Source organism: Corapipo altera, unplaced genomic scaffold (assembly GCF_003945725.1).
Source record: "Corapipo altera isolate COAL_440 unplaced genomic scaffold, ASM394572v1 45, whole genome shotgun sequence".
Taxonomy (NCBI): Eukaryota; Metazoa; Chordata; class Aves; order Passeriformes; family Pipridae; genus Corapipo; species Corapipo altera.
In genome coordinates this window covers 4514896-4586984 of record NW_020884877.1, presented here as the reverse complement: position 1 = coordinate 4586984, position 72089 = coordinate 4514896, and the positions used below count along the sequence as shown (strand labels likewise).

General features: G+C 37.7%; 1 long non-coding RNA gene across 1 annotated transcript; it reads left to right on the top strand.

Annotated features, from left to right (window-relative positions):
• Nucleotides 1-28842: 28842 nt before the first annotated feature.
• On the top strand, nt 28843-56407 carry LOC113943961. The gene is made up of 4 exons (XR_003526524.1): nt 28843-28977; nt 52601-52647; nt 53775-53886; nt 56327-56407. It is a non-coding gene; the product is annotated as an uncharacterized LOC113943961 (long non-coding RNA).
• Nucleotides 56408-72089: the final 15682 nt, after the last annotated feature.

Below are 72089 nucleotides of genomic sequence, written 5' to 3'. Positions count from 1 at the left end.
TTTTGAGTTTGCTAATTTAGGTCTGTGGTGGGTTTACCTTAGCTGGCTGTCAGACACCCTTTCAGCCCATCGCTCACTCCTCCCTCCTGAGGAAAAAGAGGATTAAAAAAAGCTCATGAGGAAAGGTAATGACAAGTAGATTGGTTACCAGTTGCCATCAAGCAGAAACATACTCAACTTAAGGAAAATTATTTTTACTTACTGACTATTAAAATAGAGTTGGATAGCAAACAAAGAAACAGAAGACATAATGCACTTCCTCCCATCCTCACCTTTATAAGCTCAATTCCACTCCCTCATTCCCAACTCCACTTCCTCCCAAGCAGCACAAGGGTACCAGGGGGAGGGTCAACACACAGCAGTATCTCTCTGCAGCTCCTTTCTCCTCAGGGTTCTCTCCTGCTCCAGTGTGGGTCCCAAGGATAAACCTTCTCCTGCATGAGCTCCACAGCAAACAGCTGGCTCAGGGTGTATCTACCCACTGTGTCACAGAGCCCTCCACAACCCATGAGGAAAGGGAAGAAACCTCAACTCCAGCACCTACTTCTCCTCAAGTTTTAGTGCTCATACTCTTTTTTTGTTACTATTTTTGGCTTCCCCCCTCCCACCAGAGCATAGGTTTTCTGCCCTTCTAAAAGAGGTGTCCCCTGAGGCACCACACTCAGGTCTGAGGGCTCAGCCACACCCTGTTCTGAGGTCCCTGGGGACAGCTGGAACCAGCCACATGTGATGGAAACAGTCCTGATGTCCCCTCACAGAAACCACCCAACAGCTCCCTCACAACCAAAATGTTACCCTGGATACCCACCACAGATCCATGTCAGCAATACAGGCACCAAACAGAGTGTGAGCTTCTAAAACCTAGTGCTCGTGAGCAGGGTCCTTAGAAATAACCCAGGCCAGTGTCAGCAGTGATTGCACTCACCTGGCAATAATTAGTGCTCTCGTTAAAGGGCAGACAGGTGACACAGGTGGTGTGGTTTTTCAACTTAAGCTCACTCTTTGAGGGAAGAAAAGGACCTGAGTGGTCATAGTGGATTAGGGTATCATGCTGAAGAGCGCTAATCTGTTAATGAGGAGAAAATGGCTTTCTAACTTAATGTTCTTAATATCTTGTATTAATTGACTTAAACAACTCCTATTCCACTAACATGAAACATGGGTAGAGGGCATATAATAATCAGTTTTCTCATTTTCAGTTTTTACTAAAATAAACCTCTGAATCCATCATGCTTCTGAATATTATCTGAATATCTGCCTCTTCTTCCTGTCCACTTTAAGTGGTCTATCAAATCCAGCTGCAGTGACCTCTCTGGTTGGTAGTCTGCCTTCAGTTTTAGAGCTTTCTCTTTTTTCTGGAGCATCAACTATAACCAGATAACACACTGACCTTGAGCAGCTGTGGTGAACATGGGAAGACATTGCAATCATATTAGCAGCCCCTAAATTATTCAGAGTACTTTTGGTAAAATGGTGCTGCAGGACAAAGAAAGTAAAGAACAATTCCCAGCAGACCAGATTTTTTTCCCAGTTGCTGTCTGTAATTATTTCTATCAGATAAGTTATTTGCTATGCAAGCTTACCTTCAAAAGCATGTTTGTTAAAAAGAGAAAGGGGAAGAAATCCTTTGTAGGGCCTGCACATGATTAAATGGCTTTAACAAAGCATAATGAATAATAATGATAAAACCCTGTGAATTGGAATTTTAAGCATTTTGGCTTGTGAATTAGAAGAGCCAATGATATCAAAATGACTGCATGTAGCAAATAAATGGTATTTGCCAACACTGCCTATCAGTGAATATTACAAATGAGCTGGTCCTAGTTTGCATATTACTACAAATAACATTTCTTCTGAAATTTTAATGTACTTAGAGTACAGGGAAAAACAGTATGGAACTATTACCTTTATCAATATATTCTACATCTCTCTGAGAGAGGAACTGCTGTGTCAATTCTGCTCTTGTACAGCCCAAGAAAACCATTCGGGGTTTTTGGCTTTTTGTTTTTAAAAAGGACCTTAGCTGGAAGTAGACAGACAAAATTATACGTGAGTCCCAGCAGGAAGGATGACTCAAGGAGGGGTATCTGAGTTTCTTTGAGTGATGGCTGGTGATTATTGTCATGTTCTGTCCTCAAAACTCTATGCAGGAAGGTGTATATTCACATAAAATTACATTGAATTAAATAGATTTTTTTTCCCTCATTTTATTGTTATCAGTTATCTGACAAGGATTTCATATAAGGTGTACCTTAAGCTAATAATTTATTTAAACTACTATATTGTAACCACTGTTTTCTGGCAAATGTCTTTTTGCATGAAAATTTTGTTTTATTCCAGAAATTAGTTTGGGGGAAAACTGATTTTTTTTCCCCCCTCTAATGTGTTCTTCTATATGCAGATGCCTTTCTAAATATGTGGTTTAATTTTTCTCATTTCATTGACAGAGGTAGGGCAATATAGGTGAAATGAATTTGAGAGAGGGAGAGTTTTTTAACTTATGCTTATACATTTCATCACTATCAACTTCAAAATTAAACCAAATAAGAAGGTATGCAGACATTTAGATATACTGCTATAGCAGACAGGAGCTGAGGAAAAGACAATAAATGTCACAGAACCGTAGTTTTCCATCCAATTTTCCTCAAAAAATATCTTTTTGTTTCCTACATCCTCTTTGTTCAGGAAGGTCCGTAGAGAGGAATGACAAGGCATCTATCACTTTATCACTCTGACGACATCCGTTAACAGTGTCACCTTTTATTTAAACCCAGAGTTTGCTCCAAGAAATCTATTTTTTTGACAATATACTGCATGGCCAAGGCAATTTTTAACATCTATTACTCTTGTGTATTGTGTTTGAAATTGATAGCGCTGAATGTGTTACATTTCTACAGTCAGATGCTCATTGTGGGAGATAGAAATGCGGTGAAGGCCACTAACATGTAATTGAGGAAAAAGAACAGAAATCTGGTGGCTTTCCATTGAGGGACAGCTGCTCAAAGGGAGGTTAAGTAAGTAGAATATGTTGGATACTACTTTTTCCCCACTGGAGAAATGTGTACCAAAGTACTTCAGAGCTCTCCATCAGATGAGTGTTCTGCTATCAGTGCTGTAAACAATTTCAGTAGGATGCTGGCTGGGAGAAGTGGAAAGAGAATATAGAAAAGGAAAAAAGGAGGGAAACAAAAGAGGGGGTCTTTTAAAGAAAGTTACAATTATTTTATTATAATGAACAAGCATACATGTTCCTTTTGGATACAAATATTTACCTCTGTATACCTAGCTTCCATTTATAACAAAGAGCAGTGAAGCAACTGGATATAGGTCAAAATTATTCCCTGTATTTTAATAAATTGGAGCAGATTTCCTGACTTTAAGCAATAATCTTATACCAATGCAGTTTATTTTCTGGTGAGGAAAATCAGTGCTACTTCAGCATATACATCAGTTGCTGCAGAAGCCAAATCAATCAGACAGTCAAGGTGGATCTGTCTAGATCTCCATCTAAAAGTGAACTGCCCAAAGCAGTCTTAAAACATTGACTCAATAGCCTGGTTTTATTAGCAAATGAACCAGAGCTCCCCTCTTTATAATCAGAGGACACTTGGCTGCCTGAGGACACAGTGTCCTTCTGTGACTCCCTCATGTCTTGCCTCAGCCTGAAGCCTTTGGCAGGACCCCACTCTGCTTAGCTGCTCTGCACAGAAATAGCCATCTCCTCTTCTTTAGGTCATTCCCTTTTCAAAGGGAAAAACCATGGAAACCAAAAACAAACCAAGCGAGAACCATCCTTCATACAACCTGATTAATGTTTCTACAGGCTTCTTAGGAGCTAAGTACAATTTTATTAAATTCTCTCTCTACTAATATCAGAAGATTTTCTAAGTTAAGCACTGGTTCATGTAGTTGGGTATTTATCACATACCTATAAAATTTTCTTTTTTTTTCCAAAAAACGTTTTTAGCCTCTTAGTCTTTTTTTAATGGAAAAAGTTTTCAAGGAAGAAAAAGGGAGAGAAAAAAGGCTAAAACCCCTGAAATATTTTCCTTAAATACAGGTTTAACCCCATATTCTACCTTCGGGTTTCAGATCCCTCAGTATATAATGAGGCCCCATTATGATATATGCGAGGCTATGAGACAGGAACAATAAAAATAGTACTCAAGTGTTGATTTCCATTTTCTCTTGTCACCAACTTTGTTCTAAGTTAAAGGTAAATGACTTCTGACATCTGGCTACTAAATTCTGTTTTCCACTTGTGCTTCTAAGACATATATGATGTCATTGGGTGTGAAAGACACACTGAAAACGAGTAGTGGTGATGATCCTGTGGTACAAAGTGAAAGGCGAGGTGATAGGGTGTCACTGTCTTCCCCTGGATCATGGACTGACAGTGCATCTTTTCTTATGACACGCTGACAGCTTCATGTACCGAAATTACTTTCAAGTGATGTCAATTTAATTCATTGAAATGAGAGTCTGATAACTGTCCTCAGCCTCCGTGTAGAAAACAACAGGCATTCCTGCTGCTGTATACAAATGTTAACAACAATATGTTGAAACACAAGCTCGACAAATCATTTAAGCATTTACTTTAGCCTGCCCCACTGCAGCAAAACACTTAAGCACATGCCTAAAGGTATAGACATGCTCAAGTGCTTTTCTGATTAATGATGAACTGGAGCCCAAGTGTCTAATTTCAAGACTAACATTGTGTCTTATTGCTAGATTGGAAGAATTACTCATTCAAGTACTATCCAGGGAGATTAACATCACATTTCACTTCACTTTCTCCATGAATGCTGCTGGTACACAGTGGATGTGCTGGAGGAGCTCTGAAATATTGATGCACAACCAGATTTGCCCACGAATGATGTTCTGAGGTCCTCGAGAGGCAACCAGAATGACCCAATCCCACTCCAAAATGAAGGTTTATAAACTGTTACTTCACTTTTTGAATGAAAGAATCCTAAAAACCAGTTTTCAGGAAATGAAGGGGAGGAAATTGTTAAAGTTCTTTAACATTCTCTCAGGATCTCACCTATGTGCAGGAATGGTGTGTGTTCATTTTAAAAAGAGATAAATAAAGAGATAAATGCAGAAAATCACATGACAATCAGTCCTGAACCAAACAAAACAAAACAAAACAGAAGAAAACAAAACAAAAACCAAACCCAAAGAAACCAAAAACACCCACAAAAAAAGACCAAAAATCAAACCCAAAAAACCCCCAAAAAACAAGAGAAGAAAACAAAAGATAAGGACATTGTCTTTATTGTGAATCTTCATTTCTGTCTAAATGGTGAAAACAACAAGGTCAGTGTCTCAGTTCAGAGAAGAATGCAGGCCCTCCATTGCCAAGGCACTAGAGACAATGTCAGACTTAATTGTCAGATTACTGTCTAATCAATGATTTCTCTGATTAGTGACCCACTGACAATACAGCCAAATCAATGTGTTTATTCCAAGCCCTAGCACTGATGCTCTAAAAGAGTGAAAATCAGGGAAAAAATTACAACATTAAGTAACTTGAATCCCCTGCATACCAATTGAAACTGTCATTTGGTTTGCTTATTTACAGAGTTTGAAAGGTTTATTTGACAACAGAAGGGCTAATAAACAGAATCCAAGTCGTGTTTAATTACATCACTTTTATTATCTTAATTAATCAGTCCACTGCACTGCACTCTAATATCATAATGCTGTCTTTTTTTATAATGGACTACAAAAGATTTCTTTATTTCTCTTCACCTAGTTTTTGGCCCATATCTATTGTGGCATTCTTTTTGTTGAGTTCATACTCCTAGACATGAGGCCAGTGTATTAAATCTTCAAAAAACTACTGTTTAGCTGGAGAACAAAAACACCCTGAAAGCTGCATGGAATAACAAAAAGACAAGAGAGTCTGTACTCTAATTAATCTTAGATGAAAAGGGAAAATTAGAAAAGACAATGAAGGATTTAAAGCCCAGAGGTATCTGGACAGGAACTCGGAAAAGATTGTGTAAATGTGGAATTGATGATAAAAGTCCATATACCAGTGCTTGATTACAACCAGAGATTATACTAAAAAAAATTGTAAGTTATGACTTAATCTATGCCAAGAGTAGATGGATATGCAGAATCCTCCTGATAGCTGAGATGAATGTAGAAAGGGGAAACTGGATAATACTGATCTCAATTTTAATTCACATTTCAAATGCAAACTGTTTTAATTATGTCTAATTGAAATGATTTATTGCCTTAAGTGGCAAGGAAAAAGACCTGCACAGAAATTCAACTTCTTAATCTTTTTGCTGCACATTGTTTCTGTTCTTCATCTGTTTATTGTGTTGAATGCAGAAATGGGAGGTACGTCCGTGTTATGCCTTTACATATCTAACTTTTTGAGCTGAGTTGAATCATGATATAAAGAGAGAGGAAATAGTTTCCATGGCGGAGACCCAATGATGTGAAAAGGTGAATCATTTAAAGGTGAACTGACACCCTTTGAAATAAACACAGCTTAAGTTCCCAAACAAGGACTAGATGTGTAAGCTGAAAATATGTACAGCTCAAAAGGTATTCTGTAAATAAAGTTTCCTTATTTAACTGACAAAACTTCATTTTGGAATTGATTAGTTATGTGACTCTTTGGAACGCTGTTGCCATCACCCAAGGATTTTTCCTGTATTTTATAACTAGACCTCTCCATGGACATCCTTGAAGAAGGGACCTCTGGATCCATCATCACAGAGAAGTGAACTGGCTATAAACTTGCCCCAATTACAAGTGCCTTCTCATTTGTCTTGGCAAATGAAACTCTGAATTTTTATGACAGGTTCAATGGACAGATAGAGTATGATACTCTGGGTAAGGCAGCTTCTATCTCAGTGGCTGGGGCTGACTGAGGTGATGGCTATTAATATGAAGACAAGCAAATAGAATCACTGTATTACCTTCCCCTGCAGGAGGCTCAGCGCAATTGTGCAGTTGCAGGGCTTTTGGGGAACACAGAAATTCTTTCAGAGTAGAATCAGTATTGAGAAATCACAGAAGTAACATCTGGAGGTCACCTTGGACCAAGCCTCAGCTCAAAGCTGGGCCTCATTAAATTATTTTTCTGAGTGGCAAACAATCACTCTCCTGAACAGCTGTAGGAGTCCCTGGTTGTCCATCACAGCAGCATCAAGCCTTCATGTCTCAGCATTGTGGTGGTGTAGCCCAAAAAAGCATTCCCAGCACTCCAAAAGCAAGTGGGTTTGCCCCCCTGCCCTCCCTGTAACCTCATCTCCTGGTTGGCTTGGGGAAGAGTGGCAGCAGGCCTCTGGGGCTTGGAGGGATTTTTTTTCTGGTCTTCAAAGGGTATTTACCCTACAAAACCCTTTTCAAAGTCAAAAGTTGGTGTTGACTAAACATATATGGCACTGAAATTTGTTCTTTTTGCCTCTTTACTGTATATTTGCCTATAAAATAAATAAATATAGATTATTTCTCTAAAAATATCCATTGGCTTTAGTGTCAATGAATTTACTGATTGAAATGTCCTTCGAGAGAGAGGTACTAAAAACATATTAAAATACCATAGAAATAGATCAGTTTTCTGTGTGTTTTTAATTTTCCATAATAGGAATAATTCCTTGTTCGAGTGGCTTTAAAAAAAACTAATGAGGAAACATTTTCTAATACAATCTGTAAGACTTTTCATAAAGGGATGGAGGTGAAAAAGCAGCTGTGGTAGCTTCGTATGTGGTATGTAACTGACCTGAGGGAAAGCAGCCTGCCAGAAACCTCTCATGAGGACTAACTATCCACATAAATTCCTGTGTTTGAGTTGATGCTAGCAGACAAGCAAAGGCTGATGTCAAAGTTCTGAAGGCCAAATTAAGACAAAGTTTTTCTAGGTTTCTTTGAAGAGCAAAGCGTTTTGGACTATCTTTCAGTTCCTGTAAGTCAAGTCTCCTTGACAGCCTATTATTTGTTCAGTCATTACATTCTCTTGATTGTCTCTGACAAAGTTATCAAACACCCCACTGGGACCACAGCCAAAAAAGCATTCACCTTTATACAAAGGGCCAAATCCTGATAAAGAATGCGCAGCTGGAGTAAATGCACAGTTTAGTCAGAAAATAGAGCTAAATGGAGATTTCTGCTGCACCTTGTCACAGCTTATGCAAATCCAAGCCACAGGAACTACAGGATGTAGGGAGAAATCAAATATACAACTCAGCAGTGGAGGTTTCTCCCCACACTAACCCTTCTATACACATAGCCACAGTAGAACTTAGATTCATTATACAGAGATGTGGTTTTATTTTCCCTTTATTGGCTCTCTATTGTGTATTCTTCCATCCATAAGGAAGGCAGTATTTTTTTACTTTTATACTGTTCATAACTGCAATGGGAGCAGCAATTAATCCTTATTCATCATTGGATGCAGTATAGTCAGTCATAGTACAATTTTTTGTATGCTTACTACTCATTAGTTTTGATATGCTTATTGATTTTTATTTTATTGTTATCATTGCTCAACTTTTCACAGTTTTTATTTTAATTATCTGGGTTCACTTCTTTTGCATGTTTAAAATGCCAGGTTCCCAAATGCCCTTCATTCTGCACTATATTCAAACCTGTTATGGTGTATCAAAACAGACACCACCAGTGTGCATCCTTCCATCAGTTTCTGAAGAATTCAGATTCCTAAGGATGAATGTTGTGACCTTCGATATCCATTCTATAGCTAGATTTAATGATTATATGTGCCTTACCATTTCCCTGGTATCTACAATGGGTACACCAACACACGAAGTACTACACAAACACAGCATAACTTGTGTTGTGATTCCATCTTAGCTGAAGCAGAACAGTTGTCCCAAAAATCTACCTCTTTGCTGCAGTACACTTGTACTTCTTAATCAATTGCAGTGCAGTCATTACATAGCTGGACTATAACTGGTTTATTTATCTATATGCATATATAAATGCATATATCTGTTTGCACATACATGCAAACACACATCTAACAGACCAAGGAACAACTGAAGATGGGGAGTCTCTTAAGAGGCAACTACTGAGAGTGAAGAAGACAGAAGAAAGAAAATGAATGTAAGTGTGTAGGAATTTATTTAGTTTTACTGGGACATTTGGATCCTTGTTTTACAATCTCCTATAATAACATGGAAACACTCCATATTATTTAGAAAAAAGAGATAGTTTTGGTCAGTGCAACTTCCAAGGTTTCCACCACTGAGATGGAACTCCAAAACTGCCACTTTACTTTTTGCAGGGTAAAATTCCTCTGCTGTACATTTTAAGAAATATGATTCACCTTGTAAAAGGCAACAATCTGTCAGCTCTAGGTTCAGGTACCTGCTTATCTCAACTGCTAGTGATTTTCTCCAAGTACAAGAGTGCAGACAGATAAGGAGGGGTGTCAGCGTGCTACAAATGTACCATCATCTTCTGTTGAGACAGACAAACTAGAAACATGTGCTCTTTTAACCTGAATCGAGCATTACATTGGCCATTAGGAAGATAGGTTTTTAAATTGAAGGATTACTGTTCATTACTGATTACTTTGTGAACAAGACTATTTAATGGACTCTAATTTCCTATAACTAATTCCTTTTTTGGGATCCAGAAGTAATTTTGGAACAATGCAACAGGTGATGTTAATAAATATCAAAGCATCTTCTGTCTCTGTAAAACCTAAATCTCTAAATCAAGATACATATTTTTCTCTTTTTGTCTTTGCTGACACTTCATCCCTAAAGTACTTTACAAAATAAGGTATCACAGTGACAGAAAGAAAATACTAAGCAATGGAGATAAATTCAAATGCAGAATAAATAATTGATGAAATATGTACTTTTCTTTCTCTGCATTGGAACAGGCAGAGAACTTCTCCATGGAAGTGGGAGAGTCACCATTCCCGGGGCTATTTAAAAGACGTGGATCTGGCCCTTGGAGATGAGGTTTAGTGGTGGACTTGGTAGCACTGGTGAACAGTTGGACTCATAGATCTTAGAAGTCATTTCCAACCCAAAACAATTCTATGATTCTGTGTTCCAAGGTGCTGTCAAATATTGCAACTTTTTCAATGAATTTCCCTTGTCCCTGCTTGGATTTAAGACAGAGGAGGTGCAGTTCATCTCAAGTGTTTGCTGGTATTTCAACAGCTTTTGCTTCTTTGCACATCAACTGGGGTTCTCCATTGAGTAAGAAAAAATAGAAGTGGTCTGTAGGTGTCATAGCTAAAGCAAAAACCAAGCCCACAGGACTTTCTAGAGCCAGCACACATAGCATCCAGGAAGACCACTCCTCTTTACCTATATTGCTTTAAAACTGTGTTGCATAGTACATGCTAATAGACATGGATTTTCTTGCACTGACAATTTGGCCTTTATATCTGATGCAGGAATCTTTCCTTGTAAATGCTGGCTCCTTTGCAGCTGCTCATCAGCTCAACCCCGGTGGGATTCCTGGGAGGTGGAATGATAACGCAGAATGACAGAAACACAGGATATGTTGAGTTGGAAGGGACACAGAGGGATCATCAAGTCATGTGGGAGCAGGTAAGGCACAGAACTCAACCCCCTTTTACTTCATACACATTGCCAGACTCTTCAAGGCCCTCTGGGAGTGACCCATCAAGGCAGTCGGTTCATCATCCTGGTCTGTACGAACATTCAGGGTTGCCCCATCCCAGGTACAGAATTTGGCACTTTCCCTTGTTGAACTTCATAGGGTTGGTGATTGCCCAGTCCTCTGATTTGTCAAGGCCTCCTCACCTTCGAGGGAGTCAACAGCTCCTCTGAGTTTTGTGTCCTCTGCAAACTTACTCAGTATCCCTTCCAGTCCTGCATCCAAGTCATTTATGAAGATGTTGAAGAGCACAGGGCCTAAGATGGAGCTCTGTGGAACCCCACTAGTGACAGGTCACCAGTCTGAGGTTACCAATTCACTATTACCCTCTGTACCTGACCTGTGAACCAATTGCTCACCCACCACATGATGAGTTTATCCAGCTGTGTGCTGGATGTTTGTCCAGAAGGATTCTGGGAGAGACCGTTTTGAAACCTTTACTGAAATCCAAACATATTACATCGACTGGCTTCCCTTGATCAACTAGGTGGGTTACTTTGTCATAATAGGAAATAAGGTTTGATAAGCAGGACTTTCCTCTCATCAAGCCATGCTGGTTGTGACCAATGACTGTGTTGTCAATTAGATGTTTTTCAATACTTCCCAGAATAATCTTCTCCATGACTTCACCAGGCACTGGAGTAAGACTGACAGGTCTGTAGTTTCCAGGGTCCTCCTTTTTGCCCTTCTTGAATATCAGGACAATATTTGTCAGCTTTCGGTCAGCTGAGACCTCTCTGGATTCCCAAGACTGCTCAAAAATCATCAAGAGAGGTTTTGCAATGATGTCAGCAGCTCTTTGAGGATTCAGGGATGAATCCCATCAGGTCCCATAGATTTGTAGGGATGCAGTTGGAGCAGCAAATCCTGCACAATTTCAGGGTAGATTGGGAGTTGATCCTTCTTGCAGTCATGGTCCTCCAGCTCAGGGCACTGAGACCCCCTTGGTCCATTGTCCATTGTCCAAGACAGAGGCAAAGAAAGCATTAAACACCTCTGCCTTGTCTCTGTCCCTGTTTGTGAGGTGACTGTCCTCATGCTGTAACGGGATGATGATATTTCTGTGCTGCCTATTACCATTAATGTATTTGAAAAAGCTTTTCTTATTGTCTCTTCATTTCTGGGTAGCTTCAACTCCAGCTGAGTTTTGTCAGTGTCCTGTAACTATTCACTGAGTATATAAAATCCTTTAATTTTCATTTCTCTAAGCAGGGTTGTCATTTTGTGCTACCAACTGCAGGGTTGCACGGTGTATACACAGAAGGAGAAATTTTCACTTAGCTCTTCAAATACTTTAAACAAGGAATATTTTAAGATGTCTGAAGGGTACTGGTGGTTCTATAATATAAAAACATACAATTGCTACACAGAAAGCTGGTCAAAATACCTGCCCAGGCATAAAATAATGCAGTAATCTTTAACTAACCCTATCCAAATTACACCAATAAGAATTCGTTTAAAAACTCACCAAACCAGAACTGTACTCTAAGGCAAATTTAAAAAATCAAGTACACAAGGCCAGTGTAAACATGTTAATTATCACTCATGATAATTTTAGAAATCCAAGTCTTAAGTGGGTTACAAATAAATAATCACTTTGAGAAAGTGTTTCCATATAAAGAGAGCTCTCAAGGCAGCAGAGCACGGTTTGTAATTCCTCCCTGCTAATACATCCCCACCAAGAGAATGTACAGGAGGCAGTGCCCACTGGGAAGACAATCACAGCACAGGGCACACGCTCCAGCTTCCACAAAACCACTCAATAGGATGTTGGAAATGGAAGAGAAGTAAATGAAGGCATGTACTGCCCTTTAAAGCACCACTCTTTCTCCATAACCTTTTTACCAACATAACACAAATGGGAATACAAGCCATGTTTGTTTCTAAAATCCTCTCTCAGCTGGAAGATTAACTCAGCAGTGCTCCCACATAGAGAATATTCCTCGAACTGACACCGCAGCACAATGTTTCATCCCCCTCCCTATTGGTCTCTGTTCCCACTCTAACTTTTCCATTCCTCTCCAATAACTGCAGAGATAACCCAGAAAGCTTAAAGACAGATAAGACTTGTTGTTTCTCATAGGTCCTGGCCCAGCATATCAAAAAGAACCGAGACATGACAGGCCTCAAGACATGACAAGCCGTATCCAGCTTTGGAAAGGGAAGCAGGTGGAAAGAAATAAATTTTGAAAGTCATGGTTTGCATCACTGCCACACCACTGTAGCTTAAAATAAGGCATCCCCACCCTGACATCTCTGCACATGTCCTCTGCAAATTCAAGGAAATGCTGCTTAAAAGTGGTGTTGATTCAAGGGAAAGCCTGAAGTTCCCTTGAAAGGACAGCAGAGGAGCTGCTGTTATTTATAGCACTTAGCTGGCACATCTGCAACCTCCCACAAATCAAGGAAGGGCAAATCCTCTGCACAATTGGTAGCATGCTACAGAAAGACATGTGGGAGCAGTTAAGGTACAGAACTCGATGCCCTTTTGCTTCATGCACATTGCCAGACTCTTCAAGGCCCTCTGGGAGTGACCCATCAAGGCAGGCAGTTCATCACTCTACAGCTGCCCTTGTGTGCTCACCATCTAAAATACCTGGGCAAGGCAGAAAGCCCCAGGAGAGTGTAGACAGAAAGCTGCTGGTAAAATCACCTGTAACTTCTCTGGGGCCTGAGGATTCATTTGCAGACCACGTGGGTTCACAAGTCATGGGCACAGTCATGGGCACAGTTTTGCAGCCATGGGCACAGACCCTCCCACAGGGCATTTTGAAAGGGTTCCATTTAGCGCAACCCTGAAAGGTTTCCCTGTCAGCCAAGAACAACTCCAGCTTTTTCAGAAGGACCTTCACCCACCTCATCAGCTCTATGTCCTTCTTGTCCCAGGGCCTCGTACCTGTTGTAGAAGGTGCTGGCCCTACGTGTCAACTTCTGAGGAGGAGGAACCCTCCTCCTGGTATGTGTAGTTCCAGGATATGTTCAGGCAACTCCTGGGTTCTGACTTCTCCTGGAAACTCTCACCTTGAATCAGACTAAGTTATTTCTTGAGGTCCTTTGCCTTTTCACAAGTGAAGACTTTCAACCATGAGTTCAGTAGCAAAGTAAGAACAAGAAAACACTAAAAGTAGGAATGAAAAAAACATTGGCTGTTTATGTTTCCCTTTTCCAAGTCCCCCCGTTCTGTCAAGTTTATGTGCTAGGCAACAAAATGCTCTGCTCTACTCTCTGTAAAATCAGCTATTTCATGTTTTCTGTGTCAATTCAGATATTTTTATTGATTATGTCTGTGACTCTTGACAATGACGCTATTTTCAGAAATCAAAGTGTAACATGTGGAAATAGCAGTAATTTTTTTAAGTAAAGTAATTCCAAAGAAAAAGGTACATGCTATTCCATTTATTGAAGATTTATTTTTTATGCAGCTCATTGGTATTTATTTGAACTAGATTGATGTGGCAAAAATCTAGATGAAATATGAAATGTGATAACTATTATAGTCCTTATTAATATTTCATATTTTAATGTGTAGCTACAGTCACAAATAAAAATATAATTCCCTCATTCAGCTCTCACAGCTTGTATTATTTTTATGAAAACTAGATTCCCATTATATTTACTGGTTTTAATCAGTAATGTGATTTCCCTCTCTGTGCCAGGCAGTTTGTGAAAAAAGAGGCATTTCCTGAAGAACTCTCTCTTACAAGGTTTTAGAACAAAAATAATGTTTTAGAATCAAAACCCCTTACTTTAATTGCACAGAGAATGATCACTCAAACTTAATCCCAGAAAGAGTCTGGCAAAAGTTTCTCTTTTTATATGACAATGCCAGTGAGAAATTACTTTTCCACATCAACTCCATACTTCAGTGTTAACATTTGAACTGAAAGGTATCAAATTGTGTGGAGTAAGAAAAACAAGCAAAGGCACCCATAGGGTGAATGTACTCTGGGACAAAGATTTGCTTAAAGACTAAACTGAAATTCTTTCTCCCGAACAATGCTGAAGTGATTTTAGATCATTAAAATCAAATGCAGAGCTACGTTATTTTGTGATCTTTAAGCATATGTCAAACTCCTACCTGGGGAATGTCTGTTAAAAATGTGCTATGGGCAAGCAGAAGACAGTATTAAATACTGCAAAATCAAATATAATTTTAGTAAATATGCTAAAATACTTGATTAAAATATCTTCAATTGTTTCTCTCACAGGGCATAAGCCTGTGTGTTCCCATGTTCAAGAGAAGGTTCCTCCATCAGAACTAGGATCCAGGCAAAAGATTTGGAAGTAGCAAGAGGTGTTACCTCCACCCTGGGGCTGTACCAGGGCTGTAGCAGTGTTACCAAGGAGGTGCCATCACCCCTCCTTGCTTTCCCACATCCTCACTTTTACTCTGATGTGCTTTTGTTTGTTAAAGCTGTTGAGAAATGCATCTCTCCTCCCTATTTGCAAGGACACAACGAGGAGTGATGTTACAGTGTCCATTTATGAAGCTGAGTTGAATTTGTCTAACTCCTGTTTCGATTCTGAGGACACTTGTGGGTGTCCACAGCAAATCTTTGTGGCAAAGAAGTCCAGAAGTTTGCTATCTATCTATCTGCTACTCTGTCTTCCCTCATGTGTTTTGAAATGGTTTCTGTTTGTCTGATTGCCCTCACATTCTCAGACTGTGGCACTCAGTAAAAAACACATTATCTGAAAGCACGTTATCCACTATCTTTACGATTTTTTTTGATCTCCGGTGTATAATGTTGCAACTCAAAACTGTACAAAGTAGAAGCAAAGGCAAATAATTTTTATTAGGATTTTGAATGGTTTAATGAAAGGTAAGAATGTTTTTTGCTTGGTTGTTAATTTTCTTCAAAAATCATTTTCCCTTTCCTACTCTACTTTTGGAATAAGAAAAAATTGAAGTCAGCTAAAAGAACTTACATTGCAGAGGAGAGGAACCTCCACAAAAGACATTTGCAAACACTGACAACAGAAGGAGGATGTGTGTGTGAGTGGCACAATCTTTATTCGATATTGAAGTAAATCTTTCTGTTTGCAGAAACCACAAATAAAAGAAATCAGATGTACTTTAGATAACAGCCAAGGGCCCAGCACTGTGAGGACCACAGTTATAAGCAGCTCTGACACCACTACTGCCTTCACAAATAGGACATAAATCAAGATATATTTGGATGACAACATTTTCTGCAAAGCAGTACTTTTAATAACCACTCCATAGTAATTTAGGATTATCATATTACTGCATAGAATACAAACAGGTAAAATAATCACTCTCTGAAGATTAAACAAGTGGAAGACTGTACTAGTTCGAGTTAGTTCTTCCTCTTCACTAGATGTTGCTACTCCTCTAAATTTGTTTCTGACAGATGTAAAGTAGCTCACTTGAAAAACTACTGTGTTTCCAAGAGAGCTCTGCATACACCAAGTACTCTTGAAAATCTAGGCTTAATCATGAGTTTTATGCACTTACTAATTTAGAAGTGACCAGTTCTGAGACTATGTCTTCTGCCAGTAATGAAGAGAGTAATACAGATTGTATTTTTGAGTGAGAAAACAGCGTGCACATGCAAGTTTCCTGAAGTACAGAATCAGTATTTGCCAACTGTTTTGTTTCAGATGTTAGATGTTTCCTAGGGACAGCATAAAAACTTGGTAAAAGATGATCACTTTAGTGACTGCTGGGAAATGAAAGCATTTTATGGCAACTACTAAAACTGTTCCAATACACTTTAATCTCTGACCTGAAATACAGCTGGTACTTCAGAGCAAACAAAAGAGGTTCATGAAGGACCAAGGATCAAATTTCTTGCTGTTCTGCATCTTGTATCTTCATTTACCGTTGTGAAAAGCAGAATAAATCATCTGCTCTTCAGATCTGATTGTACCATATACCCACTTTACAAAAGGATGAAGGATGATGCAGGTAGGAAGACAATGGGGAATATGCCCACAGGGATTTATGTTTTCACTGTCAGGCATTTTGGTTTTTGAGCTCCTGTGATTTTCCCTTTGGACAGAATGATACTTAGGGAAGACACTTTATATGCAATGTAAGAGAAACCAATACATTATTTAACAATTTTGTGTTGGCATTTGCTGATTCTTGTTTGTAAAAATATGCCATATACTGAGAAACTAAATAATTTAAGATGGCTATCCTGTTTCCATATACACTTATAATATACAAAACAGGAAAACTGTGTTTGCTGCCATTGTCAGTAAAAATCAGTAAATGAGATTTTCAGTGATGTATAGAGGCAATATGGCAGAAAACTAAGAGTTATGAATACTGAAGTAACAGAGTTTTCCAATGTATATCGTATGATAGTCAGTAGATTAATAGATAGTAATACTACTGACACCACTGGACCCTTATCCTGAATTTTTCCAAAATGCTATATGTGAATTTATATCTTAGGTGTTTATAGAAAAAAAAAATCTATATTAGCTATACCATTTTTGGTTTTCATAACAAATGGCAGAATGATCAAACTCCCAATATTTCTTGTATGTTAGCTGCTAGAAACCCAGACTACTATTTCAGCTGCTGCAAATATAAGTTATTAAATGTCACCCCTGCACTAGTACACAAAACAAAATATGACAGACACATAAGTGTCAAACTGGATTTGTGAAGTGTATTGGTAATCTGGTTTGAGGTGCAGCAGTGTGCTTCTCTTGTGATTATGAGTGACACTGCAAGCCGGATTGTAAAACACCAGCATTTAAATCTTTTCTGCATTTCAGGGGGTTGTTGTGGTTCATAATATTTGTGTTTCAACACACTCAATGTCTCTGTAGTCCAAGAGGACTTGTAGTTCCTATGAGATGAGCCAAATTTCCAAAATCCTTCTCAGAGGTTTATAAAATCCTACTGACTATGCAGCGCTGCCCACCTCTCCTGTGCAAATTTGTTTGGCATCTTCAGTTGTGCCCAAAGAGCCTCCTCAAGCAGGAATGCAAAAGTACAAAGCTACTGCTGGCTGGCCAACACAGCCTAAGGACAGACAGGCTCTAAGCAGCTGGTTGGGTTGAACACCAGTGTTGCCACCATGCCTTGACAAACAGAGAAAATTTTGCTCTCTTCCATCACCACCAACATGTCAGATACACCAGAGACACAATCAATGGACAGCTCGACCTGATGATCCAACATCTCTTGATCATCTACATCTTGGTTGGGGATCACCTACTTCTTGGCTTTTAGGGGTTTGTGTCTTTCCATGTCTTCTTCCTCTTGAATCCTTGAGAGACCAGTAACCTCATCTCAAAAAACCTACATCTTGCCCCAATTTCACCTTTTTTATTTCTCAGTGCTGCAGCTCTTTCACAACCTAGAGGTTTTCTTATGCAGCTTTGCCAAGCTCCTGTCTGTAGGATAGAGCATGGTGGGGCTGGACAAGCAGAGGGCTGTGCCTTGGGGACAGGGGACTTATTTCAGAAGGAAAGAGCTGCTACAGTTCAGGTTGTTGATGGTTGACATTCATACACTGCAAAGAGCTTCTCCATGACATCAGCTTTAAAGGTTAGTGGCATTGCAGAGACAATTCACAGGCATCACTTTTTCTCATGTCCAGCTGAATGTTTAACACAGTCACTCCTAGACTTAAAATTTCCAAGCTAATGGCAGAACTGGTTGACCCTCATGCTTTCATGTTAGACCAGAAGTGAAAATTTTTAACCAGAAAAGATGTTTTCATTGTTGGATGACAAGATGACATTTCCAGTGCTTCTAATGGAGGAATAGTATCAGAAGTAGCAAAATGTGTAACACCAGTAGAGCTGTATGTTGATAATATTGCACCACATTTTTCTGGAAGCTTTATTTTGGTGTGGAGAATTTGAAGGGTTTTAAATTAACATATATATTGCTAAATATGTTGAAGAATTAAAACACATGTTTATAATAAAGGATAAGCATGTTTAATTTACCTAATAAACAAAATAATGTGAATCACTGACAAAAGTCTCTGAATTTTTAATTTTTTCCTTCATAAAATTTTCTCTTTAATCAGATTGCAAAAATATTAAGTTCATTCTCCCTACAAATGAAGACAACGTAGACTTTTGAGAGGGCTGGTGCAGCTTTCCTCCACACAGCCAGCATTTTCATTCTGTACTGCAGAGGGGATTTCTAAACAGAATGGGAAGCAAACTTCAAAGGAAGATTCAAATATGGATAATATTGTTATTCTCAAGTCACCGAGGAAACATTCAAACAGTGGTTTGCTTTAAATGAACTATTTGGTCTCAATGTTTGAACTGCATCACCTCTTTATCATACACAGTGGCTGGACTATTCATGGGGTAATGTCTCCTTAATCGTCTGCTTCAAGATGACAAATATTTTAATTTGCAGAGTAAAATGGAAATAAAATAAAACCTGAAATAGTGATTTTGAGGTCACAATTGTCAAACTGAAAAACGTCTGACATATTTGTTGGGTAACAGGAACGAGGGAAAGAGGGTTCAGATCTCTTGCAAATCAGAAAAGATAATGAATAGTGAAACATTGTGATGATCGTTACTCAAATAGTTTTCAGTATTGGGATTCAGCATGTGTGTTCCTAGCAACAGATGCTCTCAAAGCCCCTGTCAGGAATGACCTTTAAGCACAGTATTTGTTGCAAAGAACAACAATATTAACTACCTCTTCACAGATTCAGATATCCCACATAATACTCATGCTCTGTAGAACAATGAGATTCCAGGTTTTATTTCTTCAAATCTTCCTCTCTTGTTTCCCTCTCCAAGGACTATAAGAAAATAAACAGGCTGTAGCAAGAGAAAAGGCTTACTGTTATGGTGGAATACAAGCACTAATGTTTGCTTGTCCCATTATCTGGAGAAAGAAAGGCTATGTGAAACATGGGCAGCTGTGTAGCAGGTATGGTTTGAAAGATTTTTTGGCACTAGCATCATTTAGTCATTTAAGCAGGAGTGAAAAGGGCTCTTGTTTAACCCTTCAAGCTAAAAACTCTTTCCTGCTGCAACAACATCAACAGAATGAATGAAAAATACAATAGATACAATAGAAAACTTATTTTCCTATGCCAAACAACCATTTAGAAATTCAAGGTAATTAACACAGCAACAGAGAGAGGCTCCTTCTCCTCAACCTTTCCCTACCCACCCACTCTGTCCCCTCTTAGAAGGTACTAGAACATAAGAAGTCACATCAAATTCAAAGCCTGCTCCTTAGTTTCTGGGCCCCACAACACTATTGCAGGATGAAATGGGGCCCAAACATCCTTAATTTTCTGATTTAAAATTCTGAAAGGTCAGTGTGTTGACTGCTGATGTGACAGATCCCTTGCAGAGATGAAATAGGGGAAAGCCCTGTCAAGGCAGTCGTGCTGTTTGTTTTGAGTTAAAGGAATTTCTTGGATTCCATGCAGTGTCTGCTCTGCCCAGCCTGCCCTTCTCCTTCCTGCAGTGCCTTGGTTGAGATCCCTTGGGGACACACAGGGCTGAGTCACTTCTGGGGACCTGCAGGAGTCCCACTGTCTTGGTCACCTCTGGGAGTCCCAGTAGCAGATCCTGTGGGACACCCCTGGTCTGCACGGCTTCCTCCTGCCCCTCGGCCCCTACAAGGGCTGGCCCAGTCACCCAACAGCTCCCTCACACACCACCAACAACCTCCCCAGGGGGAAACCAGTACTGTCATCTCACAGAGAATGAGCAGGAGAAGGAAGAGAAGGAGGATGAGGAGGAAGAGCACAGTTAGAGTTTTCCTATCGTGGTATAACCCCCACCTGCTGTATGGGAAGTGACAAATGACCCTATCACTGCCCTGCTGAGACCTTATTTAAATGGGTACTTAAACTCCAGGTCCTGTTTCTACTTTCTCCCTACTTTAAAAAATTTATTAAATAAATTTATTTAAATAAATAGACTTCAATTTAAAGCAACATTTTTTTAGCATATGAAGTTAGGTGTCTTTTAGACAAACACAATTTCTAGACTCATTCATGTGGGCTACCCTACTGATTCTTACGTTGTCCATACTACTAAGAATCTATGTTGATAGCATTTTTGAACATAGCTGTAGTATAGTATAAACTTAATAATTTCCTTTTTTTCCTCTAAGAACACTTTCTCATAAAATACAATCAAATTTAAAATTCCTTCCACCCTTTTTCCCAATACTTTTTTATCCTTCCTTCATGTACCCTGAAGAGCTTCAGGAACTCCTGTGGATTTGTCTGGAATTAATTGCATATATTATATCACAGACACAATTTCTGCACTGCATAAAGTCCTCTAGCTAGGAGTACTAACATTTTTAAATGCATTTGTTTATCCTGAGGAGTTACTGTCGTGTACATAATCATATTCTATTTCCAGAACTAGTATTGCATAAATTACAAAGCTCTAATTGGACAAAAAGCAACTGTGTTGTATATTAAAATGAAAATAGTAGCACTATCAAGAAAACAATGAAAGGACAGACAGATAACTGAATGAAAGGAAAATCTCCCAACAACTCTTTTTAATCTCTCCACCTGCTTTGGTCTGGGTGGTGGCCAAATGGAAAAATGAAACAAGCTTTATGATTTATTAGTTTGGATTCCTGTATAGGGGCTGTAGAGCAACAAGAATATTTATTAATGTTTGCAAAGAGTGTAATTTAATATTGATTCTTCTTTCTTAACCTTGTTTAGCTCCTGCCACGTGAAGACTATGAAAATGTAAGAAATATTTATAATATTTATTACTTCAACATCCACAATTGCAGCATTCTTTTGGCATATTATAACCTACTGAATTAATTCTTTCTTCTCTTTGGTTGATAATTGGAATTTATGTTCTTGTTGTGCTCCCTCAGATACTCTCATTTTATCAGTAGTAACTCAGATTAATGCTACAAAAACTCAGATGCTCTGTGCAAAGATCTATGCCTGACAAATTAATCAAGAAAAGAGTTTCCTATTATTAGTGTTCTGTATTTTGAACAGGCATTACTAAATGCACTTTGTATTTACATATCTGAAATAAAGTAACAAAGAATAAAGTCATGAAATTTATTTTAGTTGCTAAAATTATCAAGAAAGTAGAAAACATTTGAGAAGGAATGTTTGTGGAACTCCTGGGAAAGAGTAATTTAAAAAAATAAGAGAGAGCCAGGACAACTCCAGATCAACAGCACTGAAAACAGGGAAAAGAAGGAACAGAATGAACATGTTCACAACAGAAGGTCACAGGAGTAATGTCAGAGAGTAAATCTGCCCAGTGAGCACCAGGCAGGATGGGGTGGGAGGGCAGAGACAGACAGTGTAGGCAATTGTGTAATGTGTTTGCACTCTCAGGACAAACTGGACTGTCGTCAACCTCAGGCCTACAGGGACATCTAAACCAACAAAAAATGGCAAATGTGAAAATACTTGTGAGGTTTTTTCTTTTTCCTTTTTTTCTTTTCCCCCTCTGATTTTATCTCTGAAGCCCCGTGCCTATGGTAGAGCCTTTCTTTGCACCAGTAAGGATCTTCTGGATTTATGTTCTGGAGATTCTTCTTCACATATAATTAATCAGCTTATTGCTTTCTCTGAACTTTCGGGTGTTAATAAATTGAAGAGAGTTCTGTAGCTATGGGAACAGTGGAAGAAATAGAAAATACATTTAACAGAAAGAATCAAGGTGCTCGAGCGGTTTTGTCAATCAAAGAGCCTGTTAAAGAATTATGGTCATGATAGTGAGGACAACTAACCATAATGTGATTTAACATAGAAAGCATTGGATTTTCCCCCAATGTTCATTTTAAAAATTGGTTTTTGTAGGAGTCTTTACCTGAAAGAAGGAAAACATAATTTGGAGCAATTCTATGTCCTGTGCAATAGGAATTCACCACAACTGCTTTACATTACCTACCTTTTATGAATCATCATAATGTTTGAATACTTTATTTCCCTTATGGTCTGGGAATTGACAGGATGTGCACATTTGCCTTGGGTTTGTTATTTCATACTCTTGCCTACCATTTGCATGTATATATTTTCATTTTATTTGCTCCTGTCAGTTCCTTACACAGGAAACGAGTCTATGCGAAGGAGTGCAAAATGGTGGCCTGACCAATTCCAAAGTGAACTGTGTCATGATACCAGTTTAATAATGCATGAATGGATCTGCACTAGCCATAATTCACTGCTAGTGCTATTTATTTCTTTATCATGTGTCACTTCCCTTTCCTGTCAGGATATCAAATGGCTACAAAGTGCAGCGTGCTGTTTTCCTTATCTTTGAGCTAAACGTTCCATTATATCACATTTTAGGCTTTTAAGATTGCATAATTAAGCACACATAAAATCTAAAGTGATCTTGAGTAGTGATGCAGCGCCAGGGTTGAGTGTTGCATTGTGGCTGTATCTGGGTGGCAGGAAGGAGCGTGGTTTAAATCATTCAGTCATTAGAATAGCAGGTATTTTGCTCTTGGTTTATTACAGGATTTCAGGGAGATTTGTACACATCCACAGATATCTGGAGTTCAAGGAACTTAATTGGGCTAAGATAGAGTCTTTGTAACTCTTGAGATTCACCACCAGAAACTGTTTTCTGGCTTAAGCCACCTTCTGTGCTGGCTGTAAATGCTTTGGGCTTAACCTTTGAATTTTTACAGCATGAGAAGGTTAATCTCTTTCTCTTATAACATTCTTCTCTAAATGGGAGATGCCACACTGAAGATGTGGCATATTTCAATCTCACTGTTCTTTTGGATTTCAGCATCAGATGTGAAACTCTAAATTTTTTAATCAGAATGGCTCATGTTGCATTAGTATAGCTATAAAAGAATCTACTTCTCTTCTTTTGTGGAACAAGTTGAATAAGAAACAGACTCACTGTCTAAGATGCATCCCAGAAACGTGTATTAACATTACCACATAATATGCTGTTTCTTATATTTTGTGCTTGAACTGACTGACATATCTGTTATATTATTGTTCTTAAAATAAACTATCTAATAATAAGTGTTCCTCCACAGTATGCCACCAAACAGATGCTTGAAAGAGCCGCAGCAATTCAAATGAAAACAAAATAGAAACCCTAAAAGGTCACATCACTTTCTGATATTTTAGGTGTCAAAATTCAACTGAGCATAAATATTGAAACTCCAATGTGTCAGTTGTTAGAAAAACTCCCAGAACCTGCAAAACTAAGTCACTTAACAATTTCTGACTGTGCAATGAACTACAGCATGCATCAAAGAAGTGCACTGAATATTATTATTACATTTGAACTGAATTTCATCTAGGGTATACAAATTCATTCTGACAAAAAACCCCAGCAATTAAAAATAAAATATCATTATAAAAATGGCTTTTCAAAGTATATAGTTCTTTACAAATCCCTAAGCTACAACTGTGCACCACTGAGGTATCTGCAGGCACTGCAGCCAACATGTGGGGCTCCAGCTCCAGCCTGGGCTTCTCAGGTACCACTGCAATTTCCCATCAAACATTTACATCTTCTGCCCTCTCCCCTCTAAATTCACCAAATCAGTTTTTGCCTTATGGTCCACCCTAAAAAAACACATCTTTTCTCTTTTTGCTATGCTGACCCCTCAGAAGGATGAACGAGTTCAGGTGCAGCTGCACAGCAGAGTGAGGGCAGTATATCTTACTGCCTCGTGCAGGCTCAGCCCTTCGGATGTTGGCTTTACGATCTAGTTAATAAAATATTTAAACACCTCATTTTTATGCCCACAGGGAGCATGATTATAACCACAGGCATAAAGTGTTACTTGGCCAGCACAAAACAGTGACAGATGAGTGGGTCCACATGCAGAGTGTCTTTCCCAGATGTGCTCCAGGGGCTGGCTGGAGAGAACGCCTGTGCCGGCAGGCAGGACAGGCAGCTGTGCACCGGCAGCAGGCAGCTGGGATTTGTCCTGTGGGACATTGGGACTGATGCCTGAGACTGAGCATCTGCCATCAGTGTTCAAGGCTTTAACAACCCAAACAAGACCAGTGCTGCTGGGAACAGGGCATTGCACTGAGTTCTCGACTCTGTTTTTTTCACACGCACAATAATACCCTAATTATTTCCTCCTATTAGTCCTAACATGTGGAAATCCATCTTACGTCATGGTAGAATTAGTCTTCACTCACTCTGTTAGATTTTCATTTCTTGTTTGGAAGTATAACCCACTTAGTCTCAAGCTAGCAGAGGTTTTCAGCGTCCTGGTAATATGAACCTCAGAAAACACAAAACATAAGGGACAGCTGGGATATCATACTTGCCAGGTTTGCACTTGAAATAAATACAGTCACAGAATTCTGAAGAGGGGGCAAATATAAATGACAGCAGACCACCTCAAGATACCAAGCTCATTTTCAATTTCTTTCCTGTTCCGAAAGATTACACAGCTACAGGATCAAAAAATAAACCCAGTGATCAGAAGCAGGAGCAGCTCCATCTCCCTGTTGCACTGACCAGGCGGGCACTGTGGATTTGCTGCAGCCTCCAGGCATTGCCTGTGCCTGAAGCAGCCTCTGCTCTGAGCTGTAGGCAGGTTGGGGAGCTCAGAGTGCCGAAACTTCAGCTTTAATGTACACAGATATAATCGCAAACCTTTTACATGAGTACCATTTGAGCTAACCCATTAGCCTTGCCTAAATTAGTCTGGCTGTTTATAAGATATTAAATGCACTACAAAGCCTAACATGTTTGTTATGCTCTATAATCAGAGCACCTGTTTAAAAGCCCACTGCAGCTGTACTTCCAGCGGATTACAGGCCATTAGGCAAGTTATGCAGTGCCTTATTTTTATAACCTAATCTCTCTTCCTCTTTCACATTTGAATTTTAGAACCATAGAAATGCGATTCTTTCCCCTCCATACACCTTCTCCAAGTCCTTTAGTGATTGAGATGAGGAGAGTAATATTAATATTTATACAATGCTCAGATCTAACTTTCTGTTGCTATGGTAAAGTACTGTCATAAAAGATTTCATTAACTTTTAATCCTATTTAACACCATTCTTCCCTCTTGAGACTATACTGAAACTTTGGATACTCGTGGGACACAATTTTGGTAAGAGATAGAATCATAGAATCACAGAAAAGACCTTTAAGATCAGAAAAGACCTTTAAACAGGCTTTTCCAACCTGTTTAGGTTGGAAAAGACCTTTAAGATTACCAAGTCCAACCCTTAACCAGGCACTGCCAAGCCCACCAGTAAACCATATCTCCAGGTGCCACATCTACATGTCTTTTAAATACCTCCAGGGATGGTGACTGCTCTGGGCAGCCTTGGGCACTTACAATGCTTGACAATCCTTTCACTAACAAAATTTTTCCTAATATCCAACCTAAACCTCCCCTGGCACAACTTGAGGCCATTTCCTCTCATCCCATCACTTGTTGCTTGGGAGAAGAGACTGACTCCCATCTTGCTCCAACCTCATTTCAGATAGTTATAGAGAGTGATAAGGTCCCCTTTGAGCCTCCTTTTCTCCAGGATAAACATCCCCAGGTCCCTCAGCTGCCCTTCACAAGATTTGTGCTCCAGATCCTTCATCAACTTTACTTCCCTTCTTTGGACACACTTCAGCACCTCAAAGTCTTTCTCGTAGTGAGAGGCCCAAAACTGAACACAGATTCTAAAATATTTATAGTTTTGCTTGAATTGTTAGAAAACTGAATAGAAAAAGACCTTGGATTGGAAGGAGTTTCCCAAATGTGTTTACAGTGATGCTGTAGCAAGCATTAAGTGAACATCAGCTATTTGAAGGATCACAGGAGAGATCTGCACTCCTCTGTGGAGGCAGCAGGAGGGCAAGAGTGGTGATGTGTTTGAAGGGCCTCACTGTACCTCTACTCAAGGACCAGACCCTCCCTCCAGCTGTTTTTTCTTTTCAAGAGCTTTAAAAATACAGCATTTCGCATAGAGAATTCCTATAACCTTCATTTACTCCCACTTAGTATTTTCCTTATACATAAATAAAAGTTGCTATCAAACAGAATATTTCCAGATAAAATAATAATAAAACTAATTACCTCCAGCTCAGTATGGCCCATGAGAGAACAGAAAAGACACATGACCCACACTGACATGGGATAAGATTATGATGCACATGTCGACATGTCACTAAAATAGCTTCTCCCATCTCAGAGGTTCCTTTTTAAAAGATTTATACAAATTACAGCAATAGTGGTAGGTTAAGATTGTTTTCTTTATCAGAGTTACAATCCATTTCTATGATTGACACTTGTTATTTTAATTCACTGGTATGGAGTAGCTCTTTGTGAAGCAAAATATTACAGTCACAGAATATCATAATCCAAGTTAAAAATAATGTCATTATAAGTACTGTATAGGCCCAGTCAGGGCTATTTGTGTGATCCCTTCCAGGTAGAAGGGTCAACACAAGGCAGGTTAAGTATTCTAGTTTTCTCAAACTAAAAGCCCAGTGTGCAACTGGTGCACTTTCTTGTAACAGCACTCTAGGTAAATGTCCACAGTTACAGGCAGTAACCAGCTTTATAAGGCATCAAAAAGAAGCAGTCAACCTTAAAACCATGATTTTTTTAAAAAGTATATCTCTACATTTTCATTCTCCTTGAAAGTCTGAAAAAACATATTAATCAGACAGCAGTGTGCCCATTCATGATGCTTTGATCAGGAGTTATGTAGGATTTCCCAACAAATGAACTCAAAGGCAATCTCAAAATCACCAGAATTCTCGTACTCACCTTCTTCAGGAAATCTTATGATCTAGGCCAAAGTTTATAAAGAATTACCTCATCGTTAACATTTTTAGTTTGTTTTATTGTACTTTATTCTGGTTTTAAAAGACAAATAGAAGCAAACTAGACTTAATTTTTTTTTTTTCTTTAAAGGTCTGAGAAGTGTTTCAGTGGTATCTAGAAGCCTTTCTCAGGTCTAATTATTCTTGCACATTCACTGCAGTGTTGAACTTTGAAGCCAGTCTTCCAGACCAGGAAAAATGGTATCAGAAGTCACACTTGAGGTTACAAAACAGAGCATTTGAAGGCAAAAAGACCAATCCCTTCTTGGCATGTGCCAGGACGACAACTAACTAGACTCCATTTTAATTCAGTGATTGCCTGCATGAACAGAGGTGTCTATTGATCTATTTATGCACGTCTATCCATTACAATAAATTTTAGTACTTGCTGCTGGAATTGGGTACGTTATCCTTTTTATGCTAGTGATAGAGATTTAAATTTTGGGTTTGATGGAAAAGAGTAGTTATGAGAATCATCAATTCTCTAACCTTGCTGTGATCTCCTCAGAAAACTAAGGAGAGTAGACTTTTAATTCCTTCTTTACTATGTTTTCGGGAAGATATATGTAAACAACCCCCTTAATTAGCTCTATTTCTTATTTTTGATATTTTCAGCAATCTTTCTGAGTATTATGCAAATTTCTGCTGAATGAGACAGTCTACAAATAATCCAATTACAATACATTAACTATTTATTATGTTAGAATTTAAATTTATTATGTCCTGCTTGGCAACTGCTTCAATACTATGTAAATAGAAACAAAACCAACCAAACCCAAACTCAATCACTCCAGTTTTTTTAGGTAACAGAATAATTATTAAGCGATAATAAAAGTTAGTTATAATATAAATGCACAACACAATACTCATTAAGATAATTATTTGTCTATGTAAGAGTGAAAACAACATCACTGATTTATTCCTGTTGCATGTAAGCCAAAGGAAGGCCTCAGTTTCATGAGGAAAATTAGATTTCCTTGTCCCATTTGATGATTTTGGTGGCTGTGTGCTACCTTTCCTGGGTCAGAGTGTGGAAAGAAGGATGAATGGAGCAAAGGAGAGCTTGCATGGTGCAGGAAGGGTTCAGATGTTATATAACTTCATTTTTATCAGTTTGTTTTTTTTTTATAAACCTTGCTAGCACATATTACTGAATACAGCATACCAGGACTGACCTTAAATCCTCCTTTAAAAGAACATAGTATTTTTTTTCTCACTCATCACTGTCATACAATAAATTTTGCTGCAATTTACCTCTCCAGACAAGAATTCTCTGACGAATGGCCGAGCTAACATTTCCTGGAACACATCTGGCTGATACGTCTCACCTGGATATGCCCCGACTCAAGTCACGGTGCATTCACCGCTTTGAGGAGAGGCTGCCCAGCACTGGCCTTCTCAGGTACGATGCACGTTTCTGAAGTACTCAGCTTGGCTTCTTCCTAATTTTCAAATCACTTTGTGATTAAAAGCGAAGAAAGGGAAATAATCCCGTCACAATAAGACAGCCCAGAGTGGACTCGTCCTCTAAAGTATCGATTAGGGAATGACCGGGCAACCACTGCCCTGGGCGCCATCTTGTTGGGCAGGCGAGCGGTGAGTGAGCGCTCTGTGGGGTCCTCAAGGGGGGCCTGGGGGCTAATATACCCCCATCTGCAGAGGGTCCCTGTTAAAGCATCCCATTTTTGTTGTACTTTTTGGGGCTGTCGCTCTGTGGAGGATCCCTAGAGAATCTGCCTGCCGTCGCAGCGCTGGGTGCTGTGCCAGGGAAAGGGAGGGGTACCCTCAGGAGCTGCCGAGGAGGGGGCTCGCACCGGGCCTGCCAGCAGGAACACTGGCATCTCCCTTCCTTTCTCAATGCTGCAATAATATCATAACTGCTTTGGTAGATCAAATGTGAGTCCACCTTCTGTGAAAATGTTCCACCAAAGTCCCCGGGAGGTAACCTAGTTTTTTAAAGGTTTTGTGAGTTTGTTGTTCTTACCAACATAAATGTTGCTGTTATACTTCTAATGTCACGTTTCATATCTTGCACGCCATTTAACTAGCAATTATAGAAGCTCAGTTTATCTCCATCACTCTTTTCCGAATGCTAGCGTTGCTCATTAAAAGGTTATCTCTGTACTCCTCTGCCCAGCCCTCTGAACCTGTGTCAGGCATGAAGTACATGGAAATGATGTAGTTTTGTGCAAAATGGCAATAAACTGCAGTGCTAGCTTTCAGTCAGATTCCCTGTATGGACAGTGCACACGGTATTGGCTGGATCCTGTTCCACAGCATCCATCACCAAGCATAAGCTCATGTTTCTTTTATTTTTGGTGTCCTCTCTAGAGGTTAGGTCATTGCAATGTTTACTGGGGAGCCCCTCCTGACTGGAAAGGTTAGCCTGGCATTACATTATGTGGCTATCATTAAAATTCCTGTGTGGAGTCAAGTCACAAGAAATGTAAGCAGGAAAGTGAAATCTTGACAAGCTTAATGGTCATCTGAAGCTACTGTGATTTATTAGTTTGTCCCCTGAAATAAAAGTTTTAAGTTGATTGTGCTATTCAATAACAGACCAAGTGACATAATCTGTCTCAAATTTACTCAAGTGGCAGCCAGAGCAGGACCTTCCTAAGACCCTGTATACGTGCTGTCTCCTGAGTGCTGTGGAGAAGAGCTTTGGACTGATGTTTTCTGGTCTCAGAAATGCAAGGCAATACCTGTCTGCACAGGACAAGCTGGAGCCAGTGCATGGCTTTGGCTGAGGGGCCTCTCTGTAATTATATAGTCAGGCTAAGTAAACACTAAGGAGCTTTGATACAAATGAAAAGGAGTAGGGGTTTTGCCAACAAAGGAAACAAAAACCAAATAAAAATTTTTGGAAATTTTGAGCCTACCTTATTCCAGAGTTATCTGTAAATGGACCTTAATTTGGTGTTACTTTTATTCGAATTATTTTATTTTAGCCTACAGAAAGAGTGTGGAGATTATTCCATATTGTGGTCATGATTTGCAGTTTGGGATTTGTTTTGTGAACATAACTAAGTGATATTTCTGTTCTTTGAGTGGATGAGTACCTAATTAAAACTTTTCAGGAAATACTTGTGAACACTTCATGTGTATTGCATATTCATCAGAGTATCCGCCACTATATATTTGCATGCATATTCATTAAGTTATCTTTACTTACAAATTGTTCAGAAATAATTGATTGCTTGACTATTCACTTAAAGATAAAATTCATCAAATGGGATATGGATTCACTCATCCACCAGATATTTAGATACATTTTAAAAATAGATTAACAAATGTACTAGAGATGCCAGTGACATATGTATGTCTCATGTTTAAGTCCCAGCTGATGGCCTGATTTCAGCGTGTCCTTTGCAGCATTGTTAAGCATTCTAGTCAACTCACTTACTTACTATTCTGATTTTATTTCATTATTTTTCATGTAACACAGTAAATAATTATTATTCCTTGCATTAGCATTGTTTGACTCTTGTGGGTTTGTTGTCATGCTTTTGCTTGGTAATTGCTTTGTTTGGTCTTGGAGAATTGCATGCTGTGGTTCTTTCACTGTTTTATCATGTAAACTTTATTTTTTTGTTGCTAAACTCCATTTTGTAACTTTCTGGAAATGGGTTGATCTAAAATGAAAACAAGATTTCACCATGGCATTTCCATATCCTTGTATTCTCTTTATATCCTAAAAGGTGTATAAACCTTTGTGGGTTTTTTTTCTGGCTATATCATTAATTCATGTCTGCATATATTATTCCTTCCTATCTTTCAATATCACATCTTGGATTTTATCTTTCAGTTGCTTTCCTCTTATGGTTTGTTTGCATTCTTTGATGTTCTTCCTTTAATTATTTTCTGAAAATTTTAATCTTGTCTCCACACTATGTGTTGTCTCTGTTCTTGCGGTGTTCAGAATTTTTAATTTAGCACCACCTGCGAATTGCACTGGTGCACTGAGAGGTTTATGTTTGTTATATAATACTGTTATGAGAGGGTTTTACTTTAGGTGAGTAGTGGATTTAAGTTTTTGTTTGAAACTATATTTCAGTGGAGTCACCGTAGCTGGACTCTGGCAGCTGTAATATAATACCTTATTCTGACCACAAAAATCTAGGGCTGAACCTAGCTAGGAGCAGAGTTTCAGCTCAGGAGTTTGCTCTTTTGCATGGATGTAAAGAATGGGGTGAGTCCCTCATTCCATGCAGATTAAGGAATGCAGATAAATGGCTATATATGTCACATGGATTTGAACAGGAAGCCTCTGAGACTGCTAATTTCACCTGAACTGACTGTTGTTCCCTGTAGCTGACCTCATTAAGTGTCTCAGAGGTTCCTGATTTCATGATGGGAGCTGGATTGCTGAATTTGGAAGAAAAAGATAATAAAAAAAGGCCTAATGAAGATTTGATCACTCCAAAATCAGGCTGCTATACAAACCCAGTCATTCCATGTCTGTGACCATAGTGGTGGTATCAGATTTTCCAGCTAATAAGACCCATGTGCTGGGCTTGCTCCATGACAAATGAGAGGGAATGTAAGTCTTCACATCCTTCACCTCCAGGTCAAGGTGAAAGAAATGAACTACACTTGGTTTGAATCTCCCGTATCTCCCATATATCAAAGCCCACCTGCATTTGGCATTGCTTCCATGAGTTTTTGTGGCTGTTACTCTGGAATTGGTAACACTTACAGGAGAATTTATTGTACACTCCCAGTTCAGCTGTCCTCCCCTCTTGCAGAGGGATACTGTAAGATCAGTGCAAAGGGAATGACCTCTAAACAGTAATGTCCATTGGCTCAATGATAGTTGGATTCCTCCCTGAATGATAGGAACCCTTATTACCTCATGGGGTTTGGGTCCTGAATGGCAAGTAGAAATGTGAAATTTGGAAATCTGCTTTTTTTGGTTTGTGCATTCTATTTTGCATTTATTTATTGGGGAAAAGTGTTAAAGACTGGCCATTAAAGATGTTGAGGTAGAATGCAAGGTCAGCCATGAGTAACTGAATCAGCTTGAAACTCAAAAGCTGAATGTCAGATAGCAGTTTTCAGGATTTTTTAGTATTATTTTACCTGTCAGTCTATTTCATCTAAAAATCCTAAAAAAAAGCTGTCCTGTCATTGAAAACCAGAATAGTGAAGATTAAGACAGTTTAATGCTTTAATTGAAAAAATAAAACCAGTGAAAACATGACTCGACGCACTGCTCTTCATATGAACAAAAAAAAAGGCAACACAAATTGTTCCTTATTAAAAATTCTTACCACCATGTTTAAGCTAATTCCATTTGATACTCTATAGCTCAGAAAGTATTTTTGAGACTGTCAGACTTGAAGATGTGAGTGAAGTCATGCTGACAGTGATTTGAAATTTCTACTCTGGCATTTCGAATTTGATTAAAGGTTTGAGCTTTTAAAGCTAAAGTGCATGTTTTATAGAAACGCAGTAGGAACCCCATTGTCAAATGGTCTGAGGAGCTGTGAATCAACAGCTATCATCAAAATAGCACAAATCCTCCAGCAAGATCTCCTGAAAGACTATGGGGTGTTATTATAGCACCTAGTGGAGTATAACATGTTATTTATTCTGCAGGCATTTTTCCTACAGCCATCAGTCTCTTTTGTAACAAAGGCTCTGTCTGAAGGAAGCACATGCAGCTTCTCTAGGGCATATCAGTCCTGGTCAAAGAAAGTTCTTCAGCATTTCTTGTGCAAAGTAAGAGCAGGGACAAATTCATACTATCATCATACCTCAGTAGCTTGCACACACTATTTTTTGATATATGTGTGATGGTACAGGAATGCAGTCTTTATGATGGGACTCCTATTATAGTTTTGGGGGTAGTTTGCCCTTTTGGTACTGATGAGGGGACACAGGTTTCAATCTTACACTAAAAGGGGGTGTTAAGTGTTGCCGTGGGATTTAGGTGCTGAAAAAATCTCACGGAGCAGTTAATTAGGGGTGAGCTAAGAAAGGGTTTATTTGCCAAGGCTAAGATGTTACAAGACGCGCCCCTGTGCCCGAGAGGTTACATTTTATAATACCATCCATCCAATCCCAGATGTGTCCACCCCGTGGCCTTTACTCTGGACCGCCCCAGGGTCCACCCCCTTAAAATGGGTCTGGGGTGCATTTGGGGACCACCTACTTCATCACCTTCATCATCATCAGAGCACAAAGGGTACATAGTTACCTAATTCTTGACCGTATTCTGTGGCTTAGGCCCTGATATGCTGTTCTGTCAACTGTCTAGGCCTTGCCTTGACAAAAGACTAAACATTTCTATTGTATTCAGAAGTAGGATTGATACGGGGAGCATAGAATGGGGTAAGAGGGTTAAGGAATGTATAAACAAGGGTACTGGAGAAAGGGAAAGGGACAAAGAAGGGAGGGTTTCTGCTTTTAAAACCTACTTATAAAACTTACAAGTATTACAAATATTAGAAAAATAAAAAACCATTAGGGGCTTAAGGCATTATAAGAAAGGAGGGAAAAGGTGCCTAAATGCCCAGCACTTCCACATGGTCTGGTATGACAGGCTAAGGGTTAGAAAGCATGATCCAGTTCTGGTTGGGGTCTGTTATTTTATTATTAATTCAAAAAGAAGGGTGAAACAGAGCAATGTCATGAAGCTGTATTTTCTTAGTCTGTTATTTGACCAGTATGAGAAAGCAGAAAATGGGTGAGAATTTGACATCTTTCCTTCTGTTTCCAATAAATCCAAAACGAACCTGCTGACACTTAGAAGCTGAGGCTGATTCTTCTGAGCTGTAATGAGTGGGTACTCGGGAACCTCCTCCTTGGTGGCACCCCTGTTTAAAGTTCCTTGTCTTTTGAAGAAAGTTGATAGCCAAAGTTAACATGACAGGCACATCTCATGCCCAGCAAACAAAACGAATCACAAAGCAATCTTTTTGTGGGTTTTCTTCATTTCTGCTTTCTAGTACTCTTCAGCAGTCTAGGTAATTAGGAAATATTTCCTGCTTTGTCAGTTCAGATTTATTTATTCTCTGCTTGTATCCCCCACATGGCTGGAATACAAATCATTTGCTGGAAAAAATGAGAAGTGATGAAGAAGAGGGTGATTAATGACCTAACATTCTATTTTAGCAGATAAAACAAGAAAGGTTTCACTCAGTTTGCCTCCAGATAACATTTTGTATTCATTTTGCAACACAGTTAGAACTCAATTGTATCAAAAGTGAAAATTCATAAACCTACAGCAGTTTGTGAAATGTGAATGATTGATTGCATACAGCCAGAAAACTCTTGAAAAGATAAACTAATTCTGTGATGAACAACGCATTTCATACTCAATTAATTATACAGTACATTTTGTTTCAAAATATTAAATGCCTAGAACAGTCTTCTGCCTGAAAGTGTCTGGGCTTTGTAATGAGACAAAAGTCTTGGGTTCAATCAGCTGTCTGTATGAGATTTTAGAATGACTTATGTCTGAATTAGAGAGGTTTAGGGCAGTGATTTCCTGGCAGGAAATTAATAATGAGCTAAATTAGAACATGCCTAGAGATGATTTAAACAACTTTGCTAGCATTGTCAGTGACAGGCTGTCAGTATTTTCTCCAGTTCTACTATTGTCTAGTAAATAATTGAAATCATTAAAAAGTTGGTAGTGCACTGTGATCCAAAAGGAAGTAGACAGTCATATTTGAACACGAGACGGGAGATCTGAAGTGTGTCCTTGCAATGTCCTGCAGTACCTGTTTGCAGCTCTTTCTGTCCCCTTCCATGTTGTGGTGGAGCGTGACAAAACACAGGCCTACTGTTTCCATTGAATCAGCTTTTAGTGTTGCTTTGTGACTTGTCAAATAAACCCTACCATCAGAGCAGACTCCAGTCTTCTTCACACTGCAAAGGATGAGAAGACTGAACCATAGGGAAATAGCTAATGTCTCTGGTTTTTTCAAAAATAGTATTGTGCTCAATCACCTTTTACTCCCTTTAAATTCTCTTTGGTGTACACTGATTTAAAAAGAAGCAGAACTGGGGAGAAGGCTTTGAGGTTCAACATCCAGGTGTTTCAGCTGGTGGCAACAATGAGTGCTTTTTGTAAGCAAATTGGCAGGAAGTTCTGTCTGCCTGGTCAGGCTGTATCGTGCCAAGATAAATTATTTCTGACCTTTTCCTTATTTCAAGGTAAAACAAAACGAAAATCATTTGTCTTACTGTCCAGTTCTTAAAAGTTAATATCAATTCTACAACTTTGGGGATTGAATCAAAGAGGGCATGAGTAGTTAAATGATGGCCAGTGACACTAATCTGCCTGCTGTGTGCTGAGAGATCTTGTTCAATAAAAATGACAAAACAATACAAGCTCTTATTATTCAAGTGGCTCCTGAACTACAGGGCTAATGAAACAATTGACAGTCATTTGTTAATAAAACAAACAAACAAAAACCAGAACAGAGAACAAACCAACCAAATAGTAATTAAAAAAATGAAAAAAAACATGACAAAAAAAACCCCAAACCAACAAAAAAAACCCCAAATCCCAAAATTAAACTGAAAACCAAAGCTCCCACTGTAAGCAATTTCACCAGGGAAGCAGAAAGAAAAGGGAGGTTATTCATATCAACTTCACAATGGAACAAGAACTGTATAACCCTGTCTTGGAAGCTTCTAAGACAATAAAATATCTTATATTCTGCTCCCAAAAACTGAGAGAATTTCTAACTGGAATAGTTTCACATAACAGTTGCTCTTCAGAAGTACTGCAGCACTCTCCTGCCCTGCTGTGTCCTTGCAGGTGTTGGAGTAGAAATAACTCTTAGGGGAAAACCAGAACTCTGGCAGCATGGAAAAGCACACCCAGAGGAGAAAGTTTCCCCATAGCCTCTGCTTGGCAAGTTGTGCTCACAACCTATTTACCTTAGACTTAAATTTAAACCCCCTGTGCTGCTTATTTTTGTATATATATGGATCCCTTAGGACTTACAAAGAAAAACTTTTGCATCCCAGAGGAATACACAAAATAATGTAACTTCACTCTAAGACAAATTTACTGGCTAAATATATCAACACTAATACCTTGCAAAGAAAGTAGTTTTGCTTTCAGGGCATCCAGTGAAACAATTTTCACTGAAATACTGTAACAAGCATAGTTCCATTAACTTCAGTGGAGTTTGATCAAAATAGATCATGAACAGTGTGGATTTTTCAATCTTTCATAGCAGCTTTGGTTTTCAGTCTTTCACATTAGCTTAGGATTTAATTTCCTAAGTATCAGTATCTTTCAAAGGATGAGAAAGACAAGTATGTATTTGGGGGAAAGTTGCAGCAAGAAGACAAAACAACATTTTAGTATTGCTACTGCTTTCTTTGTGGTCCAGACTTCCATTTAATTCAGTGGCATAATAAATGCATAGTTCTTTCATGTAGAACTAGCAGAACAGTAGATAAAAGTAGTGGATCTGTAAACATCAAAGTTCTCCTATTTGAAAATTGTGGTGTAAACTGTAATGGAGAAATGGAGTTAGGCAAAGTATTGGAGTGTTTACATTGTCTAGTTTACTGATGTACAGTTATATTTTAATGGGCTTGTTGCACTTAGGGTATTATTTACAGGCACTGTATTTTTTAGTAAAGTGAGGTTACTTAAAATATGACTGACTAGTCTGCAGGATGTATAGAGATACAAATAAAATTAAGTAAATGCTTCTCGGGTTTTTTTGTCTTCTCATGCTAATGCAGAGTTGATTTGTTACTTACTCTTTCTCAAAAACATTCACTTTATCTTAGCAGATAATTAAAAGTATATGTTTCTTTGTTGGAGGAAACAACAATAAGTATCTTTTATAAAGTGCTTCTAAGTCACAAAGTTGCACAACAATTTTATGGAGACTCCAACAATAATTACTAGATAGAAAGCTCCAAAACTATTTGCTGTTATGTTCCTACCTCTTTTTAAAGCACAAGGAAACTAACTGCACACACCACATCATACTGGGACAAAGGAACACAGAGCAAACATGGAGATTTCTCTCCATGAGATGGATCCAGTACATTTTGGATACTATGTTTGAACACTGTATCCTCTGGCGTTGGAGATAAACCATAGTTCATCTGTGTGTTATCATAAACCCAATGTACTGGATGGTTTCATCAAGACAAGGTTTCAGACAACAAAAGTATAAAAAGAAGTGAGATACGACTATAGCAATTGCATAATCCTCCAGGAACTACACATTACAATTTACAACAGTCCCAGTTTCCAAGTACGTTTGATGTGGGATTAAAAGTCATGCTAGAAACCAATTAACTCAACAGACTGTTAGAATCTGGACATATCTACTATAACAAGAAATTTTTAAGAATTTCAAAAGAAACAAAGGAATGACAGAGGAAGAGTTCAGGCATCATCTAAAAAAAAGTTGTTTGATACCATAAAATTTGAAAGAAACTAATAAATATTCTAGGTACTTTAAGAGTCTTGTTTATAGGTGGGTGTACCTCATCTCATTATCTTTGGCTCTCTTTCTGTTTTGTGAAAGTAAAGTTTGGCAGAGTATGATAGTTTTCTAAATTTCTATCCAATTCTTGGCTCTCTGCTAAATAACTTTTCTTTTTCTGAAATGTTATCTATTTAATTGTTTTATCTTGATAAAAGGTTTTATATTGTCTCTTCGTTTACAGGATTTGTTTGGTGCTAGTTAGTGCATCCTAAGATGTTCTCTGCACCACCCTATTTCACACAACCATACCTTATTCATCCTCTTTCAGGATTGCAATATTGACTGGTTTCTAAATTAAAAAAAAAAAAAAAAAAGAACAAAACCCCCAAACAACCAGGACTCTTGTTTCCCTGCTCTTACATGGCTCAATTACAAGCAAACTAAAGAAAGCATTTAAGCATTGAAACTCCAACAACATTTAGATCATTACAGAAATTTTGAAATAACTAACATTTAATAGGATAAATATTAATGCAAATTAACAGAAATATTTGACTTTTTTGTTGTTGTTGTTTTTCCTATAGCAAAGTTTTTAACTTTACTGACTAGGGGTAAAAAGCTATCACAGTCACAGTGATTCCATTTACCTAAACTGAAATAACTTCTCAGTTTAAGTGACCAGTTGGGCAGTGGTGGTGCCCCAAGCCCTGCAGTACCTGTTTGCAGCTCTTTCTGTCCCCTTCCATGAGCACTGTAATCTTTTCTAGTTGGGGCAGTCACAACATTTATTAGAAAACTGGTTTTCAATTGCCTTCCAAATACTGCCATAGATTGAAAACATGGATTAGCTAGACAAATGATTCAAAGCTAATTAGTTAAAAATAGATTCTCTTTTCCCAAATACTCTTTTAGTCCCCTTCAGCTATTTAGCACTTTATAATGAGCAGAATTACAATAGAGGGCCACCTTTTAAATACATTTTCTCCTTAAAAATCAATAAAGACCTTTTAAAAAATTCAATAGTCAACACCCATGACTTATACAGGTGACTAATTCAATTCAATCAACATATCAAGTGATTTAATTCTACAAGTGAACACAAATTGTCGCTGTTTACTAGAGCACTTCTATTAAAAGTTCATCCATGAAAATTACAGACTGTCATTATAATTTTTATTTTTGCTTATGTAAACCTCTTAGAGAATGATTTCTGCTTTTACTAGAACTGTTAGAATACAAGTTGCTCTTGAAAACAAAATAAATCATTCCCAAAGCAAATCTTGAGCAGAATCATAAATTTCAGTTGATACAGTGGCACGGTTACAAGACCATCAGCTGTGTAACAAGATAGATACACAACTGGTTTGCAAGCCAAGCAATGCTATATAAAGTTAGCAAGCAATGATCCATTAAATGAGCCCCCCTACATGTGATTTCAAGCCTGGGTTAGGAGCAACACTATAACACAGACTTGATTCAATTATTAGGTCATTAAGAAAACAACAGAATTAAACCAGAAAATATCTTTACTGTGGTGAAGCAAAGGCAGGATATCTGAGAGAAGTAGTTCTTGAACTTAAATTAAGATTTTTGAGAGTGCTTTGAGGTAATTTAGACCTGGTGTATTGTGTGCATGTCATCAGTGGTAGAAAGGATGACAGGAGCTATGAGGACTCAATGATGAAGTTCTGGTCCCAGCAAGGTCTCTCAGTCTCACTTTTGCATGAGAGTGCTGTGGAGCCAATATTTCATTCTGAGCACTGAAATCAGATGGTGGGCTGTTTTGGGAAGGGAAGGTTTACATTTTTTGTAGAAACTAATAACTTGGCATAAGCAAATGTTTTGGTACCTGTTTCTGGTAAAACCGTGGGGACAGAAACTATTACTTTTAAGTTGCAGTGACTGCATCTTTCACTGAAACAAAGCTTTTTTCCCCTATCCAAGGAAAGGGTTCTCCAATCTGCAAGGTAATTAAGCCTTGTGGTTTTTTGTAGTATAGAGTTTGATTTTTCTAAATACTTAGGCTTATTAAATGCAATACATCACTATGACCTATTATCTTACATACAGAACATCTGATTATTGTTGGAATAACTCAAGGTGTTTCAATTCTTTTCTTTATCCTCTGTTAATGCATGATTTATAGTTGATGACCTTTAAGGTTCTCTTAATAAAGTTATAACACACTATACCGAAATAAAAGGAGAATCAAAGTTTCCACATAATTAAAGGAAGGTTTTTTGGGGTAAGTTTTACAAAGATCATGCACTTTTTCAAGAAATAATGAGTTTAACATATCCAGGAAATACAATATTTTTTTTACCTCTTAATCATATTTAGTTTTCTTCTAGAAAGTGTCTGAAAAATACCCCGAGATGGCAATGAGATTACGGTTTTTAAATTGTCATGAAGATGGATTAGATTTGTTGTACCATTCACTATTCTCATTACAATTATCCTCACAAGAATGAATTCATAATATGTCATTTCCTATTCATTACAGGCATTGTCACTGCAGAACGTGAAATGAGTATTGAAGTACCTCACACACACACCCCCAACATGACAGTATTGTAAATCAGACCATTTTGACCTTTTTCAGTGCTCAGTTATTTAATACATTGGTCAGTCCCACTCCCTATTTACTTGCAATTGGTTGTGCTGTTGGGAAACCTTGGCCTTCATTTGAGATACTGAGCTTACAACAGGCCTAAAGTGGAATTAGGAGCTTGGGTTGGATGACCACGTGTTAAATAAAGTCTTTATCAAGTCATGTGCTCCCTTTAGCATATATATTTGACAATATTAAAGAAGGGACAGAGTACCAGGCGAAAAAGGACAGAGACTCAAAAATAACTTGCCAGAAATAACTTTGGAATACAGCAAATTCCTGTAAAAAACCCATGCTGACACCTTGAAAAAGTCAATCACATTCACCTTACAAAACTAATAAGACCATAAAAGAGAAAATAGTCAAAATATTATAAAGAATAGCTACCACATAAAAAATTATGTTCATCTACTCTTTTAGTGACTATTAACCACACAAATCAATTCATTCTCATTAACAAACACGAGAGATTAACACAAACTGTTACCTTTTCTTTATCTTTTATCTTCCTCTTCCTGAATGAATGAAGTAAAGCAACATGTTACCATATATAATGTTGGTAATTAAACAGCTTAGCCAGGAGTACTGACAGGAGGATTTTGTTATATGAAAGGTGGTACAGGCCATCACTCCTCTTCTTTCCTTGGCACCTCTTTTACTGTGGCCTTGTATCTAATAATCCACAATAGGAAGACTGGCCATCAGGGAGAGTGGTTAATCAACATTGGTTCTTCTGCATTTGGAAAATAAATATTAAAATTACCATTTTAAAGATATTTTGATATAACTGAATAAACGCCAAATACTCTTTAACGCTTTGTCAAAATTTGCAAAAGTAATAAGAAATTTGGTGTTTTGCCTGGAAGAGAAAATTTAAACAATTAATTGATTCACACTTTCTAAAATTTTCACTTAACACTTCTAAACTTAGGCATCTTACCTTTTTTACATCTATGTTACCTGTATTAAACCTTGGGTCTATTAAGACTATTTCAATACGTTTCATTTCAAAAGATGAAAATAGAGTATCAAAACTATAAAAACAGGGTTAGAATAAAGATTCTCTTGCTATTGGTGATGCTTGAGAGATTGAAGAATCCTTCAAGCTCGTGGCCAGTGAAGGAGGCCGAAAGAAAGGACATAGTTGCATGAAATGTATGTTGGTGAGAGCCTTGATAGGTTTTGGTCTGTAGAGAAGCTCTTTCAGCAGAGCATTACTCATTCACCTAAACAGGACGAAGAAAAACATCAGTAGATTTGTGCAATTGTATTATGCCCCAAAAGCCTTTAAGGGTGAATATGTGGAAATATGAATGCTAAAAGGAATTGTAAAATCATTAGAAAGAATTTCATTCAATACAGTTCTATACATGAAAATATATTGGAAAACGAGGCAAATTAATTGAAAATTTTCAATTTGGTAGAAGATTAAAATTCTACTAAGTATAAACCATTGTTATACATGTATATATATATATATATATATATGAACTTTACTTACTCTAAAAACTTCCCCCTGCTTGACTTGGTCCCAGGATTACGTTGTTTTAGAAAAACAATATTTATCTCTGTAACATACCACATGGAGTCAGTTTTGGGAGACATGTTTTGAAGAACTCTGTTGTTATTTTAGTCTTCCTAACAAGTAAGCAATTTTTAATTTGTGAAGAGCACATGTGACTTACGTGACTTGTGCTGATATGTATAATGTTTACTCAACTAACCTCTATTTTTGGGTGTAAAACTTGAAAGTACTAAACGAAATTAAATTTCGTGAGCAGAAAAATATGAAATTTCTGGGTTACTGAGTCTTCCCTCACTTCTTGTTTCATCTGTGTTAAAAGCATTTCAAATAAAGAGCAAAATGTCTCCAGATCAACCTGTCTAATATCAAAATACAGAAAATATGTCTCAAATCTTTTTTGATAGTTTCGAAATGAGTCTCAGTAAAAAAAACTTCAGATACTTTCAGTCTTTTCAGGAACTATGTTATTTTTTATATTTTTCACTTTTCACAATTAGTTCAGACTGCTGCAGGGTTTACATTTCTGAAATTTTTTCTATACCTTCAGCAAAGGAATCTTTTGCTCCTGCTTAATTTGACCTAGGGTTTTTTTGCTTTTCCCTTTTTTCTTCAGGAATCTAGGACAATTTGCTGGAATTTAGCCTGGTTGCAGGAAACACGTAGAAACATAAAGTGCCAATCTTCAATTTGCATTTCTAAAAACATTTTTCTGGTCATATTTTTTTTCTTTTCTTACCTGAAATTTCTTTTTATGTATTTATACATTAAAACTCTTATTCTCAGGTTCACTCTGGCCAAGTCCCATCTGCCAAAGGAGGAATTCAAAGGGAGGATTTTAAGAGTAGCAGATATCCTGGCTCATTTATAGGGAAAGTTTAATGCTTTTGAAGCTAGGAAGTTCTTGAAACTATACAGTGTTCAAGTATTTAATATACTTGAATATGAGGTGAATTAAGTTGACCTGTCTTTCTGCATCCTTGGATCACATTTATTGCAGCAATCTTGTAGCACCTGGAAAGTTGGTGTTATTCTGAACAATAGATAAAATATTTAGGATATAGCTCCCCTCTTCCTCCTGGTGATTTCAAAACAATCCTCTGGTTATGTTGTAATTTCTCTTCCATTTCCTTTGCTGAATTCTGACTTTTGATTTTTTTTCCAGAAGCTGATTTTGAGAGGGAGGTGGGTAGAAATACAGGAAAAAAACCAAACAACAAAAACCCCATCTTGTTTAGTGAGTTTCCATTTCATTTGAGTACAGAAGCAGTTAGTTTTGGTCTCAGTGATGTTGATCTAGTTTAAACAAGTGACTCTTGGTAACTAACTTTGTACAGCAATGAAAAACTCACTGAATTAAGTGTTGGTGTTTACAATTGCCCTGGCTGTTGGGTGACAATAAAAGTCCCTGTGGCAAAAGCAATGAGTGAGCTGGTTTTTAAGGCACTCTAAGAGAATAAATAAATGCTCAAAGTTTGGCTTCTCAATCTGTCATGCAGAATAGTCTTGTTTTTCAAAGGTAGGGAGAAATAATTAACTTCAGATACATTTCCTCCTATTGACTGTTAATTTTATAATGGAAAGCGAGAAGCTGATACAAAATATGTATGACATTTCTTAATTTCCCTGCTAGTAGGGCCCTGGTCTTGCAAATGGTTATGGCCTACATTTTCCACAATTTTTATTTTCATACTTTCTGTCTTAAAAGGACATTTTCAAGAGGTTCATTTCTGTTGGGAAGGGGGGGCAGTGTGTATGAAGAAGGAGCTTAAGCTGAAAAATGGAAAGTTGACATATTTGGATACTTTTCTCTCCTAGTCAATGTTCTCAGCAGTTTTGTCACATCGACACCAGAACTTAGTAGTTTGAGGTGGAAGGTTCCTTTAAAGATAATGTAATCCAACCCCAAAAAGTCACATGCCAAACCCCTAAAGTCACCATGGCATATCCAAGTGTACAGTAGAGAGCTGAAGAGGACTTTCTTGAGTCTGATCACTTGTTATGATGTACTGTATTACAATTGGCTTTTTACTGTGTCATTTAACAATTTCTAGAAGTATTTTCCAACTCAGGATATTTTATGATTCAATTTTCTTACATGACTTATTCTACTTTTGTTGGCATGCATGGCCTAATAATTAATTGCCCTAAAGAAATTAATTTCTCACTGATATGTCGTAGTTTTTTGCCTTTGCTTTAGAACAAAGCTGATGTGCTGTAAATCATTCTCAGTCTGCATATTGCTTGCACCCTTAATTACAGCTATTTGAAGACCAGAATCTCTCTTGCAGGGAAAAAAAAAAGAGAAAACTAAAAACTCTCAGTTTACAGAAGTATAAATTAGACTAAAGAAAAAACCTTTTGCATAGTTTAGATTCAGCCATCTAATTTGTAAATGTTGGTTGTAAATTACCTAATTAGATGGTTTTCACTTAAAATGATGCACCAAGTTCATTGTACAGAAATGGCACACATGGGCTCACTCACTGGGCCATTGATCAAATTGCTGTTCTTAAGGTTTAACCAGCCCTTCGAGTTTCTTTGGATACAGAATATGAATCAATCCTATTGGAGTAACAAATCTCAGAGATAAAAATGCCTTACAGGTGAATAGATCAGTTAAGAATATTTCTAAGAGATCAAAATAAACCCATCTTGGGTCTGATCAAAGTGAGACCCCACTTTTGCCTCCCAGGAATTATGTATGGTCTCCATTGTGTAACAGCAACCGTGGCAAATTCAAATGAAACCTCTTTCTTTCTTGCAGGCCAGAAGTACAGGAGAACTTCAGAAAATAAACTAAAAAACCTTTTACTCAAAGCAATTGCTCCTGGAGTTCCAAGAGTACAGTTCAGAAGTTAATTTTGGTGGCAGGACTGCTGTGTTAAGTAACAAAGGAGATGGTGCATTATCCCAGCCTATATCCTGTAGTCTGTGCAAATGTCTTGTGTTGGTGCCCCAGTGGAAATGGTTTCCTATTTATCCTGCTTATCACTGTGTACTTTAAGCATTATCCTAAACCAGGTTGGTACTCTTTGTAATCCAATTGGCCGTGGTCTTCTGCAGCCTTGAAAGGAAGGAGTGTATATTGACACTTCAGATTATTCTCTCTTCCTGTATTAAAAGTCAGAGGGAGGGATCCTTCATTTTTTGTTGAGCAATGAGATTAGTATCTTGTCCCTGGTTCCAAAGTCATGGTTCAGCAGAAGAAAATTCTCTGTGCTTCTCCTACACTGTTATCCTTCTGTTACAGTTTTATGAGAAGGATAACTCAAAAGTTGGAGCAGTGATGAATTTTCAAGGCTGTGAATTCAAATGTGGTCAATAAAAAATGTAACTGAAATGATTGTGCACTCCTTCAAGAAACTTGTGCCTCAGAATGGGTGAAGTAAGATTACTGATGAATAGGACAAAGTACTAATTCTAGAAATAACAGGGACACGATGACTCTGTCAGGCACCCAAGTGTTGTTCAGGTATAAAAAGTATTTGTTACCTACATGGAAATCTACTGACCCACACTTTGTTAGCATTTGAAAAAGAACACTTCATTATATGAAAGATTGCTAAAATAGCAAAATAATTTATTTTCCAGAATGACATGTAAAACCTGAGGAAAAAAAAGAAGACAACCAGATTTGTTTTACAATAGGCCATGGAAGGGTTAGATTCCTAGAGGAGCAATACAGATGATTCTGAAATGTATTAAATACCTCTAAGGAAGAAGTTCACCTTGATAGCAACATTAGAAAAACTACCCTAAATGATACTGTGTGTAGCAAGAGGCTGCTCAGCCATGCAGAAGATGTAGGAGAGAGGTGATGGAGCAGAAGGAGACTTTTTAAGCAAGTAGGCAGGGTATTCAGAAATGAAAGAATCTGAAACATGGGTTTGTCAGAATAATTTTCTGTGAGTTTTAGTGGGCCTTCTCTACTCTTTAGGGCTTTGCATGAATGGCTGTACTGCTGAGAGTTCTGACCACAAGCCATGATGAAAGGGCAGAGGACAGAACTGAGGAGGTGACAAGCCATTACCCTTATTCTGGACGAGAATTCATTTCAGAAGTGACAGTTTTAGTATAAACAAAGATGCAGTAAGATTATTTTTTTGCCCCTACTCAAACAACGTTTCCTTCTTAAATGGTGACATATTTCTACCATTCAAAGACTGCAGAGACACCACACTGTGAAAAACAAATCATAGCTGCTGTCAGAGGCTTCTCCCTCAGATGCCTTCATATCGAGTACATTCAGCGCTCCAATGCATGAACCGGCACCAACCTGTGATGTGCATCCAACTGCACCGGGGTGGAAAGGCCTGTGCTGCAAAGGGAATCTGGGGCTGTGCTTCACGTGGACCCTTTGGTCCATGCCTTTGAGAAATGATGGCCTGAGAACATACAGTCACATACCTACAGTGTCTATGTGCACTATTTAAGCAGATATTTCGGATTTTAATGTCGGATTAACATTTAGATATCCCTGCTTGAACTGCTGTTAAAGTGGGGGAGAAAAAAAAGAAAAAAAAGAAATCATAAATAGAAGAAACATTCAGTAAACTGGAATATTTAAAATAGCAAAGACTTGAAAAAAACAGTAAAGAACTACTTTGTTCATGTTCTTACTAACATGTGTCGCAACAAAATGCAGCATTTCTAGTGCCTCACTTGAAGATCATCTCCTTTGGTTTAATATGCTTTTTCTCATACATAGAGTTGATGACAGTTAGAGAAAACTGAGATTTTCTTTGCTTTCTCTGAATTTATCTCTCCCACCCCTATTACCCTTTCAGGCATAGGCTTAGACACACCAGAGGCATTTTCAAGACAACCTTGTCTGAAGCAAATATTTCTTCTTGATGACTTCTTTTCCTCCCAGCTTTTGTTGCAGAGAAACACTATTTTCTAGGCAAGTAATATGGAAATTACTTCACCTATATACAAAATACACCTGCAAATTATGTGAGCAAGCAAAAACAGGCTAAGTATCCACCATATCCTTTTATTTTATTTATAACTTAGAAGCTTTCAGCCAACCTGGGTTAATTATATAAACTATACTACAACATGATTTTGTTTCTGCTGGGTAATTTTCCTCAATGTTTCAGGTCAGTAAACGGTTTGGGGTTTGCTTTTTTAGAATTTTACCACATTAATATCTTTAATTTAGTTATTGTTTCCTGATGTCTGACAGATACTCTAGAGGGTCTTAACATACTGCACCCACACTGTTCTTGTTCTCAGCCAAATTGCTGTATTACAGTACATTACTAATAAAAGACTTTCTTAATTCTCCTTGTCTAATCACAGAATCAGTGGGCCCCAGCTATTAATTAAAATATTCAGCACTTATTAAGGTTTTTCTTTCATTATTTAGAAATACTTTGCTATAATAAACTTACAAAATTAGGAAAAAAAGTAACCAAGTACCTATCATTTCATGTGTTATTCCTAGAATATTTTTGATCTAACTTACTTTGGGATGAAAATATTCCCACTTTTATGAATTTCACGCATTACCAAAACTTTAAAGAGGGCTGAAAAGAGAAAAATCTTGTATTGCTCTTTGCTCCTTCTTTTTCTTGAAGTGGGCCTTCCTCCATAACAAATGCAGAATTATAAATAAATCTTTCCCATACGACTTTCAAACCTTAAAAACACCCCCAAGCCCAGAACCTCATGGAGAAAATGCTGGAGTACATGTCCTCCCTCTCCCCAGAGCATTAGTGATAGGAGGTGTGTGGGGAGGGACTCTGCACTAACCAGCTGCATTTACCCTCAGCTGGGAGGAATTACAGTAGATACTGAGGTACTTCACGATTTTTTCCCCCTTGTTTTGCAAGACTCTACATTTCCTTCACTTGGCTTTGCAGTTAAGAAAGTGGAAACTGAGGATTGCTGTCGTTGCCAGCTGGAATATTTCAAAATTTTGATGAAAGCTCATTTAATGCATTTTCCTGAGTTCAGGTTGGTTGTTTAGAAAGGCATTTCTCCTTAAAGAATCTCTACTGCTGTTCAGCACTGTCACTGCTAAATGGGACCAGACTGTTCACTGGTCTGTGAACACTGAGCAGGGCAGCCCTCTTTGCAGCTGTGAATATACCTCCATACTCCACAGTAGGCAGTGGGATAAAAATGTCTAAGTTAACATGGAATGGGCACATTCATTTGCATGGTGTAATGAAACACTGCTAAGGTCTTTAATGTGTGCCTGTTTTACACTATGCCTGCACCAAAAGCCTGTTTGAAAAGGAGATGAGGACAGAAGCTTCAAGGTATATATACAGATATTTCTATATGAACATGAACCTATGCCTGAGTTAAATATCACACAGATACACTTAAAGCTCGCTGAACACTTCAGGAAGAAAATAAATGATGATGATGTTCTTGAGGTTACAGGATTAAATTGTGGACTCACATGCATTGAGATAAACATTCCCAATGGTGTTTTATAGTGAGCTTTGTGAAGGTGTGTACCAGAATTGAGAGTAGAAAAATACTGGATTGAATATTTAGGATTTTGGAGATATTTGGTATACTCTTAGTTCTGCCACACTAAGAAACAAGTTCATATCAACTGTTATGAAAAAGCAGTATGTTTTGTAGATTTTAATATCCCCTAAATGTGTACTTGAAGCTAAAAGAGATTCTTTTTCTAGGGGAAGACAAGTTAACAGTACCTGAAAATTTCTGTGTTGCTGACAGTAGACTAAAAACGTAAGGTGAAGGAAAAAGTCTTTGGGCAGTTTTTTGGTCTTAATTCTTTTGCTAGAACCTGAACTATGTGAACTCTCAGGCTTAGAAAAGCAAAATAAACAAAAAAATCTCTCAAACAGTTTCAAATTCTGTCCTAAATCTTTGTCTTATAGATCACTAGGTTTTCAAACGAGTTTTTTATTGAAAACATCTTAAGCATAAAGGTTTTGTTTCCTTTTTCCTTCTGTAGGACCACAGCAGTGGACAGGGCTCATAACACTTTTCTGCACGGAACAGTTCACTTTGGGGTGTTGGTGCCTCAGATGGTTGATCTGGGTTGCACTGTGAGTTTCTGGTACACAAATGGCACCTTAAAGGCCTCTTGTAATGTGCAGAGTCATATTTGTTTTACCTTTTTCTTAACTTCCTAGCACCAGCTGCGAGACGAGCACTCACTCATTGGTGCACTAACTGCTGGGATCCCTCAGGTGTACCCTGGAAGTCTGTGTGGATCATAGTCTAGAGAAAAGCAGTATGGTTTGGGGTTTTCTATCCTACTCTTGCACAAGAGCGGATCTGGCACCTGGTCTGATGCAGCTTTCTTGACAAATGCTCCTTGTAACTTCCCAGCTTGAAGAGTTTGTTTTGGTAGAAGCTCAGCTAAGAACTGTAATGAGAGTGCTGTGATATTCAATGCAGACTGGGAGAGCAGCAGGGATATATTAGTGATTAAAATCACGTACCTTAATTTTAAGCCGAGAAAGAAAGTTCTTGAACTTTATTGGAAATCTTTTCCTCCTTATTACCCAAACCATTTGGGTTAGCCTATTACCTTAAAAAACCCTCAATTTAGATTGCTGCTAGATCCCTTTCAAGACTTTTAAGGCTGCAGCAGGGAGGTGGAGAGCTAATGTGTTATCTGTTCTAATGGATATGAAAATTTATGAAATTATGGAAGAAATAAAGATGGAGGGCTCCCTAATTTGTGGGGAAGGATCTACTTTTGCTAATTATACAATCTCTTCCAGAACATGAATGTTTTACTTTAAGGAATTTGCGTGAGAAATAAAGCTAAAAATTCTGTGGTAATAGTGGTAGGTTTCTACCCATAGTCTGTGGGCTTTCCTATATTTTTCCCTTAATAAATATGATATTTAATCAGATTAATGCTGATTGGTTTATATCATAGTCACTTGATAGTTTATTAAATTCTGAATATTTTAAACACTTTAGGGAATTTTAGAAATTTATCCAATCTTCTAGGATTTTTCAAGGAGTGACATCTATCTAAATGACAAATAGTGATAAATAAGAGAACTAGACCCACTAGACTTCAAGAGCCCTCTTTATTAGTTGTTACTTACCTATCAGTGAACTGCTGCAGAAGCAGAGGTCATGATTGTGTTAATCTGCTATCAAATTATGTCATTTATTTTTGTCATTGTTTTCTGTGTAAAAAGCCATTGTAATAAAAACAAATACTCTATTTGGGCAGAATTTTTACAGCTTTGTTTAATCTCTTTATCATGGTCTGTTGATGCATCTTACAAAGCAAGGCATAAAATAACAAAGAAAATGCTAAATTAGAATCTTTTAATAAGTAAATTTTTAAAACTATTGAATTAAACATGGCAACATTTCTTTGCTGGCTGAATTAATGTTCATTCGTGCAGAAAATTTTGAATGTAACATTATTTAAGCAATTTAAAAGTGAATTAAAGATTCATCCATTGTATCAGGTATCTGACTTCAGGCTAACATTTTAATCTCAATCATTGTTACAGTGTTTGCCATTCAAAAACTGAGAGATAAAGATGAAGGTTAATTCATGCAGAAAGAAGACTCAGTTCCTTGTTGATAAGTATGGTTGGCTATCAGGGAACTGCAAAATATGCTAATGGAGTTATTGTTTACTTTAACATATTACGCAAGTTATACTTGCTTGAATAATTGTTTTCAGGTTTTGCATTCCTGATTTATTTTTTGGTTTATATTGTTTTCATAGCTGCTACACTGACCACAGAAGGACTGCGTTTTTCTCCCGTTGTAAGCATACCCATAGATTTTATCAGCACCTTTTGTAAATATGTTTGCAACAGCAGATTGACAAACTTTTCTGTAAGGACTTGGTTTAAAGAACAATAGCTGTCACTCTTTAGCATTTTTCAATTTGCTAAGTTATTGCCCTTCTCTGACATCTTTTCATCACAAGACCTGATTCATCTCCAGGTTAAACAAGTGCAATTTCTTCATCTAAGCTACTCTTGAATTTGAACTAGGAACGGTGAGCTCATAATCAGATTCGTTAAATAATGTACAGACATACTGAATCATACTGAGAAATACTCTTAATGGGGTTCTGACTTGGCCCAAACCACTTTTCTTCTTGGAACAGACAAGTAAAGATTGTCCATAACATGACCAGAGCCTTCACCATACATCAAATATGCAAGGAGTCTGTGATTAGGATACATGTATAAAATAGAATGATAGAATATTCAGTGTATAACTTCACCAGTTGAAGTCCTTACAGCCACAGAGTGCGTTTCAACAGGTTGGAGGCAGAGAGCAAGAAACTGCTTCTGCCACAGGGAGTACTTTTCTTAGTGACTGAGATCAGGTGCTGTTTGTAACACAAAGGTTAATTTTAAATTGAAAACACTAATTCTGTAGCTGTGGACACTTATGAAGTCAGGCAGTGAAGTTTTTTTTTTTTTTGACTCAGCAATATTTCATAGGAGGTGTTCAGCTCTCCCAGGTTTACACTTATTTTAATACCTTCTCTCAATAAAAGAGTGCACTTTTTATGTAGCATATAAATATCATTGGTATAAATTATATACTTTAAAATTAAACCTCACCACATATTTGTGATGATCTTTTCCTTCCCCTTGCCTAATGCAGAAGTGAAATAGTCTTTCCCTTATGCAAACACTGGCAAGGCTGTTTCTCTCCTATTCTTCTGTAATTATCAACAGAAAATAACTGGCTGTCCTAAGAACTATGACTACAGTTCTGCTTACTCTAATTAGATGACCAGGTTAGGAAGCCAATTAGTCATTCCCTTCAGTAAAACTACAGGTACATTTCATTGTATAATTGCATACTAATACACAGGTAGGTATTTTCACCATGTTTTGTCAGATTCTGAACTGTCAAATCCTGCTTATAGAAGTCCAAGTGTAACAATCAGGACCTTTTTATTTCCTCCTCAGAGAGAAAGAGCAAGGAATATGTATTAATCCACAGTATGGGAAACTAGATAGATACTAGTGAAATCAGATGATGCTGATATTTCTTAACAGAAAAAACAATGTACAGAATTGAAAACTTCTGAAAGCGATCTAATAAAGTCAGGCTGTACTAAGATGTGCAGTAATCACAAAAAAACCCCGACCAACATTTGATTATTAAATGGTTATAAATATGCAAAAAACCTTTCTTCAATTTTTTAGTAATGAAAGATTTATTAGAAACTAGCTGAATTTCAGTGGGTGGGGAATTACATGGATCAGAAGCTACAGGGATGATTGATTGTTATCAGTAATTACATGGTCTAACTAAACACTTTCAGATTCCTAGTGTTACTGTTTCTTGTATCCAAGTGATTTTATTTTAATCTCTGTGAACATAAAAGGGAACAAATCTGAAAAATAACAAAAGACCAAAACCTCAAAATCTTCCTATAAAGGTCCAAGGTTTAATTTTTTTGCAATGTTTGGCTACAGTTTTAGAACACCTTTAATTACTGATTGCTCACAGTACATAGAACCGGCAAGAAAAAAGGTCATTGAAGTTTTCCTATTCTCTCTTGAGTGCTTCTCTATAATAGTCCTAACTTACAGCAGGGAATGTAAGCAGTGGTTCTTAATATTTACTGTTCTGATCTTATTCCAAATGAGTTCTGTATGCCTTTTGCATGACTGAAAGTAGACTTACAAATGAAGATGCCTTGTCTTCTATTTTCAGTGTTGGAGAGTCCACGCTACAGACAATCTCTTCCCGGGGGCTGGAGGGTGAGTATCACCTTTGGGGTAACATCTTTTCCTTCTCCCACATACCATATAAACCCTGGTAAGGTGTGCCAGTCATAGCACAGGCAGCCTCAATTTGTGTTCAGAACACAGGAAAGCTCCTGGTCCAAAGAGGCAGAAACCACCAGCAGCAGGACTGGGAACACACCTGTAAGTTACAGGCAGCTCTAGGGGATTTTTGTATTGGTATTCAATGATACAGCATAAATATTCTAGAGGTACCTAAACACGTGGCAGCAATAAAAGTGATGCATGTTTGGAATAGTTGCTTAAAACATAAATTATGTCTAATATAGAACCTAAGTGGAATTTTTTCTTTTGTCAACAGAGAAAATGTACTAAATTAATAACTTACATGGGAGTTAAGAGTCAGCACATAGACATACACTGTGAAGACACTATGCAAATAGCTGTCTTGCCATTGAACTCAAATGTAATTGCATAAATATGTTCAAATTGACACAGAAAGTACTAATTTGAAAAAAAACAAACAACCAACAACAACAAAAACAAAATCCCAAATTTGGAAATGAAGAAGATTTAAAACTAAACTGGTTTAAGATGAAACCATTATTAAGGAGGAAGAAAGGAAGAAAGGAAGGGAGGGGTAGAGGAAGGGAGGGAGGGAGAGAGGGAGGACTAGATTGACTGCATGACTGGAGAAGAAATGGTGTTAACTTGCCAACATTGCCTGATCAAATTCATCCCATAAATTACATTTTCTTAGATGAACTAGTGGGGAATGCTAATGGTTTCATATCTCACAGTGTCTTACAACAACTCATACATTAGATGCTCACCACATCTGCATTAAATTCTATTCTTTTTGAATCTCTCCACCTCTACCCTGCTGAACAATATTTACTGCTATTGTAGGCCTTTAGAAGTTAAGATGTATTTCAAAACAGAATGATTAGTTGGTCTTGGATTTTGGATGGGATTTTTTATTTGTTTGAAAAAATAGAAGAGTGTCTGTTATCAGACTTTCCAGGGTTATCTACAAGGGCTTACTTTCCTATCAATTTGAATCTTAGGCATCTACCATGAATTTAAACTGGTTCTTAAAGAAGATTAAATTCATTTTTATTGCAAATATGGCTCTTTTCCAGCACCTTTGGGAGAAGAAAGGCAGATGAAAAAGAGAACATGATCTGAGCACTGAAAAGACGAGAGGCACACAAAAAATGTGAACTGCTGAATTTACTGTCTAGCTATAATGAGGTATTGCTTAACAATTAAGTTAAATTATGCAGCTGTTTCCTAGTATACTGTGCTAATGCATCTGAGAAATTATAATTTTCTGATTGGAGAACGTTATGTGGAGGAAACTGTAGTGTTCCCCATTCCTGCAACAGTTCATTTCATGATTAAAAAAGGAAGCCAGTATTTTTGCAGCTGTCAGGAATAGGCAATAAAGGATGACAATCTAAGGGGGCCTGTTAGTCACTGACACAATAAAATAATCCCAAACAAAAGCTGCAGAAGGAAAAAAAGCTTTGAAGGGTAGCAATGACACACAGCCACAGCTTATGGGTTTCTGTGGTGAAGTGACTCTATAGCCCACGACTAGCAGGAACAGGTTTGAAGGTCTCAAAGACAAGTGCTGTCACGTGTGATACTTCAAAGACAAGTGCTCAAAAATTTCAGGGAGCTGTGAAATCAATACTTTAAAGCAAAAATTGCACGTACATCAGGGATAAGCATCGGGTTTAACAAAAAAAAAAAAGAAAGTAAAAACCCCAAACCCCGACTTTGCTAACCAGTAAGTCTTAAAAAAGCTTTCACTTGTAAAAAATAAATCTGCTTGAATGAGGATTAAGTAAAAATTGAGGGTTTGTAAAACTAAATAATATTGAAAATATAAAACAAAAGAAGTACACTGGCACTCCAAATTTTGCATGTGGAATATGCTCATGGGAAAAATGGCTACATAAAGCAGAGAAGAAATTAGGTATGTTAATTGGAGCAGGTGGCTTATTTTATATTATTTAATTTTTGACCAGCTTGAGTTTTTGAGACTATTTAAAATTCCAGCCTAGTAAATTCATAAATGAATCTGTATTACCCATTGTTTAAACTTATTTATGCAAAAAAAATCACAAACCCAAAATCCCTAAATGAAAACACATAATAGCTTTTGAGTAAAAATGAAAGCTTTTCAATTAGCATCCATACTTCATATCATCCTTTTATTCTGATCATTTGTTTTGCATGATTCTTTTGTTTTAGTCAGCATTTCCTTTTAAAAAAAGGTTGAATTGGGGGAAAATATCATTTTATTTCACATTTTATGAGTCTGAATAACACAAAATGAGGTTGTGCCATGCTTCATGACCATGAATATTTAAACATTTTCTATAAATACATTTACTTACTTTTGTTTTAATCTTGTGAAAAAGCACTGCCTGGAAATGATAATGAAGAAGCCTAAGAAAATACCATTTTGAATAATTCTTGCTTTTGCTTTTGCCAGTTGTTCCATAAAGGCAAAACAGATTTGGCCTTTTAATTTCCTTGAGTGATCTAATTCTTTAAGCTACTTCTGTACTTGTTTTTTATATTGGGTTAGAGTATTATTCTTCTGGAAAAGTCTATGATCAAGTGAGTTTGAAGATTTTTTTCAATCTTGTCCACTATTTATCTAAACTGAAGTTCCCCTAGGCAGAGAGAAAGACTCTGATGAAAGAATTATTTCTGGTTCCTAATTTCTCATGGAGTGATTACCGAGTTTTAACCCATAGGACAAAATAGCAATTTTTTTTTTCTGTTTGGAAAGGGTGAAAACTTGGGAAATCCAACAGAGAAGTAAAATTATTCTTCAAAAACAAACTTGAAGAGAGTTAAAAAGAATTGAAATCTTTAAAACAGAACCCAGGAGTCCACACTCATGTACCTGGTTAATTTGGCAGCTGGGTTGCATCAGTGGATAACATGCACTTCTGCTCACCCACCTCACCCTTGCTCTGGTGCTCCCTGATATCTGTTCCTGTCCCTTATGAAGTAACTGATGATTTTTAAGATGCTCAGCTGTTATGGACCATTTCTTCTATAAGTTTTTTACAGAGAGGGTGGTCAGGCATTGGAATGGGCTGCCCAGAGAAGTGGTGGATTCTCCATCCCTGGAGGTTTTCAAGATGAGACTGGATGTGGCACTTAGTGCCACTTAGTGTTGGATCAAGGGTTGGACTTGATGATCTCAGAGGTCCCTTCCAACCCAGTTGACTCTATGATTCTGTGATTCTGCCTGTTTTGTGTTTATGAGGGTGTGAAAAGCCATGGCTTTCTACCTTTCTGAGGCAAGACCTGAGTAAGGTACCTTTTATGCAATGGATAAAAAAAAAAAAACTTGTTCTGCTCTGAACCATTCACTGTACTTCCTTGGTGGAGGACCATAGGTCATTCTGAAGATTAAGCCTTCTCCAGAGGTTTTCTGTTCCAGCTACAGTTTGTCTTTTTCTCCCTGAAAGCTAAAGAACAGTATGGAAGGTAGTAGATTTTAGATTTAACCTTGAGCACCAAAACTGTGACACAATGTAAAGCATTCCTTTTGGATGTGTCTGTTTACTTTGTATGTTTTTTGGACTGTCATTCGTTTTGTGCACTTTTTCATGAGGATATAAGCTAGCTTTGTTCTTTTGTTCATGCCCACTTGTGCCTGCAGCACAGAGGGAAGAACCTTGGGCTTTGCAAGAGCATGCACTGGGCACACTGGGAAGAGCCAAGGACAAATATATTGAATACAGCCAGGTACTGTTGCTCTTGGGCCTAGTATGGGAGATCAAACCGAAAAAAGATCAGGATGGGAAAAAAAAATCAGCTATTACTATAGGAGCAAACCAGGAAAATGTTAAATTAGTGTGCAATTCTGAAGTACCTTTTCTTGTCAATTTTTTTTTCTCTCTTCTATTAAACGGGGAATTTGGACTTAACTTGGTGAGAATATCCTTAGTATGGGGATGCCAAATTAGAAAAGGAAATAAACCCCCACTCATGCTGCCACAGCTCTTATGCTTCCAGTTACAGCATGTTTTATGTTTGCTTCTGAGCAGCATTTAGACCCTTGCCTGTATGTTCAACTCTCCTGACTTTAGCTGCCTGTCTGCTATAAAGAACATCTTTTGTCTGTGAGGGTGTCACCTCTGTGAAGGCAGGTCCTTCAAAATGATGGATTTAAATAAAATGAATATTTACATGAGGTGCATTTGACTGTAGAAAGGGATCAGAAAAACACTGTTATCACTGCATTGCTATGTCCATCAATGCAGTGGTAACAGTACGTATATGACCATACATATGTGACATATGGTGTCTCTAGTATAAATGTACCTTTTTATTTAGATCTGGGAATAGATAAAAATGTCTATTGCGTGTTCATAACCACTTTCTAAAAGTAATGCAGTTTGTGTGTTGATATTACGAAAAGTATAAATAAAGGAAACTATTTATGTGCTAAGTTCAATTCTGAGTCTTATAAATATTGTAATATTTTACAAATTACTTGTGCTGTGCCCATATAATAGCCACGTACAATTTATGCCTCTTAAAATGGGAGGTTACCACAAAAGTTGTTGCAGACTCTTAACTAGTGACATAAATATTCCACTGTAATCCATACAGCATGAAATCTTTCATTGCCTCTCCCTTGAAGGTATATTATTCAATTTTCATAGTTATAGCACAGTGATAAATTAGAGCTTAATGTTGTTGTGCCACTAAGCTAACCAAGATTTTTATAAGCAACTGTCCAAATGGTAAACACACAGAAAGTAGCCACACTAGTGCACAGCACACTTTTTTTTGTTTGTTTGCTTCCCAGAAGCATGAAAACGTTTGACCCTTTCTTCTAGTAAATCACTGAGGGCAGGGGAGAATATATATTGACTCCTTTCTTTCCTGGATTACTGTGGCTGTTTCTCTTTTTTCAAGCAGACCAATAAAAGTTTTTATACTTTTTACAGTTTATCAGCCTACATCATCTGAGTTTCTCAAGCAGTACTTGTGGAAATTACCTGTGCCTTAGGCCATAGGGCTCTGTGCAGTTTTACAGTGAGCACAATGTTCTAAGGAAACTCACAATACATAACAGCTTTTTGACAGAGATTAGTGTATAAGTGATATTGTGCCATAATCTAGAAGACAAAGGACTTGAAATAGGTTTCATTTTAAGTGAAGTAGGCAAAATATCAACCTGAGAAACGGTGATGTTAGTAACAAGGATAAAATCAACATTAAAAAAAAAGAGAGTGTACCTGAAAGAGATATGTAGATATAACAGACTTTCAGTACTTACCTGTATGTATAGAGATAGACCAAATTTAGCTATTTCTTTGTGAAGGACTAATTAATTTTATTAGAGAGTAAGTAAATTCAGCCACGAATCCTGGAGAATCTAATGACTTCCAGAGATTCAGAATGAATTCAGCAATAAAAGCTAATTAGAAGGGAAATGGATGCCTAAAATATCCCTGGTGTGCATAAAGAAAGAGCATAAAGACCATTAATTGAAATTAAAATTTAACAGTAGCCTAATGCTGCATGACATAAAATTCCATCTGTTGTGCAGAGGCACTAAACAAAGATACATGGGGAACAGTGCGTGGTGTCTCAACTCTGTATTTTAATGTCAAACCACTCCACACAATGAGAAGTCTGATGTTCAGAAGAGTCAGGTTAGGGCGTGATGACTCCAGTAGCTACTGAATTAGAGAGGAAAAACTGAAAGTGATGCTGCACTAGTGAGACATTTTATTTTTAGTGAAGTAGGTGGGGTTTCTTTCTGCTTGTTTTATCCTTACGAGTGTAGAAGAGGCACTCATGCATTTTAGACATATAGGCTGTCCAATCCTTAGAGATACTCATGTGGTGCAGGCACAGAAGCAGCAACAAAAAGCAGCAGCAGAAAGATGTTCTTTCTTAAAGTATCTCATCTGAAATACCATGGAAGTTTCTGTAGAGCACGTGTAAGGAAATAAATGAGAGCTTTGAATAATTAATCCTAGAATGTCTGACTTCTTGTGCTGTTCACAAAATGTCTGGGAACATTTTTTTTTGTTGTTTGGTTTTTAAAGACTGATTAACAGTGATTGCTGTAACCAGTTTCAGTGCACACATCTCTGGCACAAATTTCCCTGAAACAATTTTCAAAATGTGGACTGATCTATTGATGAAAGGTAGTTACGTGGTGTTTGCATGTCCATATTAGATGATCACAGCTATAATAATTCCACTTTGATGACTAGAGACATGCAGCAACCAAAACCAATATTGTTTGGTAAATGACATATGTATTAGTTTATTTTGAGAGGCTTTATAATTATTGAGAAATTCCCAACATGACATTTTTCTTTTCAGCTTTATGTGTTACATTGGAACATCAGCTTTACTAAAGCGAATCTAACAAAGTATTGTATGATTCTTAACACAACATGACTGTGAACTGTGATTGTTATCTGAGGCTAACTGCATGCTGAATAGGCCATAATGTCAAATTAGATGCTACTTGAGATTCATATGGTACATTTTCTGAATGCCTACATGTGCATTAGTAATTCAGCACCTCCATTCTGGGACGTCTCTCAATGCAGAGTTAGCAGCTACCACAGAACACATACAGGGAAAGAAAATAACAGATTGTAAGGAGAGTCACCATCATGTTGTGCGGACTGAGACACAAAAGTCCTTTAGAAAAAAAGTTATTTAAATAGAGATCAAAACAAAGTTGTTTACAATAGAAAATTCTACTAGTTAGCAGGAAGGGGAAGAACTAGAACCAAGGATAAAAACAAATTCACATTCAGCAGTTTTAGGGATATTTAGTTGAAGTTAATTAACCCTTGGATCAAGCAGCAGCAAAATAAATGAAGATAACCCATTTTTTTTTAGTCTAAGACCAAGGTTCACTGTCTTTTTGGACAGTCCTTTTAATTATTAATAGTACACAAAATATAAATGTAAACATGTTGCTAACAAGGATACTTGTAACCTTGATTTGCAAATTTATCCAAAAGAAGAGCAAAGAGGTTTTTACAGATTAGAAAAACACTATTAGAGATCTAACTATTTCTTGAGGGAACCATTAGTAAATGCAACAGCAAAGGTAAACAGTGGTATTAAAATGTAAAGACACAACAGGTGTAACAAGCTCTTGCCAGATCGCCAGCCAGTCTCTTTGCCAGGCAGAAACCAGGTAATTCATCTGCAGTATGTTCTGTGAGTTACAGACTAGATCAACCAGCAGATGAGGCAGCCATGGCAGAAGGTGGGATAAAATTGTCTGTCTTGCATCTCCCTGCTCCGTGCCTTGCAGTCCATTCCGTGTCCTGGGCTCTTGCTGGCCCATCAGCTTGTTCATCTCCTCTCATTGCTCTCACCCTGTGTGAGCTGCAAAGTACTACAGTAACTTTGCAATTAATTTGTTAATAAGAAATGTGCATCTCTTAAGTCACTCTTAGCTCAGCGTCTCACCCACATCTTTCATTAAGCATACCTGTAAGAACAAGTCTCTCAGTGGGCAGCTGTTCTCCTATTTCCTAAAGTCCCTGTTCTTACAGTCTTTAGACTTGGCATTTGCTGAAACATTTATTTCATTTTTTCTGTTTTGATATCAATATTTGGTTCAAAGTACCTGTTATAGTGCTTGTACTATTTCCAAAACATTCATTTGGGATGAAGGAGATAAGTGACTGGTTATGTATGTGCAGCAGCAAAGTTAGGTATCCACATGTTTACTGACTTATCAAACTGTGTTTAGGTAGTTCAGTGCATCTATATGAAGCTAGTGAGACTGTGCTGAACACACTGTCTTTAATTCCTTTATCAGTAGTAGTCTTCATCTGTAATAAATTACAAGGTGTGTATACAAATAATGTTGTCCATTAGTGAGATATCTGAAAACTTCTACATGCAAATGTCCCTCTCTTTCAGCCTAGATGTAATGATTACATACACAGTATTTATAAACATATGGTAAGTCATTTTACAGAATTCATTTTGGTATTACAGGATACTTGGGAAAAATATTGTAAAAGCCATCTGTATGCAAGCAAGATAATGAGAGGTGTGACAGGCAGGCTGTTAACTGTGAAAATCCTAATATCTGCTGTATTGTTACTGCACTTGTCCTTTTTTATCATGCAGATAATGACAAAATGTGAACTTGTTACTCCTTCACAGAGCTTCAGCTTTTGAACACCAGACATTATCAACATAAAATGGACATGTAGGTAAAGCTAAAAAAGTTTCTTTTTCTATTTACTTTGTTTTTAAAAACATGTTGATTAAATACTTAAAGCTATTGCTTTAAAATTTGACAGCAAGATAGTTAACACCAGTCTGTCACATCTCTCCAAAAGATTAATTTGCATGATGGAAGTATTTTCTGTGTCATTATCCAGAAGCAGAACTGCAAAAGAATACCAATTTCCATCATTATTTTTTTCCAAATACCTTGTATAAAATCACAATGTGTTGAGAAATAGAAACCTTAGCTGTCACCCTGCAAAAAATCCTGAAGAATGAACATGAGTAGCACAGTATTTCATGCCCAAAAGTTGTAAACACGATCTACACATGCTTCTTGAGACGTTGTGAAATTGGGGTGTCTAGTAACACAGACACAACATTTTTATTTATCAAATAGTTTTGTCTTAAAATGTTTGTTGATTACTTTTGGATACTTGTTGATTACTTGTCCAATTTAAGTTTGTGACGTGAAATGATGGCAAAGCCCAGTTCTAACATCATGGCTAAACTCCCAGCATTCATGAGAGTGATGCCTCAAGGATATTTTTAATTTTTATTCAACTTCTCCGTGAATTGGAATTCACCATTTTCAAATACAGTTTTTTACCTTTTTTGTATACATCGTCCTGATGAGAGAGCACTATTGTCTGTGGCTGTAAAATGAAAACAATGAGATATTTCACCAAGAAAACCTCAAACATCCAAAGCATCAAGAGAGTTAAAATTTTTTTCCCCAGAAGAAGTAGTCTTTATGAAAAGGCAATCAGCTAGGCTGTTCTGAAGATTTATTCCAAACAAAATCTCCCTTTCTAAATTTATTTTCTCCAGCTACATCTTTGGCTAAATTTGGTATACTCCTAAAGAGATTTAGATTTTATACCCATGTTTTAAGGCAATAGAGACCCGTGGTTTAATATTTTTTAATGTTATTTCCTGAAGTTATTGTGTTTGACTGTTCTTCCAGGAATCAATTTTCGGGGATATGCAGTCAACTCACTTTTATTGCAACTCATTCCAGCCATTAAGCAGCATAATTTCAGCTACCATAGAATTGCTGATTAAATCTACAGGTTTTCTTTTGCCATTTTAGCTGTGCTTTGACAACTAATTGCTAGTTTGGTTAGGCGTCAAAGGGGCATTGAATCTTTGGAGTTAAGAACGCAGTGAGATCACATCCCAGAAAGGCATGGATTGCCATCACCAGCACTTAGTGCTTGGTAAATGAAACATCAATATGCATGGTATTCATTCTCTGAGCGGTGGTGACCAGTGACCAGCATGAAATGGGGAAGGAGAAACACCCTAGTTAGATGGCAAGTGCTAATGCTGGTATTTAAGAGCAGCTTCTCTCAAAGCAGGGTTTGAGCTTTGGGCTGCTTATTGGTATGGAGAGAGGGTGGGAGAAGGAGCTTCCTGGCTCCTGTGACCCTGGAAAACAGCATGTGTAACATTGATTGTTACATTGTGATGCACTGCCAGTGTCACTCGTCCAGTTGAGCTCCCAGTTTTAAAATAGTAAAAGATTGGTGAGATCTGAGTCAACAGCTGAGGGTGATACCAAGGCCCCCCTGGTCCGTACTGGGTGGGTGTGGTGAGGCACTGGGGGCTGCAGGCAGCCCCTGTCAGGGGAGGTCAGGGCTCGGGGCTACCCTGTGTTCAAACCAGTCGAAGGGCACAGCTGAGCCCTCAGCCATGGGCAGGGTGCCCCAGGAGACACTGGTTCAAGTACCACCCTTCAGGCATTGAGGAAGGCAGGGAAAAGCAGCCCTGTGAGCTGAGAGGAGGAGAGGGTGATGCAGCAGAGATTCCCCTGTTGTGAGGAGGACCCCATATAGGAGCAGGTTTATCCTGAGGGAGCTGTGACCTGTGAAAAGAAGCTCATGATGGAGCAGAAGCCTGAGGAGAAAGGGGTTGCAGAGGGATCCTGCACTGCTCTGGAAGGGAGAGGGTTTGGGAATGAGGCAGGGGAGCCTGGGGATCCTAATGGGGGAAAACCCAGACTGGATCAGGGCCCGAGTGGAGAATAAACTGGGATAAAGAGGGAGAGAAAAGTGGTTTAAATTCTGTCTGTACTCCTTGCTATCCAACTCTATCTTAATTGAAAAAAAAATTTAGTAAATTCGTTCAGGAGAAAAGGGAATGTCTCTCCCTTGGGTGGAATGCTGTGACCTGGGCATCCCTCAGGGGAGTAGCTAACATTTCCAACTGAGTGCAACAAATATTGGTTTAAGCATTTTTTTTTTCTGCACTTTTGGGTAAGTTTTGAAGCAAGTTTTCTTTTTTCTTCTTGGAGAGGAAAACAAGAAGTCTGTATATCTTGTCTCCCAGATATTGTCATGAAACTCTTCTACGCTTCAAAAGTAGTATTTCTGTCACCTGAAGGTTTTTGGGCTTTATTTCATACATTTCTATTTATGTAGATGGGATTAATTTCTCTATTTTGATAGTAGGATATCTTTAAAATTATTAATATTATTTAAAATTATTCACAAAAGCTTTCTACTTAGCTTTACCTTGCACTCTGCCTCCTGAAAGTGTGTTAGCCAACTCAAGAAAACTTCTGAGAAAAGTGCAGCTCTATCAAATATTTCATGTTCCTCTTAATTTTTATCACTTCTGGACCAGATTATAATCTTGGATAAGCATAACAGGTTGCTGCATTATTAATATAGTAAAAGATAAAGGGGCATGAATATTTGGGGTTTTCTTGCTTTAAGAAGGTTTCTTCAGAAGTTTGATTATCTGCCTGCTGCAAGGCATTTGAATGGACCTGCAGTCAAATTCCTTTCTTTTCTTTTAATTTCCTTCAGATACTGTGAATCTCTCTCTAAGACATCTCTGTTGATCAGCACTGGATTGTCATGGGTATAAACATACTTGGGGTTGTATCTGACCACTTGTTTTACTGAGTTAGTTAAATATTTTGCAAGATTCTCCTCCAAAGTCAGTGTTGAAGCCAAAATGGTGCCCTCAAAAATATGATAGCTATTCTGATATCATGCATTTTCTCTCATTCCTCTATCTATGCCTGCCTGGTAGTGCAAGTGTCTTACCTCATATTTAATATTGGCAAAACATTGTATCTAATCTTCACTGCAACAGTTCTATGACCTAAGAAAATGGTTACCATTTTTGTGTTGTTCTCTACTGATGTTGCCAAATAGTGAACAATCTTTAGTTAAACCTCACCTATATCAGAGATCATAGAATCATTAAGGTTGGGCAGTACCTGTAAGATCAAGTCCAAGTGTTAACCTCAAAGGAACTGAGACATAAATGCTGAGTTACTTGTCCAAGCTATGTGAAATTAGTGACCAATGTGAAGAAATAATGCAGCAAAACTGGCTTCTGGTCATAATTTAGTTCTTCAAAGCAATCAGGCGTTGGAATGGGCTGCCCAGGGAAGTGGTGGATTCTCCATCACTGGAGGTTTTTAAAATGACACTGGATGAAGCACTTAGTGCCATGGTCTAGTAACTGCTGTGGTTGTGGATCAAGGGTTGGACTTGATGTTCTCAGAGGTCCCTTCCACCCCAGCTGATTCTATGATTCTATGATTCAATGAAGTCAGCATTTTAAAGCTGCTGCTGAGGTAATTTATTTCTTTGTGCACCATGACTTTTGGCAAGCCCTAATGTAGGAGTCTGTTACTGGGCCTTGCTACATGGAATAAGAGAGGTGTTCTCTCAGCTGGACACAGCAAACACAAATAAGTAACAGCAAAGCTTTCAATGACCTCAGAAGTTATCTGATAGAGGGTGTGCTGGCTTAAATCTTCTTCAGCCATGCTTTGAACTCTCATGGCATGGTGTGGTCACGTTATTGGTATCATTAGGTAATCATCAGCACTGTATGCTATGCTCTTGCATTTCACACCCACTCATTTTTGAAATGGAACCTACATATTACATTTAAGTTGAAAGGCATATAGTCTATTCTGAAACATGCAAATAATACCCTTCAGTGCTGAGAGGAATTAAGCACATATATCAAGAGGAGAATATGTCCTAAAGTCTAATCTCTGTCTAGCTGTTTTTCCGACGATAAATTGCATTTTATCTGAATCAGTGTTGTTATTTTCGCCAATAGGTATTGTGAAATTTGATACTATGAAAGTTCAAGGCAACAGAAATTAAAGCTCTTTTTCACAGTGAAATTTTTGATTTCTTAGAACCTCACAGATTTCTAAATAACACCATGTGGTTGAACTGTTCCTTAAGCCAATAAATTTATGGATTAACTAAGTACTGCTTGCTGTGTTTACACATACAAATTCCCTTCAGTAATTTAATTTGCAAAACATTACAGCCTGGCAAATATTATAGGAAGATCAGTAGCTGCTGCCTGGCATTATTTTTACTTGAGTTGTAGATATATTTTCATCTTCCTGTCCCATTTGCTGTACGAGGCCTTTGACCACTTTAGGTGGTGATTTCACTTCTTAAAATATCCTCAGTATGTTTAACTCAAGGAAGAGAATTTAGATGATGGGAAAGATTAGATTCGGAGTAATAACATAGCTGTTTTGTGGGTTTGGTGTTTGTTTTTTTTTAAAACTGTGATAGCAAATATAGATACTACTGCAACACCACCGACCATCTGTGCACAACCATTTCTTACTATTGAAATGCAGCTCTATATATTTCTGGCTTATACATATAACTCCAAGCTTACTTTGATGTTACCTCTCAGGGTTTGTTTCTGTTTGACTTCACTTGTCAGTTGTGATGTTTACCTCTGGCATTATTTGTGCTCTAGAATGAGCCTTACACAAGGCAGTGACAACTCATTTCTAGATGGCTTATATGTTATAGAAATGGATTTTACATGCTTCTTAAGGATCTAGGTCTTTGGATTTTACATGTTTCTTAAAGATCTGGGTCTTTCTGGCTTTTGCATTTAATACTTGTTATAGTCCTAGAAAGCAACCACTTTTCTTGAAATATGGAATGGCATAGCTCTTCCATTTATTCCTATAATTCACAGTCCTCCACTGTCTATACCATGTCTACAGAGTTTTAGCCTTGCATCAGAATATCTGATTTGTGATTTAATCCACTGAGTTAGATGGTGTTGTGGGTGTTTATTCCTCTTCTTTGTTTAAAAAACCCTAAATGAACATATACACACAGGATGCATGCTAAGCACTGTTGATGGGAATAAAACAGTGGCTAACTGATGAGAATCAGCAGTGTTGGATTATTGCTTTGAATAAGATGTTAGGTATAATTTTTCAGTGTTTTTTCTGAGTGTGGAAAAATCAGCTGTAGTATGTCAGCCCAATGTGGCAAAGGTAGGAATGTATTTTTCCTCTAATACCAAATAATAATTAGAACCTTGAGCCAGTTATATCTCTCCTGTGTGCTTCTGCCACAGTTAAGGAAAACTTGTAAAAAAAGTAACAGGAGAGTAGATTTCTCAACATGCTTTCATTGCCCTTACTCTCTGCCTCAGTCTGTGCAGAAATGTGTACTTGCTAGGTTTTTAATGGAAACAACACTGGAAGGCACTTTATGAAGTTCTATGGTATGATCCCTTACACCTTCTTTATTCTTAACAGCCGTTTCTTTTACCTGTTAAAAATTTCTTGTTGGAGATGATGTCCATCTCACTTCTGTTGGTAGGGAAGGTGAAGGGCTGAAATAGAGGCTTATTTTCTGAAAGTGAAATCGAATCTTCATTATTGCAACTGTGAATTTTTATATGCTATAGCCCATGTATACAGATATGTTATTCACTCCTGTTTTACAAAAAACTTTTTCATACTTATAGGCTATCATCACAATTTTCCTGCTTCTATTCTTTCAGATTAACAATTCCAAATACTTCTGTCTTTCTTCATAGATAGCGAACCCTGGCTGTTTCATTGTCCTCGTTTCACTCTATCCAGTTTGTCCATGTTCCTTGGAATTAAAAGCAAGGAGCTGGATGGCATGGAGCTTGATGGGTTCTGTCTGTAGGGAAAAGATTGCCTCGTGCATCTTGACTCTCATTTTCAGCTGTCTGAGGGGGGTATTTGGCTTTTACTCAACAGTGTAACATTGTTGACTCATGTTCATCACTGATGCACAACGAACCTCGTATCTTTCTCTGTAAAACTGCTAACTACTTGATCCACATCCTACATTTGCATAGCTAATTATTCATGCTTAGATGAAGAACCTTGCCTTTGTCCCCACTGAATAAACATCCTTTGCTTTTCATCTGCTTTCCCACTTGTCAAGTTCATTTGAATTCCTAGCTTGTCCTCCAGTTTATTTGTAGTCCCTACAAGCTTTGTTATCTGCAGATTTAGAAACTCATTGAGATTTCACAACCCTGTACAGAAGACAAAGGTCTTAATATTTGGTACTCATCCAAATCTTGAAATGCAGAGTAATCAGGAAATGCAGTCAATCCTTAAACAATGTCTTTCTTATTGTGAAATTTTAAGTAGCCTATTCCCAAGTGATGTGAACATTTGGGGACTATGTTAGCTTCAGAAGATGAAACAAGAATGCTCGCTCAGTTCCATAACTTGCATTAAAAGTTATATATGTAAAACTTGGACCAGTTTCTTGAAATAGCAAGAAAACTCTAACAGATTTTTCTGAAAATTAGAGGTCACCTTTTAGGCAGACAAGTGAAAAATCTCTGTTAATTAATTTGCAAAATAATATGGATTTGCTTTTTTTTTTATTTAAGAGCAGTTTTAGGATGTTTCTGTAATCCAAAAGCTTCAGGTTGGCTCACTATCTCTGTACAATGCATCTGTGCTATTAATTGCAAAGATAAGCTTTTGGGAATACCTTTTAAAAAGTTATTGCTGGGGGAGGTTGGGGGTATTTGTTGGTTTGTTTTGGTTTTTATCAGGCTCTGGTAGCTTATTTTTCAAGAATAACCTCAGTTAGAATTTGAGCTGAATATTAGAAATGTTCTCAGAGTTCAGGCCAGGATACAACTGAAAGCCTCAGAAGGGAACCCGGCCCCTGTAACTTCAGACCCCTACAGCCTATACCTTCAAAGCTTTAGTTTTCTATGGATTGAATTTTAACAATCAACAGAAGTACCTGTGCCACAAATCAGACAAAGGCTAATGCAGGATATCCTCAGCACTGTAAGAGTTAAAGATCAGCCATGCCATTAGCCAGAGAAAAACACGTTTCACACGCAGGGAATTTTATTTTTCCAACTGTCAGTAAGGTCACCACAAGGGACAGGCCACAGTGCTCCTGAGATGACAGTTAGAAGCTATTGCATTGAGCAACCCTCCCAGCACCCATATGACAAACTGACAGGGATGGGTTCATCACAGGATTTAATAAAGTTCAAAGTAATTGTTACTAGCAGTAATGTTTTTTAATTATTCCGAGGCACTGTGAATAAGGCCATTAACTAGACTTTGCATTGCAGGAATTTTCTATCATTTAGTAAATTGCTTTGTGGTATTTCTGTTTTGAAAAATATTTGTATGTGCTGAGGGAGAGGAAATTATACTGCAAATTATATATTCTCTCCCTTTCTAGATTCTTGAGTGCCAGTACCTTCTCTAGTTTTGAAAGCTTTTGCAAAGCTTGATTGTAATTTAGAGCAGGAGCATGTCTCCACACCATCATACAGAATGACTATACTTGAGGAATGCTTTAAGGAAGGGACTCTTGTTTATTCATCTGAATCTTAATATGCTTACAGACTACATCAGTTCTAAAATTATCATGATTCCCTGATTCACTGCACTAATAGAACAGCTTGGGAGTACACCAAAAATACATCAAAGCAACTCCACACACTCCAATTCCAAAGCCCATGTTATGTTGCCTTTAAACCAGAGTACAGATAATACCAGGAGGAAGCTCAAATCTGCCCAATGAGACTCGAAATCTACATTAAAACACTTTGCAAGAAAATTCACTTCCATTTTAAATCATATGTCATGAGGACCAGCATTTGAAATGTTTTTTACATTTGTGGGGTGATTTTTAAATGTTGTGGAGTGTCACTATGCAGCCATATGGTTGTAATGTAGGAATAAGGAAGGAGGGAGTGTATTTCAACTATTGAAATGTGAGGCAGAAAAGTAATCACAAAATTTGTATGAAAAAGGCAGTCCATGTATATGCACCCTGTCAATCCATCAAAAGCATAAAGAGAACAATGGCTTTTATTAATTCCAGAGTAAAAGTTAACACCAAAGTGCTTTAGCAGAAGGAAGTCCTTGCACATCTAAGTATGTGGTGGTGAACGCACATAATCAAAGAACTCAAGTTCATCTGACATTTGTTGAATTACACTTTTCCACAACTGACTGTTTGTCACGGTTTAATTCCTGCAGGGAAAAGTCATACACATAGAAAAAAAGAAAATACAGCACAAGTTTGTCATGAATGCTGCTGCACTTTGTTTTCTCACTTTGTACACATGTTAAAAAATGTTAGTTATGCTTTTATAGAAGAGTTCTTCAAAGGAACGTGGGTTGTCACTTAAAATGATATAATGGCTTTCAGCATCTACAAAGAAAAAGCAGTTACAATAGTTGTTTCAAATCTTTAGCAACATCATTAAATGCAGTGAGAAAGGCTTGTAAGATTTGAAACCATGTGCAGATAAATACTGAAAAATAACAGGATTCTCTCTCTTCAGCTTCATTAAGAGTGAGGGTTTAAGATCAGCTATCAGTCTTAACTTTCTCAACAAAATCAGACTAGATATGTTGGAGGAGGCTTGGCAGGGCTCTGGAGTGGTCTAGGGCTTTTGTAAGAAGATCAGAGAGCAGCAATGCTGTTTTGGCTCTTTGTATATCTTTGGTATTTCCATTACTTCTGTTGTGTACAGAAATGGGAATTGTGAATCACAAATGTCTTTTCAAAAGCAGAAGAAAAAATCGAAATAAAAATAAGGGAAAGCATTAACAGCAGATAAGAAGGATGAGAAGCTTTACTTGAAAAAGGGAAGTGCAGATGATGTGTGATGATTCTTACCATTTACCTAGAAGGATGAATCAGTAACTGGAGTTTTTTGGCCAGGGTTCGGCCTAGAAAGCAGTAGCAGACAAGCAGTATGAATCACACCTCAGCCAAGAAAGAATTATGTTCATCTTTGTACTAGTCACTGGAAATACTTTTTTCTCAGTTACATGTGTCTGTCTTTTTTAAGAAGATAAAGAAACTTTCTTTTAGAAGTATTTACATTCTATTATCTGGAGCAGCCCTCTTCAAACTTCAACAGTTTTTTAGTGCTTGGTACCTTTCTAAACACTCATTGAGCTCCCTTAATAAGATAATCATCTCATGCCCTCAGCTGTGAATGACTGTTGGTCACCCAACCCATTAGCTATGGCAAAATACACAGCAATTCAGCTTAACATATTTAATGAGAATTCCAAGGCTGCTTAATTTATCAGCCTTTAACATTAGGAAGCTCCAGCAAAACTTCAGTGTTATGAATGTTATGTGCTGAATCTTTTGACAATACATAATGATCCCCATCATTGTGAAGCCTCTGAATAGAATAATCTGATCAGTTCATTAAGACCAGAGAGGTCTGAACAAACTAATAGTGCCATTGTTTACACTCTGAACACTGAAGACCAAATTAATTTGCGGTGTAATTTCATAAACTTTAATACAGTGGCTCCATGAATACTTTCAGCCTAAGGAAAATAAGTTCTTTCTTTTGAGGAATGCCAAAACTTCACCCTGCCAGTTCTTTTTGTCTGATTACCCTCTTGATTGAGGTGTGTACTACTGGGGATTCACAGAGGCTGAGCTGTATGTGCTATTTTGCCATATGATGTGGATTTTGAATCACTTAAGTACTGAGGGGTGAAATATGTGGTTCATCTCTTCTGAGATGGATGAAGTTACACCAGTGATTATTTTGCCAGTGTAACTTTACCTTGGTCATTTTTGATACATGTTCTAGAATGATACACATGATAAAGCTGTAATAAGTATAAAGATGTACTGTGAACCCAGAGAACATGAACAAATCTGTTTGTTTAATTACAATTTCCCCACTATTGAAAATGAAATTGTGAGATGCACTAAAGTGAGACATTTGGAAAAATTCAGTCCTGACCTAGGGAATGTAACCTCCGAACAGGAACACGCACTGCTGTGCAAGACTAATCAGAACAGCTAAATTAGGTTTCTGCTCTTTATTACTGAACAGGTCTCTCTCCAAACACTGTAGAGAAGGCAAACTACTACTAAGCTACCTTCAGTCCACATACTTCTGTCAGTTCAGACTTGAGAATTTTCTACCTTGAGCCACAGTTGCAATTTGGGGCACAAGGGGCTGGCACAGACCCTACTTGAGGATACCAACTGCTTTATGAAGCTTTATTTGTCAAATTATTTGGAGGTCACCATAACAAAATGCTGCTCTTTTGGATACCTGGGAGCAGTTACCCTACAAGTGACACAGATGATTACCTGACTTTGTAATATGTCAGGGAAATTACCATCTTGATCCATGTTACTGGAGTAAATATCAAGAAATAAATGAAATGTGAGTGTTGGCTAGATTAGCTTGAGTTGAAGATCTTAACCCCCTTAATGCAGTATCTGGCTTATCCATTTTTGTGAGATGCAGTATTTTCTTTATTCTTATCAAAAGGGTCACAAAATTTTAAAAGTTCTGTTTAACCTGGAAAAATAGTGGGACTTATTCACATGCTTCAAAGGAATGTAGCTCTTTTCTTTAAGGCTGTGTCACAGGAGAGTTTCATACAGAGACTTCTCCATCCACTGTGTTGAAATTACAGTTCTTTACAAACAGAGGACAGTGAAGCTTTGCCAACTTCTGTGCCAGTGTAAAGAAATAAAGTTGTGAAGTCTGGTGTTCCTTGGTGGAGGGAGTTTCATTTTGGCACTTTAGTCACTTACAGTAAGTCCCAGACTATTCACTTCCACACCATTCAGTAAAAATCAACTGTATGATTACAGAGGTGGAGCCATGACCATGATAACTCCTTTTTCCCCTCTGGTAATCAGAAATACAATTTAGCAAGGATTTGGAAGTCTTTCATTTTGGAGGAATAATTGGTTTTCTGTCTGTCTATTCCTGTCTACATCAACAAGCAACTTCATCAAATCCCTAAATTTGCAACTTAGCTGAGTTTCTTAACCAAATCACTAGACTTTTCCAATAAACTAACATAAAATCTCTCATTTTTCCCAATCTTTAAATACATCTAGGGTAGA